This window comes from Bombus impatiens, unplaced genomic scaffold (genome assembly GCF_000188095.3).
Source record: "Bombus impatiens unplaced genomic scaffold, BIMP_2.2 scf_0859, whole genome shotgun sequence".
NCBI classification, from domain to species: domain Eukaryota; kingdom Metazoa; phylum Arthropoda; class Insecta; order Hymenoptera; family Apidae; genus Bombus; species Bombus impatiens.
In genome coordinates, this window is record NT_177278.1 from 73,662 (window position 1) to 145,750 (window position 72,089).

Consider the following 72,089-nt stretch of genomic DNA (forward strand, 5'->3'; position numbering starts at 1 on the left):
TAAATATAATGATATCTGCTTATAATTCCTTCATACTAAGTACATTTTTGTAGAATTTAAGTGTATTCTTGAAACTCTCTTTTATAATCACGCTATCAGAAATCAAAATTCATTGATGTTAAATTTATTGTGTACACTGATTGAAAAGAAACAATAAATGAAATGTTACATTTGTTAATTGATGTAGGTTTGGGGTTGATAATTAATCGATTCACACAGATTCGATTTTTCTCTCTATATTTCTCCGCCTCGTACAACACGTCTCAACACACAGGATACACTTAGTCAATTAACACATGATCGACTTCTGAGACAAAAGAGCGTCGTTAGAAGTCGTATCAACTTAGCTTGTAGTAACTAGCGATCATACCAACTTAACTTTTTTCAACAACATTAACGCAACACTGGTTTTTAGTAAGTCAATTGTACCCTATGAACATAAATTGTTACAACTGTAAACAAGTGATTTTTCAGGAGACCAAGAAAACCAATATTACTTAGTAAAAGTTGTAATTAAATAATGAAGGAAAAGTTTTATAATGTTGGCATAAACATGTTAGTCTGTAGGTACCTAATAAAACTGCTAACGTTAAATTAATATTGATTAAAAGAAATTAACTAAGCCTGTAACAATGGATTATTTACAAAGAAAACATGCGGAATGCGCGACTGAAGCTATTTATGTATATAGGGAAGTTTTAGAAACTCGTGGCTCCTTCCATTGGAGTAAAGAAATAGAAGCGTGAGACGATTGCTTCTGGACACAGTCCTTAAAGATACAAGTGTTGGCAATCAAATTTGATCTTCTCGACACGGAAGGTAAAGCAATTCTGATTTCTATTCGAAACAATGAACGATGTGCGAATCTGCCTTGCTCGACTCGATTGGGGAGTTCGACTGTGATATGCAGAAATATGCATGTTAATTGAGTGATTACTGAGCGCAAGAAAGTCTTAATCAGTATGCTTGTTAGACGTCACTCACACATTTCCGTGTACCTGAAGCGCGTGCAACTCTCGGCAGAAAGCTCATGGCGAGAAGTTTAAACGATACCTGGGCGAACTGACAAATGACGAACATGGGGCTTCAAATTAACGGTTGATTAAGGTTGGCGCTACACGACCGTTGAACCGACGATGTGTAACGTGGTCTGTGTTGTAGAAATGCATCCACGCAACACTAAATATACTACAACGCCTGTGTGTAAGTGCATTTCTACAACGTAGGCCACGTAACGCAGCGTCGGTCTAACGCTCGTGTAACCTCAACCTAAGGGTTGTGGAAATTCCTTAAATTTACCTTTTAGAAGTAATCGCATTTATCACATGCTCGATTAAGAATATATTTATTGAGAACACGATGGACATAGAAAATTAAAATCATCACTACCGTTGTTAAAAAGAACCGTCCTAAGTGCTTATGTTCCGACTCGCAAGTATCTTTCTGTTCTGAAGAGCTGATGTCAAAATTATATAAGAAAATTCGCATGTCTCTGTTCCTTCAAACGGAACAGATTGCGATACAATGAATACTTATGTCGTTATTGTCACGAAATGCGATAGCCAACAACGAATGTTTTAACAATAACGTTACAATCCTTTAGTGGTCAGGAATGTTCGGAAAATTATGAATTTTTTCTAGTGGAAAGTAGGATATATCCGAGATTAGAATTATTTCAAAATTTGTCAATTTGAAGTTACATCATTATTGCACTGGAACGGTGATATACTTATTTAATTTTGGCTGTTGTAAAAAATACAATTACCCTGACAATTCTCATTCTACAGTTATTTCGTTACCAATTCTTCTTTAACTGTTTCAATAAGGATTGCTAACAAGCTGAAAACTAAGAAAACAGCCAGGAAATCAGTGTACATTATATTTTCTATACAGTAGTATTATTACTGTTGGGACGGAAATACAACGCGCCATAGCTTGTCACCTATAAATACTAATGTAGCTTTTGAATTATGCTGTAAGCTTTCGCGCTTTCTGACCAACAACTGTGCCTCGACAAGCTGCGTTTCTCATATCCTGTTTACCCGTTCGTTCGTTCTTGCTCCGCTGTTTACAATCCATTTATGAATCCACAATTACTGTTATGATATAACCAGAAATCATAATAATTTAAAAAGTTGCCGTATACTTAGATAAGCATAATAAACGATGAACATATTTTTCGTTATCAATAAAAATTATTGATGACAGAATTTTCTTTAGTTGTCAATAAAAGGATCAATAACAAAATACATCCTTCGATAAGTAGTAATCTAAATACAACATATTTTCAGAATATTGTTGAGAGCAAATTTCTCGGAAACAGTCAGGCATTTTTGGGACAAATTTGGGATTTTGTATTAGGAGAATATGAAGGATACGGAGATTGAATATTAAAACCAACTTCGCAATACTACATATGTTATAGATGCATCGTCCAACAAATATTGATAAATTTCAAATCGAAATAAGAATGCTTTAAGTAGGAATGTTATGTTTCTTAATTTACTTCAGCCATTGCTTAGTTGTAATTACATATATTTTTGTCGTCCTTTTTTTAATTCTTTGTAATCATAAATTCTTACCGAAAATTACGTCGCAAATTATAATTAAATGGTCGTCAAGAAAGTGATTGTATTCAAAGCAGGAAAGTTATATGGGTTTTCACATTATTATATAGTACTTTCAACTTACGGAGGGCTGAAAAGTAATTAATTCACTAATTTTTTATCAGAACACTAACTAATCCCTATAACACCATACATTTCTATTTAAAACGAAAAGTAAATCGAAATTGAAATGACTAATCTTCAAACTTACGTCTACTATGAATTAAATTGATATAGATTTTATGAATAGATTTCCATAAAACATTGTAAGAATACACCAACAACGAAATTTTATAACTATATTAGATTAAATCTTTTTGCAAGTAACAATTCAATATAAATCTCACTAGAAAACAAAATAAAAATAAACAATAAATTAATAAGCAGAATATTATCTACTTTTTATGCTAATTCGCTTTTTTTCTATTCTTCTTACATACATACTTTATTAACAGACATTATAACCCAAATTCGTGTCATTATCCATAATAATGTAATATCGGAAAATAAAGATAGAAATTTTTTCCCGATTGCTTACAATTTATTAATATTAAATTGAATATACAAATATAAATTGGACAGAAAACGATATTTATTTAACGGAAACTAAATGCAATACTCGTATCTATATCAAATAACTTTATAGTTATTTGGTCACTCTCGTCACAACGAATCTAACACACACACACACTCTCTCTCTCTCTCTAACAACTCTATCAATTCCCTGGACTCTACTCTTTGGTGTCTCGATTAACTCTAACGACTCTACTCTTCGGCAACTCGATTAGCTCCGACTCTCGCAACATGCACACTTTTCGACTCGCACACTCTGACCTTTCGGCCGTCCCGCCTTGAAAATACGAAACCGTCCTTCTCGTCTAACGTTGTCTATTGTTTTCCTCATACCTATGTAAGAACTAGGTGACTTTAGTCACGTAGGCACTCTTAGATGTAAACGAACCACAGAAAGACGAAGTACACGGCTTTTTTCTATTTTCAACCGATCTCTAGTTCAAACTACCTTACGATATTACAATAATATTTATCGTTCATTAATTTCTGGGTAAACTACTTCCAACATTTGACTGTTGTAAAATTTCAATTTAAATAATATCCGCTAATCAGTTGTGATATATTAATATATCTCTAGAGTTAACAAATTTTAAATAACATCTGGAATTTTTAAAATGATTTTACTATCGATTCATTCCTATTTGTTTATTAAATATTTATATCAGAAATGATGCAACAAATCGACGTTTATGGGATTTGGCACGATATTGGGATTAATTTTCTTTTTCGATGGAATTTACATTCGGGGTAAATAAATAACAATTTTAAATTCCTATTAAGGGCGCTGACAAATTAGGGTTGATTTTACTAGTCAGTTTGGTCAATGTTTACGTCACGCGACGTTTACATATCAGTAGAATCTTCACTTTGGCATTTGAGATTAAATTATGAAACAAACTAGATTTATGCGAAATATATGATAATATTTTCCTCTTTATTTGAGTAATTCAGATATAATTTTAAAAAATTATTAGTAGTAGTCCACATACATATGGATTATTGAAATATTTCCATGTTTCTTCCAATTATTTATTTTATTCCACTTTTGAACATTTTTATGAAATTGACCGTTTTTATGAAATGTCATTTGTTTTTGTAGGTATGTATATGTTCGTACTTCGTTATATTTAAAGAATTATTACGCAGATACAAACTCTATCTACTAGAGAAGAAATTCATCCAGCAAATTAAATGATCACTTCGCCTAATCAAATACAAATCTTTTAGCATTAATCGAGAAATTTTCCGCAATTATTCGATTATTCAAGTTAGTTATTCAACAGGTATTATTTTTTCACCAACGATGTTCCAAATCGGAGGAGTTTTGGATTTTCAACATTTAAAAGGAAAATTTAACAAAACTTTTCGCATTCTTGTTTATCGTATAATTTTCAGTTCTGCCCGAGCAGCCGAGCTAAACGGGCGTGTAAAACAGTGCTTCAGAGAAAGTGCGGCAAGTGGGGAAATGAAAGTTATAAACGACAACGCCCATAGCCAAATGGTGGAAATCCGTGTCTTCTACTAAGAAAATTATTATTCAATCTAAAATGCAACAACACATCACACCGATAAAAATAATAAGCAAAGGCGAAACATATTTCACAAACAAAGCTACAAATATAACAAATCCAAGTCAATCACTAAACGAAGAACAGGAGTGCTCAGCTATAAATGAAATAGAAATGGAAACAATACAAAATAATGACGAGAATAAAATCAACAACCAACTAACCCACCAGGATGAAAGCTGGAAGGTGGCAATTTACAACAAAAAACGTAAAATAACACCAAACACAAACGTTAGGAAAGATATAGAAGCAGAAAAGCAACAATGGCTAAAAGAAATTAGTCTCCGAAAACAGATCCAGCCGAAAAGCCAATAACTCACATCGCCAAACCACCACCAATTTACATAGAAACCCAAACAATAGACCCCCTCATTGAACTACTGAACAACACGGCAGGAAAAGAAAATTACAGTATAAAACAATTAAAACTAGACCAAGTAAAAGTGCGAATTAACACCCCAGAAACTTTCAGAAAAGTGGCAAAAGCACTAAAAGAAAAAAACGCTGGGTATCACACTTACCAGCTCAAAACTGATAAAAGTTGCAAAGCAGTAATCAGGGGATTACACCCAAAAACAAATACAAACACATGCGAGAAACTAGCTAAAATCAGACACCAGGTAAGAGCAATAAACAACATAACCAGATATGATACTAAACAACCATTACCGCTATTTCGAATACAACTCGAACCTAAAAGTAATAACAAAGAAATTTTTGAAATTAAAAAGATTCTAAACACATAAAAAAACACATAAAAAAGACATACCGCAATGCATACGGTGTCAGTAATATGGACACACAAAAAATTACTGCAACAGGAACCTGGCGTGTGTCAAATGTGCAGCAAAACACCTAACAACAAACTGTCCATACATAGAAAAAATAAATGAAGTGAAATGCTACAACTGCAATGGAAACCACCCAGCTAGCTACAAAGACTATGTAGTCAGAAAACAACTGCAATGTAAACTGTTTCTGCCGCTTCGAAACAGGGCACACAATAACTTTCACGCGCAACATGATAACACAGAAACTGAGACAACACCAAATCTACAGCACCTAATGAACAATAACCACAGTAACACCAACAGCCGAAGCTACACGCAAGTAGTCAACCAATCGCCACCCTTAGACAACCGAAATCAGAACAATAACAGCAACGACACTACAGAAATCAAGGAATTGCTCAAACAATCCAACAAAATCACCGAAATGCTAACAAAAATGATAAGCGAACAAAACGCAGTTCACAAACAGAAAACACAACAAATCACAGTCATGTTACAACTTCTTACAAACATGCTAAGCATAAAATAAAAACGGACACGCTGAAAATGGCAGCCTGAAACTCAAACGGCCTACAACAACGAGCCCTAGAAACTAAAACATTCCTGTATAACAACAATATAGACATATTACTTGTTTCAGAAACACACTTCACTCCAAAAAGCTGCAACATGGAAATACCATACTGCATCATATATGATACCAGACACTCTTCAGGAAAAGCACACGGAGGGTCCGCAGTGATAATAAAAAACGATATCAAATATCGCTTACACATCCAAGTTAGAAAGGAATATATCCAAGCCACCACCGTTACAGTACAAACTAGCAGCAATCACTTCCAGTTGTTAGCTGTATATGTACCACCGCGACACAAAATGACATCACAAATGTGGGAAGAGTACTTTCAACACTCAGGTGACAAGTATATCGCAGCGTGAGATTACAATTCAAAGCACACTCTATGGAGATCAAGAATTACTACGCCTCGAGATAGAACCCTGGAAAAATACGTTAGAAACAATAACCTCAATATATTATCCACGGCAAGACCGACGTACTGGCCGACAGAACTTTGCAAAATACCTCACCTACTCGATTTTGCAGTTACAAATGGATTAAACGTAGATAAACTAACAATAACACCTAGCCACGAGCTGAGCTCTGATCATACACCCATAATAATTACATACAGAAACAAACCAATACTTTATAGCAACCCAGAGACACTATGCAACAAAACCACCAAATGGCAAACTTTTCAAGAAATAATCGAGAGCAAAACCAACTACAACATCCTATTGAAAACACCCGAATAGACAGTAACAACATTGACAGAAACTATCCAAGATGCAGCATGAGCAACCACTATACCTGAACCAACCCACAGACAAACAAAAATAATTCCACCAGATATACTTGAAAAAATTAGAGAAAAAAGAAAAGCGAAAGCAAAATGGCAAAAACATAGAACACGAGAAAACAAAAAACACCTAAACAAACTTGGAAAGGAAATAAAAAACAAAATAAAGGAGCACAACAATAACGAATTCACAAAATTCATAGACACTCTCTGCACACGAGAACTTCAACTACTACCTATGGAAAGCCACGAAAAAAATAAAAAAGCCAATAAAACTAGTCCCAGCAATCAGAAAAGCAGACAAAATATGGGCAAGAAGTAACGAAGACCAAGCTGAAGAATTTTCCAACCACCTTTGCAACACATTTACACCACATAATATCAACAACAGCAACCCCAAATACATTACGGACCAGGATGCGCAAATCAGTAGTACCTCAACTGACAAACACTACACTGTAAAATTCTCGAAAAACCTTCCGCCAAAAGCGATAAGTCTAATGACAATAATATTCAATGTAATACTAAAAATCCAATACTTTCCTAAACTATGGAAACTAGCACAGATCATAATGTTACATAAACCAGGCAAAGACCCACACCAAACTGCATCTTACAGATCAATATCACTACTTCCTGTGTTTTCCAAAATACTAGAGAAAATAACATACTACCGCATAAAGCCAATAATAGAAAAAGAAAAATTAATACCAGATCACCAATTTGGACCATTATATAGCAAACGCACGGGCTCATTAACGAAATAATATTAGCATTAGAAAACAAACAATACTGTACAGCCCTCTTTATGGACATAGAGAAGGCATTTGACAAAATAAACCACGAAAGCTTACTACAGGCAATCAGGAAACAATTCCCGGAGTAAATATACCAATTAATAAAATCTTACTTAAGCAGCAGAACCTTCGTAATAAAAGCAAGGACACATACTCTGAAGTCAAAGACATCAAGGCAGGGATTCCGCAAGGAAGCGTTTTAAAACCAATATTATACACACTATATACGGCCAACATACCAACAACTACCAATAGCAAAATACTGACATTCCCGGACGACATAGCTGTACTAGTCAGGCACACTAACCCAGAAACAGCAGTCAAATTACTACAAGAACATATCACAAAAATAGAAAAGTGGCTGCAAGATAAACAAATAAAAGCAAACCCCGATAAATGCAGTCATATTACATTCACACTGCGAAAACAGACACCACCAAAGATCCTACTGAACGGCACGCACATACCGCAAACAAGGCAAGTGAAATAGCTACGACTCCACATAGATACACAACTCACATGGAAACAGCATACTAAATCAATAATAGACAAAATACAGACAACAAGGAGACAAATGCAATGGCTAACAAGTTGAAAATCTAAATTAAGCATAGAAAATAAATTAAGAATGTACAAAACGATCATATAACCAAACTGGACGTACGGAATACCACTATGGGGGACAGCAGCAATGAGCCATATAAACAAATTAGAGACAGTACAAGCTAAAATTCTTAGAACAATAGTAAACGCCCCATGGTACGTTAGAAACGAGGACATACGGAAGGACCTGGTAATACCAACGGTCAAAGAGGAAATTGGCAGATACGCAGGAAAATACAAAGTAAGAATAGGAACACACCCAAACCGGCTAGCTGCGAAAACGATCAACACCTCAAACATGGATAAAAAACTGAAAAGGAAACACCCAGCAGATCTCACAAAGGACACAACCTAACAAACACGAAGATGGTATTCCACTGGGGGTAGTCACCCACATGATAATCAAACAGCTAAAAAATTCTACCTAATATCCAAACTGGACAATTTGTGAATGTAAAGAATTAAATAAAAAAAAAATCGTATAAATTACTATGAATAACACGGTACTCTTAACCAAATTGATGCCTTCGTTCGCGGTATAAGCTACTGGATCTGACGTTTAATAAACAATTTACTATTTTATTTTCACGTGGTTTTATAGTTATTGTTGATTTACGTTGGGTAATTGTCATTAACCTGTAGAACTGCGATAATAAACTAAATCAGTTTGCAAATATAAATATACATTATGCAATAATATAAAGTTACAACCACATAACAGACTTTGGGGGTGATGTGTCTGCCGGGTGGAAAGAGAATTCGTGTTTCGTCTTGGGACTACCGGTGGACTCGTCAGTAAGGCTATGCCCGATAGTCCCTACCTTAGACGTAGAGGGAGTCTCGCTAGGTGCGGTATTTGTATCGTGACACCGTACATTCGACCGCTAGTAAGACAGACAGACTCGTTGTCATCGTAATAGCCCTCTGGTGTTGGCGGTTGGTATCCGCGGATCGCACGGGAGGTGTTACGACCGCGTTGATGCCTCGACCTGTCGGCGTCCTGTTGGTACCGATCCGCCACAAGACCTAGGTTTAATTTTTTACTTCTATTATATGGCAATATACATTCGCATAATCATTCTCAGTTTACTAATACTACAGGCTTAAATATAACAATTCCTTTGTTGAACCAAATTTAGTAGATTTTTGATCAATATTCTTCCTGAACTCTATACTTACATTATATTTCGCACACACCTAACACAAAATTTCTTTTGATAAATTCTTATTTATTCGAAGGCACCAGTCTCATTTTAGAAACGATAAAAGCATTTCCAAGATGCAAGACATCTGATCGACTTCTATGTATGCCCGAACAACATTCGTTTTCTACTGAATTCGTTTACCAGGCAATTGTTTTTTCATTACATGGCGACATCATTCCACATGACGAGGTAGTTGCATATCGAATAAAACCTTTTTGCAAGGTAAACTGACACCATGGTTACACGAACGAGCCACAAGGCTTAGTTTGAATACGTATGAGGAATTGCGCGTTCAAATTTAGATACCAAAATGGATTCCCTTGAACCAACGTCATCAGGAACCGCTTTCCTTTTATTCAACCGGAAACGTTTTATGCCAGATAATTCATTCATGATTCCAGCTTTTATCGTCCTTCTTAAGGCACCTTTGGAATGTAGCCACATTACTCTTAGCTTGCTAAAGAAGTTATTTATAGAGGCGAAGTGCTTTCATTCGAAATATTCCAGAGATTTAACTAAGGATTAATACTAAACTAAACTAAGGATTTATAATGTGAACACCAAGGGAAAGATATACCATATCTATATAATATGTAACACTTTTTATTCTTCATTTGAGAGCGATTTAAAAATACAATACTTCGTCGAAAAATTATATATTACTATGTTACTATTAAATCTGATTATGAAATTGTATTGAAAATATTTACGTTGAAAATATTAATTTCAACTCTGGAAAAATATTAATATTGGGTATGGCGTTAGTTTTTCAAAAATTTTCATGAATTTTCCATTTGTTACTAAAAGACTTACGTCTTTAGACTGAATAATTTACTCTTGTTTTTGAAATATGTACAATGGCTTACGAAAGTATTCGGAAAAGAAATTCGGACTTATCAGAGAAAAGTTTTCTGAATGCATTACATGCAGCATACGAAACTTTTTGAAATTTCATTAGCATTATAATAAAGCAAGACTATCGTCATGATAATAGTAAAATTTTAAATCAATCTAAAAATACATATAGACATTGCAAAACATTTATAGCAAACATACACTTAATGAAAAATTGATATATAGCATAAAGAATAATCTTAAACATACGATCAATGCTAAGAATTATCTCACTAAATATTATGGCTTATTAATATAGTGAATAATTGATTGTTCAAATACTTTGGTAATTTTTGCGAAGTGTACACTTTCAGTAAATATCTTGTAACTTCTGTATACATTTCCAGATTCATTTTAAATTTTACAATAGTCGTATCTCGTTACAACTTTGATAGAAAGTTTTATTTGATTTATTATAAAACTTCTCTTTGTTATAAGAAAAAATTTATTAGTACTGCTAATTTTTGACTTGCGATTTGTCAAATCGCAATCAAATTAATGATATCTATTATAGTAATTCAACTGTTTATAATAATTAGACCAAGTTTCAAGAGAGTGTTAATAGAAAGAAAATATTTTATACTAATTATAAGCTTGAATTAATACATTTTACATTATTAATAAGTCGGAGATGAAAGGACACCGGAGCCTCCCCTTTGGAATTCTTGGGAAAATCCCCAATACTTTATGATTTAACCCGATTATAATTGTCCGAGATTTGTGATAGTGAGCTTGGGCTCGAAGTAGCAACTAGTCGCTGAACGTAGCCGCAGTCACGGGATGAACGTTTTTACCTAACAAAGGTATGGAGTAATTGTATAGCTCTTCTTAAAAAGGACTAGTTGTAGCGGCACTCGACAGTAAACATTCCAACGGTTTCTGTCTCGTGGCTCGCCACACATAGACCCTATTCTTCGGGCAAGATTATTATCAGATATCGATGCATCTCCAGAGTACATGTTCAGCTAGCTTGCGAACCCGCAATAAATCTTAGGATTTTCTTAACTAAGGTCCTTCAAACGGACAAACAGTCTTTATCCTAATAGTCCCTAAATCTATTACCTACTACAGGAAGATACGAGAAATCTGTTTTTTCACGAATGACGCTTCCCTCTAGCAACTTTCTCTCAAGAGCGGTTAGCATCCTTCTTCAACCACCAACATAGAAATGTTTTCCTTCGTATAAAATCGATAAAATATTTCAAAATTGGTTTTTACACATTATGCAAATTGCGCACTGAACATGCTTGTTCAATGTCGAAAATATTTTTCACAGAAATTGCACACGTATCCGCAAGAAATATGCAGAACCGTCAGCAAATATTGGGAAAAAACTAATAGCTTAGCAAGTAGCTTGAGGACTCCAGAGATTTCAGATTTGAATTCCGAGATGGAAAGCAAGATTTATTCCAATTTTTTGAGCATTTAACTTCAATACGAATTCACGTTTACCTTCACAAAATATAGTAGAGAAATTGTGGGAAAATTGATCTTTGAAGAATGTATACAGACAGTCACCATAAAAATGCATGTAACACGACATTGAAAATTAAAGACATAAAAGAAATTAAGTAAATAATAATTTAATGTAAAAAGATAAAATATATTAATATGGTATAAGGATCATTCCTGCTCTACAATAGTTCATACATGTACAATGTATTTATGTGCAAACTGTAAAAAAAGTGTTTTGTCCTCATTGTCATAGCTGCATTCTACATTTCTGGATCGATGAAGATCGATAAAAGCAAGTAGCAGCAGAATTTACCTTAATCTTGAAATTCAAAGACAAATCTTTTTGTTGCGTCGTATACTCTTCATCATGAGGATCGGAAGTTTCACAGGAACTATGGGTCGTAACTCGATTATTCTCTTGAAAAAAATGTCAAAGTTCCATTAGTTTACGAACTCACTTTATTTGTAATATCCTTATATTTTGCTCTCATATACAGATAAAATAGTATTTATTGTCGCACTCAGATAAAGATCTATCATTATATATACCATATTGTCCTTTCTTTCTTTTCTTTGAACGTGTCATTTACCTTAATTTTTAATTGTTGGATATTTCTTATTTGTTGGTCCCATCTATAAATCAAGTCTCTCAAAAGTTTTTTGTACCTTAAAGACAAAAATCAAGAGAGATTAAATCGGATGATCGCAAAGGCTATAATTTTGGTGCGTGGTCTTCGACCTATCTAACGTGATTACTTAAGAATTGTCGAACTAGTCTGCTAAAACGGTGGTGCACCATCGCAAACAAAATAAATGCGAGGGAATGCCTTTTCCACATAGTACGGTTACATGAAAGACATTTTGGTAATTTCCATTATTTCGATGATTTGGCAAATATATAACAAATTATAATATATTATAGGAAACCAAATTATTGGTTCTTATTTAAAGTTCCGTATTGCGGCGTTAGAATTATGATAAGCTCATATTCTAATGTCTTGCCGGTTGTGCAACGCTTAGCTTGAAATATTATTCTGATCTATAAAGAGCACGTTTTTAATTTGTAGCCTTCAACGATAATATTTCTTCCTAGTAGCTCGATCATTGATTCGAAGTGCCTGACCTCTTTGAATACGCCCGGAAGACTTGCAATCTAATTATGCGACTGTCATATGCGAAACACCGGCATGCTTACCTATTCTGCGTAAATCTGTTAATGGATGGGAACGTGTAAGTGCAATAATTTTCATACAACAATACACACAGGATGGGCTTACTTTCCAATAATCGCTGATAAAATTTTCAACAGGTTCTCTATTTCCAAACCGCTGATCAAATCTTTGAAAATTTCGTCAATCAGAAACTTCAGCTTCTCTACGATACTTTCCGCTGCATTTAAGCCGCTCTTTATACAATTTCACGTGCCATAATTATCTAATGCCTCAGCAATTAAACAAAACATTTGTCGAATAGTGACACATTTTGTACCATTATAAACACCAAATTGAGCATTACAGAAAACACAAAAACACAGAAATCATTTGAAAGCTGGCAGGAGGCTGAGACTGAAAGATATACGCTAATAAGGAAAACCGAAACATAAACTATCTGGGAAGGGGTGTTAATCTGAGAAGATAGAATTGTGTTTGTTTTTTTAGAAGAACACGGAAAATAAAAGTGTGTTTGTGTAGTATAATAACGGTTTGTTTGCATTGTTGTGCCGATTTGTTACGCCTGATACACAGCAGATAAGTTTTAAATATGCATTAGATATGAAAAAAAATTCATCTCACAGATGACAATACTTCGTCAATTTCTGACAAAACGGTTGAGTTATGATCTGTGGTTTCTGTGAGATTTTCGATCCTCATGATGGGTAGAATACGATGTAACAAAAAGTTTTGACCTTGAATTTCAAGGGATGTAGAATATACCTATGATAACCATAACAAAATTTGTTTACATCCTGTATATGATATGTTTACATATACTATATCTAATAATAAATTAGTCACTGTACATACCACAACTGTGGACCACAGTTTAGAATTTGTCTAAAAAATGGTACTACATTATTGATCAAAAATATAACTAGTATATAGTTTAAGAGAAAATTTATTTCAACTTAAAATTTTCTCCACAACTGCATCTATAAAGAAACCGTTTACGCCTTATGTGTATGATATCCTCCTGTATACCAGAAAACTTTTGTCAGAATAATTTTTTAATATCGTCATTCATTTATGAAGTATTTAAACATTTTGAATTAATTTAGACACTCTATATGGAAATGTAATTCAGAACATTCTGACGACTTCAATGATAATAGTTACATAATCTTAAAGTTCATCGCCTGGCAGTCACTGGTGGCGAACAGAATAGTATTTACATACTCCATATCGTGAGATACAATTAATCAGCCATTAAGGCACAATTTTTCCCTTAAACAAAATGTATTATTTAATCATTTTCTACACTACACTACAACAACAACGCTCAATCCTCGTTTCGTTTCCCTAACTATGATATTATTCGAATTGTAACATTATTTGAACATTATTCAAATAATATGTCTTATATAATATATTATAAGTTCTTTTGAAATAAATGTGCGAGAGTTTATTTGATATAAATATAAATAATAACTTAACTATAACGTTAACTTTCTTTAGATTATTTCATTATATAGCTATCAAATGAAATAACTTCTTACTTTATTTTTTATTTTGTATTTAAATAAATTGTTAAATAAATTAATTAAATAATTGTTAAATAAATATATTAATATTTTAAACTGTGTCAGAAATACAGATTTTTTTACCTTTGCGTTCCATATCGATGACACTGCACTGTAACTTGTCACCCGTCGAATTAACTTTGGGTAATTGATTGAACAACGAGGAAGAACAGTAGTTGAAAGCGTGAAGAATAATCAACGATACCGAAAGTTATACTTCTCCGAGCGACAAGAAGGTTTCGAATTGTCTCTGACTACTGATACGAGATTTACGAATGCTTACTGCGGATGATGGTGCGATATGATACAACTGCTGCAACACGATGCATGACTGGGCGTTACGAATGGTTAACGATACATCGTCCGCGAACGCGTGTCGATACTGCATGCAATTGGAAGACCCGCACGAAACTATAAACTGATCGTTGACTGATTAAGACGATCTTCATTTCACGACTGCCTGGAGATACTGTTTATAATTGGAAATTTCGCACAGGGTTGTCAACTGATCATTTCGACTGATGGAACGATTCTATTTCTAGTATAATTGGAGACGCTGACGAGTTGGGAAATGTGGTTAAAAAGACGGGCAACTAATGATCACGACTGATGGACCGATTCTGCTTCCACGAGCGCTTGGAGCCGTGTCCACGAAAATGTGACATCAATCACATCTCAACCTACATCAGAGATAAGATATCGACCCCCGAGCTTCGGACTCCTTTGGACACATCATCACCTTATCATCATAGCCTACACCAAGGCTGTGATGCACCTTAGTCCACATTAAAGATAAGGCATCGACCCCCGACCTTCAGACACTTTTCCACATCATAACCTACACCGAACCCCTCAACATCCTCAAACCAAAACGCATATAAGTCGAGACTTCACCCAGCTCGGGCAGTTCTTGTTCCAGTCCCTGTTCTTGTATAACCCCTTTCTCCGGTTCAGTGTCATTCTATTCTTGTAAGTGCTAAATTTATAATAAAGTTCGATAAAAAGAAATTAATAGTTGGGTTACGACCCAGCCTTCTTTTCTCTCACAATCCAAGTGTTAATTTTACGTTACGAAAGCTTGGAGATGTTGATGAGTCTGGAAATGCAGATGAAACTGCTCTCTCTGAATGCTGAGAAATTGAAACTGTTCTTCAATCAACGTCTGGCGTTGAAGATATTACCATAAAAGGGAGATCGTGTGAGACTCTTCCTTCTGTAGGTTGACGGAATTGACTAGTCTTACTCGATGTTTGGAAGAGATGTTTAAATATAACGCTATATTGTCAACATCTGCTCGTGTGAATACATTGTTTTCATTTACTATAATGGTAAATTTATTACAATATGAGTGTCTTTCTGACGAAATATTTAAGACAAGAACAAATACTGATGGTAAATGTGGTTATAAACAGTATAGGAATTCACGGATTCTAGATTTAAGGATTTATTGTGATCAAATACAAGTTGGTTTATTAAAATAAAATAAAAGGTACTCGTCATAAGCTCTTGTGTATCTGATTATTTGTTATTTTTTTTTAACAATTTAATTAACTGGAATAAGAAATTATTCAGAAATGCTCTGTTTGTATTTCACATAAAAAAAGTTACTTTTTCTATGTTATGCATAAAATAAAATAATAAATCAGTTGAAATAATTCATTATTTCAAAATGTTATATTTTATTTTATTTCACATAAAACGTGCTCAAGCTTGTCTATAACGTTTTCATGGATGCCATGGGTAAAGCGGACGATGCAATTAAAAGTTGGTGAACAAATAGGGGAGCCAAATAGATTTTCAGTTTGATAAATCAGAAAGTTTCACCTCTGGCGGAACTTACGCCCGCGTTACGACGGATGATCACGTGATACACGCGAAACTTAGCAGTCTGTTTTTGAATAAAAGTGCTACAAAGCCTAATTTCAACTTGTTACGTGTTAGTCTACTGGTGCACGACCCATGTCAGTGGTAATTAATTGGATTCGGATAATTCTCTACTATCTACGAGAAACTGGTTTCTCTGACAGATTTTTTGTTCGATTCATGATGGATTCTGGAAAGCTGTCATAATGAAATTGGAATTCTTGACGAATTACGGTCTATAATCGCGTTAATGGATATGAAAAAAATAAATTGTTTCCTACGATTTGGAACTAGGAACAGATACTGCCGATACGTTCGATAATGGAAGTTATGGATTATATGTATATTCCTAGTAAAAAATTTGAGATTAATTTCTTGGTTGTATTTACATTCTATCTCCTGCTAATTTTATGGTTAATTTAGTGTGGAGATAAATAAGGCTCTAAATGGTAAAACTAAAGTTTTAGTCTAGAAGGTTTGATGATTCGGTCTAAGAGGAAAACGATCGCTTATCATAATGTTATTTATTAACAAAATTTATTGAAACTTATTTATTACATATAACACACTGCTTTATATAATTTTAGAATACTTTTGTTTTAATATTTCAAGCGTCTGTTAATTAACAATAAAACGAACTTTATATTTAAAGAAGGATGGGAGTCCGTTAGACGGTTTACTCAAAATTGCTGTTGATGCCACAAAGAACTTTATTACACACAATAAGGTGGGATAATTAAAAATCTCGATATTGAATTAGCAGTCCATTGTCCAGATAGGACAGCATCTTTCAAATTTTGATCTCTTTGATAAAAGTTTTGTATTTCAGTCGTCGTTAATACCAGTTGAAAAAATTTTTCAATTTCACCATGAACTTTCCGAACAATTTAATATTTATAACAATTATATGATACCAATCGCTAATTTCACAAATTAAAACCAAATGTTTGAAATGACATATCAGTTTCTTCAAAATGTGAAAAATTCGATTGTTATTGCTCTTTCGCTATTACCAATATCTGCATTTTGTCAAATCCGTATAAATAACGCGCTATATTATTATCTTCGTTGCAAATGACTATCAATCCACTCACGCTGAAGTGGGTCGTCGATCGACGTCTTCGATATTCTTCTTTCCATCGAAGAGGATCGTGCAACTGTTCCATATACGCGTTTCTCATGCAAATATTTCCTGATCAATCGCTCCATCGTTCCAGTACAAAGACAACACGATCCACATCTACCCGTTTCCAAGCCGCCAGTTTACTCTGGATACATTTCTCGTTGAGTGGTATCGAGATGCAGCCTTTGAAGCTTTTTTCCACTTCTTCCTTTCGTTTTGACCCTCGAGTTTCTTCCGACGGAAGCAGACAAAGAATTATATTTTGTTTTAACTGCACGAATGACAGAAACAAGATAAAGGATCCATTGTTAATGTTCTTAAGAATTTTTAGATGCTGACGTCGAATATTAAGTATCTAAATATGTTCACATAAGTTTTTATTACATGTACCTTTGGGGCAGTTTCATATTTTTACAACAGTTTCTAATACCATACTTATTGCATAAGGAAGTAAATTGGGTTTATAACTGTAACTTATCTTAATAATATACATTGGGATTGTTGACTTTAGAAATGGATATATAATAATAATAATAATAAATTCTTAAATTTATACTTTTTGTAGGCTTAAATTTAATTTATTTAATAAGTTTTAATTTCATTAATTTTATGTAATTTAGTTTACTTTGGGCATATCAATTTTATTGCCAACGCGAACATCGAAAAGCATGATTGCTCTTTAAACCTTTAATATTTAGTGCTTATTCAATAGTAGTATGCGAGTATATTATAAGCTTACATTTAAATTTAAGGCAGACAGGGCTAGACAGGCACAACAATTCGATCATTCGTTACTTGAAGAAGACTTATCTAAGGATTTGACAACAGACAGAATTTCAAGAATTTGAAGAATTTTGAATCAGATTTTTAGATTTCGCCGACTTTCAGAATTAGTATCTTTTTAAATTCATAAATTTTTAAGATTACTCAAATATTATTTAAGGATTGTAAGATTCTCAAAATTCGTTATTAGAATTTACTTTTTTATTTACTATTCATATACTACTAGCCGCATGTGGCCGGCTTTGTTCGGGCATTTTAGAGAATGAGCATCAGGCGGATAAGATCTAGTTGTACTTTATACGGTATTTTTAAAGAATTCGAAGAATAACCGCATGTGCCTGATGTTGCCCGCGTTTCTAGAGAGTAGAGGATTGGTGAGGTTGGGTTAAAGAAGGTTTCATTTTCTTTGTTGACGGGTAGCACTTGCCTGATGGATTTCCGTTTCCTTTTACATATTCTGAATCCAACAGACTAAATAAAAAAATTACAATAATATTCATCATACTGGGTGGAAAAATACTTACCAGATTAAATTAAAAAGTACCGTAACGATATGCGGATACGATGTTCTTCCTTCATAAATAATTTCGATATCAACTTCTTTTGTGCCTTACCTCGGTTACGTCGCTCTATCTTTGCCGTGTAAAATTAACGCAATGTGACATTTACTTCAAGTTACTTAACAAGTTTTGTTGCGCGGCCGTTCAGGGATTTAGGGAATTTGAAGTGGATTGTCCAAGGGGTGGACTCTAGGGATAATTGGAGATTTGGATCTCCGCGATATTTTTTGTGAAGTGCCAACTTTGTTATATCCTAGATAATATTTGATCCTAAAACTTATATCATATATATATTGCTGACATATTTTTCCATATTCTTTTGTGCATATTTATACATTTTATATAATTGCCATATATTTCTTCCATATTTAACCTATGTAGTATCTCAAAAAAGTATTCGAACGCTGTAACACTGTTGATAGTTTTTCATCTTCCTTTGCACCGAATGTAAACATCATTGCTAAATGAAAATATTGGTATGTTCACTTGATGTTAGGATATCGTTTCAGTAGCAGTAAAAGTGTGCACAATAGTATTTAAAATGAATACCAAAAAGTCTGAAACAAAAGTGTGAAAGAGAAATAATATTCCGATTACATGAGGACAGCAAATCATATAACGAGAATGCCGGAATTGTGAATAGAAGTAAGTTCACAATACATTATATCATAAAAAAGTCAACGAATAAGGGAACACTTGCAAACAAAGCTCGATCAGGTCGACCAAAGAAACTGACTGGAAGAGAAGAGAAAGTTATCATTCGCGAATTAAAAAAAAATCCTACTACATCCGCTCCTCAACTTGCAAGTATGGTAGCTGATATGTTTCATAAAGAAGTTCACCCGGAATTATGTCAACGAATCTTCTGAAACTGTGATTTTCATGGCAGAGTACCGCGAAAGAAGCCATATATTAATGCGGTAAATCATAAAGAAGATTGACTTTTGCAAAAACCTATATTAATAAAGATAATTCTTTTTGGGATAAAGTCATCTTTTCGGACGAGTCAAAGTTTAACATTTTTGGTTCAGATGGTCAAAGTTATGTGTGGATACAACCAAATACGGAATTGGAAATTCGACATTTACATCAAACAGTGAAACACGGACGTGGATCACTGTTGGATATGGTGTGGGGGTGCATGGCTGCCAGTGGCACCGGAAATTTGATATTTATTGATGGAATACTTGATAAATATAAGTATTTAAATATTTAAAAAAATAACCTTAAAGAAAGTGTCCATAAATTAGGATTATTGGAAGATTTCCACTTCAACAAGATAATGATTCTAAGCATACTGCTAGAATTGTGAAAGAATAGATCGTATATAACACACCACACATGTTAATTATTCCACCGCAAAGTCCAGACATAAATCCGATTGAAGATATATGGGCTGAAATCGGGAAAAGGTTAAATAAATTTCAGATAACCTCAAAGCAAGTATTGAAAGATAAAATTATAGTAATATGGAACTCCGTTGAGTGTAGTTTTACAAAATCATTAGTTTACAGCATGGAGACTCGTTATTGCTGCTAAAAGTGGTCCAACAAAATATTAATATTAAGTAATTTAATAATATATGTAGCGTTCAAATACTTTTGTGAGTCACTTACAATGCGTGTTTCTAATAAATGTATCGTAACTCCCACCTACGTTATTGAATCCTTTCCAAATTTCACTGACATAATCCTAAGACTTCCATCTTTCTATTGACATCTGCTTGTTTAAGCAAATTACTTTAATGTACATTATTTCGGCCATTCAAGTTTGCATATGTAAGCGTTCGAATACTTTCGTGAGCCGCAAAGAAACATCCGCTGAGAAAGAAGAGAGTTTATTTATTATTCGATCACGGAGTTCAGATATTTGAAAACGGTAATATATGTATTATTACTAAAACCAGACCAAGGTATTCCTCTGTTTACGGATAGTAACGTGTACAAGCCGTCTTAACCCCGAAATCGTTACAAATGCATACCATTGCTGTTGAAGCCTGCTATTCGATCCTTGTCGCCTGTTTTTTCCTCCTAAACGTCTGCCAGCTCCCGGGGGACAAAATTCCACCGGCTGAGTCGCTGTGAACAGAGTGAAAAGAGTTCTTTCATGGGAATTAGGGCACAACATTCGAGAACGAATGCGCTTTCTCACGGGAATACCGTCGGGAATACGGTGTGTTGCGGTCTTTACCTAAAGTGCAGTCGCGCCATACATCATTGCCGGTGCAGAGAACACGCGGAGAAGAGAATCGTCCCGGACCTCGAGTCGTGTGAGGACAATGGCCATCAATCGGTGTATCGTTGCCGGATACGTTGTCCGTTTTGTTTCTTTTTGTTCCTGTTTGCTGGCTCGACCGGGTGGTAGGTCGAACGGAACGTTTTAGACGAGTTCGGTGGTGGGGAAGATACGTTTGAAATATGGTTCGAGCAAGTTTTTGTGGCAGAGTTTACGTATTTGGTTTACAGGGACGCTTTGTCGGGGAAACACGCGGAGTGAATCATTCGTTTTGGTAATGGAAATCAAGATCAAATCCTATTAATCCAGTATATAGCAATTATAACAAACGCAAATCAACATTTTACTTTAACCCGTGGCATTGATGCTGATAAATAAACTGCAGATTTTTATGCATTTGTGAAAAAGTTAAAAGTAAAAGGATGCCGAAAATGTGTGTAATATGCAAAATTATATAGAATATCTGAACTAAAATACCCGCTATAGTATAGTTATATTCAATGGGTAAAACTGTTTACTTAATTTCCATTTCTCTAATTACTAGAATAGAAATATGAACGTGCATAAATATCCGCAGTCTACTGATAAGGATCAACACATTCATCATTCGTATCATTCAGCTCCATCGTCATTGAACTTTGGTTGGTATCCTACATATGCGATGCAGTGACCAACGCAGGATAAAATGTTTAAAATTTATAAATGTTATACAAAAGTATAATAAGGAAATACTTCTTATGTATAACACGTAAATATTTACACTTTTTCAAGATTATTATTATTTGTTTAATAATACTAAGACAACATAATAAACAAGGTATGTACAATGTGAACAATGTAATATTTTTATTTATGAAAACTCTAGAAATGGTTGTATGATCATATTGCGGTAAATCGTATTAAATGGTAATCAATAGTAAGTGTTGCTGGTTTCTTCACAGAATGTGCTTATTTCTTTGTACAACTTTTTGCAAATTCCCGACTAAATTCCTTTTATGCTCTTATTGCATTGTTGCCCAGTTTGTTGTGCATTCCCATTTTTGCTTTGTAGACAGAAAGTGAGTGTTTCGTCCAAGATCTGCTAGTGTGGACTCTTCAGTAAGGCTCTCACCTAACAGACCTATACCTTAGACACAACGAGAGAAGACATTTTTTTGCTTTGTATTTCATGATGCTCATTTGAAATGTAATAAGCTGTAGGAGGTGTGAAAGGAAAGTTGGTGAAAATATACTTGGTCGCGCATGAATTAATGAATCTTAACTTAAATTGAACTTAATCTGTCACTCCAGTAGGCAGTAGGCAAGTTAACATTCTATTTCAATTGACAGCATTGGAATGGTAAGGACTGATTGACTCAAGCCTAACTCAAACTTGAATAAACTTAACATAGACCTAAGAAAAGCCTAAACTAAACCTAACCAAAGGTAACTCAAATCTACCCTAACCGAAATCTAATAAGTAACGTATTTTGGGCAAAGGAATTTTAATGCACTCTTTGCATCCAAGATAAAGAAATAAAGAAGTTTTTTAAAAATGTGGTAATAAATTTTATGATTTTCGCGAAAAATATTAAATCAAATTAATGAATTATATATTTTAAAATGTGTTATAGCTCTTAATGAAAATATTTGTTATATAATGAAAAATTACTATTACACAGTTTCTTTCATGTAGTGAATGAAATAACTTTTCAATATCGTAAAATTCCTTTTCCTTGATGCTTCTCAACTCTCGGGTGGTGGAGATTGAGTCAATTTTGAATCATACAGATAATTTATGTTTGAAGCTTGTGATCTTATTGCCATAAAATAAACATTTAACGACCGAGACGAAAATAAACAAAGGCTAAAACTACAATATAAGCGTATTCTGTATAATTATAGATTTTTTCATTTATTCTAATCCAATTTTTATTTATTTATTTATTTTTAATTTAATCTTTCTTATGTACAACTTGCAATGTGCTTTTTACTGGCAAGTCAATAATACTTGTTAAATTATTGTTAAATAGTAACTTTCAGAAGAATTGCAGATCTAAAGGTTAGCATTTTAAAGATGATAATCTAGGTCAGTCACTAGTTACTCAGTTTCGGACGTAACTAATACAAACAAACAACAAACAAACAACGTAACAAAGGTGTATACTGACATATTGAAATTCAATGTCGTTTTTATTACCACTTTTCTACAAAACTTAAAACCTGCTACGATCCTTGAATTTGTATGCTTCAATTGTAGGATTTTTACTACACTTAGTTTATTTACAATAAATGAATTAAACATATGTTGGTTAAACAGGAAACGATGGTTGTTTAACGTGAACTAATCACAATAACGTATTATAATTAAGACAACTAGATAATTAATTTGCAACTCTCGTCACCACGAATCCAATGCTCTCTCTCACGCGGACCACACTCTTTCGACAACGCTAGCAACCCTGACTTCTCGATTCACACTCTCTGGCTTCTCAACTCGCACTGACTGTTAATTCGTCTTTGTTCCTTAGCAACCCCTTGTCTTTTGTCTTAGCCCCACCACGCACGTGTTTCGTAACCGCTCGTGGCCAGGGTCACGCAGGCCTTTTCCGCGACATTGTTTATAGTTCGCCCGATATCTCTTAGGCATTTCGTCCACGATACTATACAATCTTATTTTTATTTCAATAAACAGAAAGACTACTAATGTTTTTAGAAAATGTTTAAACAATGGAACAGAAAATCGTGTATATCCATAACAGCTCCTTTATATTTTTATTTGAGAAATACGATTGGACCGATAATGGCCATTTTATGTAAAACCTACAAAATTCTTGAAAAGCTTCTAAAAACCAATCACTAGAATGTCCGATAGAAATTAGAGAGCTAATTTGATCAAAGAAAAGTACACAGTATACGTGAGTTATTTTTGCCAATCTAATAACCAATTTCTTTATGACTTCGTACTTGACTCTGCACGGAATTTCACAGTGGATCATTTAATCGGTATCGTACATCAATCCCACTCGAAGTGGCAGTCCTCTATTTCCAGCGTCATTCATTTTGCGTCGTGAAAGGATATCGAATGTGGAAGAGGTCGCGGGATAAAGGTTGGTCCTCTAGCCATTCAGGCCACGAAACAAAGATTGAAAAGCGATACAGCCAGCCAGTTATGCTTTGACGTTTTCCAATTTCTGTACCCCTTCACGACAGGGGATTTATCGAAAAAAAAAAAAACAAGGGCCATGATCTTTGTTTCGTTGAAGATGAATAACCAAAGTGATGATCGAAGCGTTTACATCGATGAAGATTAAATACACATATGTATATATCATTTCGTAAACCGAATCATATAATTTTTAATGCACCAATTGATTGTAATTTGTTATTTCATAGAAATGAAGAAACTATTTTATTATTATCTATTACATTAGGTAGTAAGCATATTTACTTCTTTGCAATGGCAAATCTTTTTTGAAGAATGATAGAGAATAGCGAGCGAAAAGTAATGAATTTATTTAGATGTTTAAGTGATTAAATATTATACATTGTCTTCAGCATTAGTCGATATTTGTATTTTCTTAAAATAATTGTACATGGCATTTATATAATATATATATATATATAATATTTGTGATGTAATATCGCGAAATGTATTTCTAATCCCATATGTTCTGTGAAAAGATGAAAATATGTCACTATACAAATATCATGTATCTTTCTTAACTCTACAATTTTCATACGTAATATTCTGTCTTATCATCCCTGATATAAAAAATATTTTAAATGAACAAAGTTAATGAAATACTTAGATGTATAATATCTTAATGTCCGATCATTATTTTTCGATAAGGAGGAACAAAATTCATATTCCGAAGACCAAAGTATAGAAACGTAATTTGTAACTATCTTTTTATCAAACCTATAACATGTACTATATTTCACACCAAGTGTATCTTAAAATTTTTTCTATGTCGAAAACCGATTAGTGAAACGATAATATTAGACGAAAACGTGTACGTTATCCCATCCCTATGGTTTCCGTTTGAACCGCAAACCTTATCTAAAAGCCACCTAATTACTCGTAATCGCTACTTATCTCCTGTTACCATCAAATCCCTTAACTTTCTAGTTCCTCAGGCACCTCCAATGCTCATCAATATATCGATATCTACGTACCGGTAATTTGCATGAAACTTTGATTGCTTACCGTTGGCATCATCTTACGTTAACTTGCTCAGAAATGCGTTTCGTACATTACGAAAGTTAAATCCGCTCATTAGTTTATTCAATGATAAAAATAAAAATAAAATAAAGAGGAAAAATATGACAAATAAATTCTTTAGTGTATCAAATAATAAGCGCAAAGAATTTTAACTTCGGAAAGTGGTATGTTTGTTGGTTTGATACGGTTGGAATAGCTTTTTATAGTTTTTTTTACTTTTTTTCCTTAGCAATGCGAGGGTAATTATTTATTACTATTATTATCAGTTTTTTATACCTTTCCAAGTAATAAAAGCTATGAAACTGTAAAGTACGAGCATTATAAAACTATAGAAGCCATGCTGCAGGCTAAGAAATATGGGACTGATGAAAAAGGCCATAAAAGTCATACTCTATACTATATAATGAAAATTATAAATAAAAATAAAACTATTAAAACTATATTGATTAACCCGTTAAGGATTAAGGGAGAGGCAACGCGTAAAAATTCCATAAACGTAACATGGTTAAAAAATATAAAGTAATTTACATATCATTTTATCACACGGTACGGAAAATGTATTAAAATAGTAGATACTTCAAAAAAAAGTCTTTACAGAGAGCCCACTATACAAAATATAAATATAAACAAAATTTCTAAGATTAAAAATAGTACTTTGAACAATTAATCAATTAAAATACTTCCCAATCTTCATAAAATTATAAGATCCAGATGGATGAAACGATGAATAAAATAGTGATGAAAAAAATATTCAGCAAATTCTTAAAAGCTTTTGTCATAATCACAATATTAAACATCAGAATTCAATGACGTGAGTTAACAGAAAAAAATTGCGCATGTAACGCAATTATGATAATGCAATGTTAGTCCTTAGTAGGTTAATGTATACTAAAATATCGAATAATATTATTAATACATTTAAGTATATTTAATATATTTTTTGTGCAATATTGGAATCTTCTACATGAAAATTAAAACAGCGTATTCATTTGTTTCAAGCATTATTTGGATCTGAAATATGTAATTTGTAATGGATGGAAGTTAATATTTTAGAATAAAGTACTTACATAATTTTTCTGAAGTGATAAAAGTTGTCTGTTCGCAGGTTTTGAAATAATATAGATAGTTTGGAAGATTGATATAATTAAATTTATATTATGGAAGGAGAAAAATACAATTATCCTGCGAATCAGTATATAATATTTTACCTTAGAAATAAAACAAAATATATTTTACAGAGCATAAGAAATAACTACGTCGATATAAATTCATTATTTTTTTAGATATTTCGAATACTTTTCATCGATAAAATATCAAGCTTAACGCCTGAAAAAGGGGCATATTTATGCTAAAGCAATTTGTTTGTCTGTTTGCCGTATTCGCGGTAACTGTTGGGTTACACTTTTCTGTGGACTGATCCTTTTATCCACGTAAAGGATAACACGCTTGTAAACAGCTAACGTGGAGCTCCTTTATCAACGTCTATAAATCAAAACCGTCGGTAGTGTCCCGATAAGTGAAATATGGTTTATAAGTTAAAGCGTCTAGATTTGTCAGGCAGATAATTTTACCGACGAGATTTCTTCAAGATTGATAGGAAATATATTAGGCTGCTCGAACATGATCGAAACTTCACATTGTATTACTTCGCAAGAAAAGAAGTCGAGAAGAGTCTTATCGTTATTTGAATCGTAATATAAGTTGCTCCATAAAATATTTTGTAATTTTAGCTATTTTGTTTGTATATTGTTTTCCGATTTCCAAGTTGAGATACAGTAGACCCTCGATTTTTCGAACAGAGGTGGATTTATATTGTCTGTTTCGATAGTGGTTTGTGCAAAAAATACAAGTAAGTAATGTTTTCGAAATGTTTTGTCGTTGGTTATAAAAATATATAGAACAAAAAAACATAGTTCCCAACTAAAAATGCAAACGGTATCTTCACAGGACTTTTCAAGATCATTGCAAGGTAAAATAAATATCGACACGATATGCTTCTCTCGAAATCCTACATTTATTTCAAACATATTTTTGTATCATCCATAGTTCTTGAGATATTTACGTGTTTCCAGAGGAAAGGGACATACCGTATATGTATTTATTCTGACAGATACTGAAATCTGTATTATTAATTATCACCACCTTATTCACGTATACGTTCATACATTTCTGGCAACGATATTTTTAGCGACGGCCAAAGGAACTATCCGATAATCGTCGCAAAACGCTGATGGGATAAAGATGTTTCGTCGGAACACCTTACATTGCACCGTGGGCACGACAGAACATTGAAACGTACGGTTTAACGAAACCGTCTACGCGCTATTCGTCACCAACCGGTACGTCATGCTGCCTCTATGTGACGGTCCGTGCCGTATAGTATAAATCCATCTTAATTCTTACTTCAACATGCGACTATTATCCGAACAATATTGGGTGGTAAAAGAAAATAAATATTCTAAATATGCTTAACTATATCATACTCTCTGTATATTCCTTAATTTGGTTATCGTTCTCAATTCATCATTAGACATGTATGTAAGTGATGAAGTGATTATATATAGAGAGAATTAAAGAGAAATTTAACGATAACAAAAACAACGATGGCCCTTGAATCAGAAGCATTCATATAAGCGCAAAAATAAGTCCACAGAACTACTAATTTAAAGTAAAACTTTTAATTTGTTATTTCAGAAAGATTGAAAAATCAGATTAGAAAGCCAAGAAAAATATAATTGAGACATACTTGCGCGATAAACTATCATTTTTCATATATTTTCATATATATCGTATAAAACGCAGTCTCAATTACAGTTGTTCGATTATCCGAAAAATTCGTTTATCAGCTTTTCTGTAATTAATTAATTGGGATAATTGAGCTCTTATTGTACTAACCTGTTCCATAGAATCTTCTGTATTTTTCACCGCCTTGTTTGTATATTGATCTTCGATGTTTTAGAGATAAATATATACACTATTACATTTTAGGCAGAAGGGAATTTTTTTCATTATTATACTTATATATTAATTATTATTTGACAGATCAAGCAATTTTTTTGACAGTTATATAATCGGCGACACATTTTCGAAACCGTCTTTGCTCACAATGTTGCACGTGCAAGTACAACTGTCAGAAAAGCAACTCTCGCGCTTCCATTTTATTCATATTGCTTCATGTGGACCTAACCTTAAATATCCCCCTGTATTATTCTCACGATGCAGGTGTCAGCGGTTGTTCAGCCACAAACTCGCATCGAACAAACGTTCCGTCAACTTGACCTAACTGTGCTGCGAGGCTTGTAATTGATAAACGAGCCGATCGTGCGAATATTCGCGACATTCCTCGATCTCGATGTAGAAACCGCCTCCATCGACCTTTGAACTCCAAGTAAATACACGAGACGCTGCGTTGTGTAACTTATGGCGATTGATATATGGCTACGGGAGAGTTAACCCTTTACTGATTGATTCTGTATAATACATACGTTGCATATACAATATAGACGAAATATTTAACTCTAGAACCATCAATCTGTAACGCGTGTATTCAAAAACATTTTAGGTTACATATTGGTGGAAAAGTTGCGGAAGGGTTTGCAATAATTATTACTTAAAAAATATTTGATTACAAATTTATTTTACCTTAAAATAATAAAATATACTTCATGGGGATATTTTCGAAACAGAGGCAAAGCAAAGTGTTATGAGCGTTGAAACTGTTTGTATAATAATAAATGCAAATGGATTTGTATAAATTTGTATAAATCCTATATAAATTTTTTTTGTAATATATAACGTTGAAACTAAAAGTTTTTAAGAGATAAATATGCAAAGATTGAAGATAAGTATAACATTGATTTTGACTCTTCAAAGTTAGTTGCACAGAATCTCTTTATTATATAACATATAACAAATCGGGCTTCCTAAAGTCATAATTGTATGATTTTATGTCGGTCACCAACGAGTTTTGAATTAAATCTTGTATTAATTTGCAACAACTGAAATTTCATGCTTTGCTCAGACCAATTTATTACGTTTCATAAAACAAGTTAATAAAGAATTGTATTTCATAGAATAACTTCGTCTGTGCTAATACGTTTGTTCATTAGTCTACACGTATGCATATACGTATACATATATATAATCATAATTTTATTTAAATAAAAGCTCATATTTTTTAAATTTTAGCAGAAGCATCTACAGATATTTTTGGTAATTTCAAAAACAGGAAGTTTACAATTCATCGTTTTCATAGGTTTGGAAGTTCTTATTTTAAAGCAGTACGGTATGTTCTTGACTTGAATACACTTTTGATTTCTTTAGCAAGATTGTGAGAAAAAGAATGTAAAAGTCAACAGAAGTACATAGTATAATAAAACGAACAACGCAGATATAAATAGCGATCTACTTTAGTAGATAGTTTTGTTTTGAGATAACAACAAATTATTATAGACCTCGAATACATATAAGCGTCCATAAATCTCAACAGGAAAGGAATATTTTTCAACATATACGTATAAGTGTTCTTACTTAGGTCAGAAAATAGATTTTGTTCAATGCATATAGTTCGTAGGGTTGAAATGATTAATGGTACTTACTAGCATAAATGTTTGTGAGATTAAAATTTTTTAAATTCTTGTTACGACTGTTCGCGGAAAGACGCGGTCGCGAGAAAGACGCATGAGCGAGAGGCGTAAATTCTCGCTACGATTTTGCTAATCGACGCGGCGAAATAGTCGTTTCCCTGTTTCGATTAAGATAACAGAGGTAGTTCAATGAATTTAACACTGTATTAACAGGTTAATATAGCTTGTATATTTAACAATAATGAATGTAATAATATAAACGTCACAAATTATTTAGCGAAGAATATAGTTAATATGTTACAGAAATTCGACCCGACTTTACGATATCTCCTCTTGATGTCTGCGTTAGACTGAGTAATCTGGATTTTCTTCGTCTGAACCTCTCGACGTATAACGTTTGACTCTTCAGAAGGGACTGATTGCCCTTCGATCATTTCTTTGTCTTCTCTGGGAGACGATCCCCACTACGCCCGGGTCACGCCACCGTTCGCGCCTATGATTACGTATGCCACCTTCTTTATGTGTATGACATAACGGACCGAAATCGACGTTTCCAGAACTCGCTGCTTGGTGACAACTATGCGCTCGTCGATACATTGTATATCTTCCGTCGGGCAGATAAGACGATCCGTCTACCACACTGTAAAACCGCGAGCGACGGTTAGAACTACGGTCTACAGTAAGCCTCGTGGCGTAACAATTCTTTCGATCTTAATTTCTTCGAATTAAATTGTAACATCAATTCCTTTATCTAGAGATAATAATCACATTTACTGGTTAAATCTATTATATTTTTTAATTTATCGTTAACTCCGAATTTTTTCAATAAAAATAATGACTAATGGTGAAACCTGTTACATATATTTTTACTTCAATTTAATTATCAAGTTATTCAAAAAAAGTAGGTTACAGTTATTACTCATAGAAATTGAAAATGTAGATTTTACATGGAGATTCTTAATTATTTGTATGTCGGAGAAACGTCGAGGATGGGGTTGGGAGCGTTAGATGATTCTTCATTGAAATTAGCAATTGTTGCGGTATAGTAACAGTACGGTTTATTAACACAAGTATGGGTAACACAGGTTCGACGATCAAACACGACGATTAAGCGCTTGCGGCACTAGTGACAATGATCTTAGGTTCGATAACGAATCCGCAGTCAACGGGATGATAGATGAACGTTCTCACGAAATCTAAGTCTGAATAGTTGCTGATTGTAAAGACGTTACTCTTTAGTCGATGAGGTCGCCAGAAAGAATGCCTTTCCCGTTCCAATGATGCCACAGAGGAAAACTATCACGGGGTGTGTTTAAGGACACGAGATCATCGGATTTGTCGAGGAAAGCCTTCGTTCGGAAAGTGAGGGAACTGGAAGTTCCTGTTAATTGGATAATTTCTATGTTCTGGTGGTTGAAGAAGGATGCTAACCTTGACGTGGGAGGCGTCGTCCGTGAGAAAAATAGATTTCCCCTATCTTCCCTTAGTTGGGACAAAGACTTTGTCTGTTTGAAGGACTTTAGTTAACTAAATCTTAAAATTTGTAATTTGTCCTCCGGTTAGCTCAACATGTACTGTAGAGATGCATCGACATCTGGTAATCATCTTCAAGCCCAAAGAATAGGGTCTGTGTGTGGCGAGCCACGAGACAGAAACCGTTGGAATGTTTACTGTCGAGTGTCGCTACAACTATTTTTTTTTAAGGAGTGCTATACGATTACTCTACGCCTCTATTAGGTAAAAACGTTCATCCCGTAACCGCGGCTATGTTCGGCGACTAGTTGTCGCCCCGAGCCTAAGCTCACCATTACAAAATCTCGGATAATTATAATCAAGTTAAATTATACAGGCTAAAGTATTGGGGATTTTCCGAAGAATTCCAAGGGGAAGGCCCCGGTGTCCTTTCATCTCCGACATATATATGGTTGGTAACTGGCGGTACAAGCGGGAAGGGGGTGACTCTAAAGTCGAAAATATAGAATACAAATTTTAAAAAATTTTTTTTTTTAATTTTTCCATTGAGACCACGATCTACAGTGAGATCCGTTATAACGTACCGCACGCGTACCGAGCGAAAATCCAAAGTCGATTTTCTCGAAAACAAAGCCTCAAACGAAAAATTTTTATTCTATATTTTCGACTTCTTTTTCGCGTAGAATAACCCCCTTTCCGCTTGTACCACCAGTTACCAACCACCTTGCATATATTATATATGTATATATATAGAGAAATAATAATAATAAATAATAATACATATAAATAATAATAATAATAATAATAATAATAATAGAAATAATAATAAAAGAAAAAAATAAAAACTATGTAAATACCATACAGTGTTAAAAGAGCACGTTAACAAATTTTTCAAATAAATTCATTGACAACTTTCTTCTTAATTTCGGGTAACTAGTCATTCTTAGTTATTGGGGATTCCATTAATAACTTAAGAAATAGTAATTTAGCAACTTTATGACTTAATCCGATTTGACAGATGCGAGGAGCAGATTAGCACAGAATGTCATTTTCTAGATCAAATTTCCGTCAGTCATTTATTTCTTTCTTTTATTTTCAACTATTTGCATTCGTCGGCGTCAGTTTCAGTGGGCGTTCTATTAAACCAGCGTAAGAATTAGAAATGCTCTAAATTTTATCGGTCGCGAATCTTTTTTCCATTACAGTGTAAGCAATGTTAAAAGATCTCTCACAATTCAAATATTAATAGACTTAGGCAAATACAGAAAACATGATTTTTCCGCAAAAAAGGAAATGCTAAGAATAATTGGGAACTAAATCAAACTAGAATTTCTAATAGCAGTATTATGGACAAGCTTATGCATTATTTATATAATATATTTGAAAAATGATTATTTGAATAACATGTTATCTTATTTAGCTATACATCATTTTGAACTAGTTGTGAATATGAAATGATCTTTTTCTACATTATTTCATTATTTTGTATTTGAATAAATTTTGATTTAAGTAATTTATTAAATAGTTTCTAATGCTTTTACATCAACATTTTACATTGCGGCAGAAATACAAGTTACATTACAGTGCCTCACGAACAGAAACAAATTTACCATAATATGGATATTTTTCAAGAACAATTCTGAGTATATTATTTTGAGAATCTGATATTGTAAAAATTCAAGTAGAAATTAGTACACCTAAATAAAATAGCAGATAATCTCACCACAACCTCCTTATGTCAGTTTTTACTTATGTTACTTTTTATATTATCTGAATGATTTAATTAATTTAAGAATGAAATCATTCCAAAATGATTTATTTGAATTTTACGCAAAATGAAGTTATAGTAAAATAATAGCAAAATAATTAATTATTTTACATTGTTACATTTTATTTCATTCCAAATAAAATGTGCCTATGCCTGATTATGAATTTACATTACAGTTCTAATGCATTCGAATCTATAAATTATTATCTGGCCTATATTAGAATATATGTATAATTTATAGAATATATAAATCGTGAGAGTTATAGACATCCATAGAAATAGGGTAGTTGAAATTTCATTTTTTGCTAAACCATCCACTTTGATCGCTTTATTCACAAACTCTAAATTCATTAAACGATTCATTCTCAACCTAAAATCTCAATCGACCCGTAAATCCATTATTTGCCCCTTGTTACACGTTCCTTGTCCAAACTTGACTCACTCAACCTTTTTAGTTAACGGAACAAGATGGAACAAGAAAAGCAGCATTCGAAAAACAAACAACGAAGAAGCACGGAGCGGGAGCTAAATAACAGTGGCGAGAACTTGGTCGAAGGTGGAAAAATTCGTGGCACGTCGGGAGCTGAGGATTCGATAAATTCATGGGCTTTCGAGGAGGGTAAATGACGAGGCGTGCCAACAGCGCGATGCTGGAATCGCTTGGAGCCGCGTGCGTGCTCGACCCAACGATAAATTAATTCTTGCCAGTGAACGACACGATGCCTTTTGAACACACGCCAGTGGCTTGGATCGATTCGAACCACCCCTTTAAGGAAACGCTTTGAACTCACCTTCTCGGTAGGGTACTAGACCATGCAGTGGACAGGTGTCAGATATACATACAGTGTAGGACAAAATAATAAGAGGCTTTACATACGATGAGCCACTCAGAAAAGACATTGATCAACTCCAAAATTGGAAAATATAGAAAGGTGATTATATTGTAAAAATTATTCTTTAAACTTATCTTGGACTTTATTATCTATTATTTGTATCATCTCCTTACAATGAATTTATGGAAGTAAGTCATTTGTTTTTTACGGATCGAACATCAATCGTGTGAATATCTTAACATCAACCGGTTGGACAATGAGATTGAGAAATTGATTTGAAATGGAGTTGACCAGTTGGTCTTCTGAGAAACTTATATGTAAAGACGAACACAATACGTTTACACGATGTAAAAGTATCGCGCTAACTAATATTGTTAAACCAATTAAAAAAAATCGTGTCAGACTTTGTTGCTTTTGGAAAGTGTTTGCCAGTGTTTTTAATGAAATTAATGATTACTTTTATTAAGACAGAAACATGATTACATGCGATAGATCATAATTGTGGAACCTGTTATGAATATGTTATGCGTGTTATAGGAGACACTTTTTATCCACTATATTATCGACTATATTATCCACTATATTATCCACTATATTATCCATTATACATCATTATCTTTAACGCTTATTATATGTTTAAGATGGTTACTCGCGGTGCATAATAATTTTTCATTAAATAAATATGTTGTTATTTTTATATTAGGAGGTAGGATCGCATTAGTTATTACTTCGTTATTCGGATAAAAAGACACCACGTTTCTTGGAGCAGAAAAACCTTTATTGTGCACACTCGGAAGGGACACGAACGAATGAATGACCGAGCGAAAGCGTCACAAGGAAGTCTTAAAAAAACTATCGATCAGGTCTATCGACCGCGTCTAGCAACACCCCCTAGTTACTTCTCTTGTAACTAGCCGTTGGCATATAGATGCCGAACGAGAACTCACGTTGCCATTTTCAACAAAATATTTGTACAAAATTCATATAATGTTACATAAGATGATCATAACAGCCATACACCTCCATTTCCTCTCCATTTTTACTTTTCATTCATTTTCATTCATTTTATGAACATTTCATAAAAATTTCATTCTTTTTTCCTTCATATTCAAGTACTCTTTAATTCTTTCTTTTTTGTGCGAACGTTTACTTCGTTGCAATTCGACGTAAAACGGACGTGATCTGTAGAATTCATAAAACGCGTAAAACAATTGAACGAAAAAATGTCGAATCGTTTGATGGAAGTTCTTGAAAGCGATTTTCAGTATTCATATCATAATGGATGGATACACCGAACCACGAGATCTGATGAAAGTTTATGAAATGTCGTTCCGGAACGACTGTCGGGCGGAAATTGATAAATCCTTGCTGGTAATTGCTATACTTAATCGTTGCGTGTTTACTCCATCAAAGATCGATACCGAATAGTTTAATCAACGATAAATTTGTTCTAAGTAGATGTAATTTAATTTGCTTTACGTAATTAGAAAAGTTGAAGCAAGTAAAGTGTTGTGGTTTTACCAAACACGAAAAAAGTGGAAAAATTATCTTCTTTGTAGAAATGGAATCTAACGCAAATAAATATCTGTATGTTAATATGAGAATTCATTAATAAAATAAATTTTAAATACTTATTGTTTTACTTTATTAAATGATTTTCTTTCATTTCGTAAATTTTGATTTTCTTTAATAACGATTATTGTGCATTAGAATTATCGAGATAAATAAATATTATAATATTATTTTCTAATATTTGAAATATTTATCTCCTTTTTCTGAGATTATTAGAAATATAATTTTAATTTTCATTACTTCTCTCAAGGCTATGAATTTATAAGAAATTTATAGATTGCTACAAGTTCAGTGTGTGCGCGCGCACGCGCGTATCATATAAATACTTGTCATTCGATGTTTGTTGTAAGATTTTAATAGGAAATATATTAGAATAATTAGAAAAAAATTATCTAATCCAGGGCGACACATAGCAAAAAATCTAAAATACACATATTGCCTATTTTCATTCATGGTTCGCACACGAAATTTCAAACATAATGGATAAGAATCAATTAATATTTGACAAAGAAAATAAAAACATGTTTCTAAAGGTCAAATTTGATATATATTATTTAAACAGCTACTTCTTATCAAAAATTTACAGGATATCATTTTTCCACAAAAAATTTCAACAAAATTTTTTCCTACGATCAACATTTTTCAAGATATTTAAAAGATATCCTTTAATTTTTAACTTCGAAAGTTGTTTTTATTTCTTTAATATCGATGCTTGTAAATAAAGAAAAGAAAGTACCATTTTATTATTCATTGAACTCTGTGAGTAACGACTAACGGAACATTTCTCTTTGAATTAGCTCTCAAACAAATTTTGCTAAAATCAGTACGTGTGGACTGACTATATTCTCTCGTTAGAACTGAAAGAGTTATGTGATATACTAAGACATTTAATTTTTAGTAACTTACACAATTGATAAAAAATGTAAAGTATGAAACTGTATTATATTGGGTCGCTATTGGAAAGTTTGTGTCCATTTTCGGTAGGTGGCTTAGGAGGACAGGTCTGAATATATCAGAATGATCGAGAACAAATGATATGTGTACATATTCTAAAAGGTAATATTTTAGGCATCTTTAGAAAACAGTTTGATTAGGATACATTAACTTTTGTTAGTTTTATACGTTCTTAAATACGGAAGAAAACAAATTGCACTATAGGCATTTGATGCCGGAAAGGCAGAAATGCCACAAAAGTAGCCACTTCAAAAGCCAGTATTCATCAGAAAGTTATGCTCTGTGTCTGGTGGGACCCGAAGGAAATCCTGTATTATGAGCTTCTACAAAATAACCAGATGATAAATTTGGAAAAGTATTGCTCGCAATTAGACGAATTAAAGACAGCAATTGAACAAAAACGTTCAGAACTGGCGAATCGAAAGGGTGTCGTGATTCATCAGAACAATGCATAGCTTCGTGTGTCTTTGACTACCCGACAAAAGCTATTGGAGCTTGGTTGGGATGTGCTACCACACCCACCGTATTCACCAGACATTGTACCCTCAGATTTTCACTTATTTAGGTCATTACAAAATTCACTTAATAGCAAAAACTTTAATTCTTTGAACGACGTAAAAAAATCACAGTGAAAAGTTTTTCTTCGAAAAAGCTGAGAGGTTCTGGAAAGAAGGACTCATCAAGTTACGTGAAAGATAGAGAAAGGTTGTAGGACAAACTAGTACCTATATAATTCAATAAATAAATATCGGAATTTAAATGTGCTGCAATTAAATTTTCTTTAAAAATCGGAACGAACTTTCCGAGCGAGCCAATAGAAGAGCTCGTTCTCAGAAATTCATGGATTGCATGTTCCTTTGTTTTCTATCACGAAACAGGAGGTATTGTATAATAAGTGAAGCAGGAAAATGAAGCGGAAGATTTCAAAAGAGAACATTATTGACAGTCACTGCTCACAGAGTTTAATAACTAATAAAATGATATTTTCTTCCTTTTCTTTTAACATTATAATGCTAACACATGATTGGCTATAATGTTCAATGCAAAAGAGTTTATTCGCCTGAAAATAATGGATCACCGATTCTATTACCTTCGACTCTTTCGAAATTATTGACTTACAAATTATAAACGATCGAGAATAAAACTTAACAACTTCCAGTTCTCAAAACACTATCAAACTGTATATTTTGATAGAAAAAGAACATTTTAAACAATCTTTATTATTTTATATTATCTATGAATTCCATTTAGAGTTTATAAAGCCTAAACGATATAGATATTAATGGACTGTTAATGTAATTGCATAGGGTTGTGATTTTCGGAATACAAGAGGTTATATAGGGTGTCAGATTCATTTTATAAAACATTGTTAGGATATTCTGTAAGTAAAGATAAAAATAAAACGTTATAAACTTACACAGACTTTATGAAAAAGTTATAGTAAAAATACGCAATACTATCGGGCTTACTTTTTGTCCAATAAAACGTTGAGGTGTTGAAATATTTTTCTATATGTAAATTTCTGGTGGCGTAATATCTAGTGATCTTAGATACCAAAAAATCAAACTACCTCGACCTTTATCGTTGAGATTTATTCCGTTATAACTCAAAACCAATCTGTTAAAACTAATTTATTGTCATTTCGTATTTTTGTTATAACTTTTTAATAAACCTCTTATGAGTCTATTTTAACATGACATTTTCTTCTTATTTTTATTTATAGAATATATTGACGTCATTTTGCGGGAAAAGAACACCTTAGGAAGTGAGCATAACGTTATTCGTAAAAGATAGGAAATGTTCACGCGCTTGTGAATTTATGTTATCGTCAAGATATGCAAATTCGTGTAACTTAAAAATTCGCAATGCGTTAAATATGTAAACTATACGCGTATCAAATATATAACAGCCATAAAAATAGGTGAAATATTTTTTTCACAACATATTCCGGCTTATCTAAGTATTTATTTATATTCTTGTATATCTCTGCATAATTTTACTTAATTAAGCATATTTTAACGCACTACACATGGGTTGCTATATAGAATAAATTTTACAAAGAACCTATAAAAACCACTATCTTTTAACCATCCTACACAATAGGTGTTAAATCAAATCACATAAACTATGGTTTATCTTGATACCTACTGTGATTAACTTATACATAGTTTTCTGTGCAGCTAATCTTAAGATTGCGATATTTTTAAAACGATTATAGGCAGAAACAAATGTTGAAGAAAAATTTAATGCTTCGAAATCAGCGTATCATAATAGTAATTATACATATATATATGAATATATGAGCAATATGTGATATATGAATGAAGGATCATTGAACCATATCAATCAACAAATATCTTCATCTCCTATAAGTAATGAGGTACATATGCCAAAAATTACTAGTTTAAAATTTATTTAAAAAATTTATTAATAAAAAATATTTTATTAAAATTGATATAATAAAAATTGAAAAATTTATTACGACTTGTAATTTACGAAATTATTCTAGCACACTATGTTAGCAAATGTAAAGATGACAACAAATGGTTCAATTATCCTTCATTCCACGTTAGGCACGTTATTATCTCCTTTAGATTGTTGTATGGAAGATTTACTTTTATTTGTCACTACACCGAAATAATTCAGTAAATTTCGGATTGTAATAACTTTTAAATTAACAATTTTAAGATACCTTATGTGTAGGTACCCTGATACCTGTTTTGCAGAGGAAATAAAAATGCATCAATCCAGTATATGTAAGAATATAATATCTATTGTATGTAGGAGGTCATGTTGTTTTTTTTAAATATTACGATGAACAAAAATACAAAAAATGTTCCAACAAAAATGTTTTATCATCAATCTTATGCACGGGAATTTACTAGTATGAATTATTTGTAACTTATGGCTTTTTAAATTTCATTAGTAACAGTATTAGCTTAATTTTGCAAAAGAATACTGTACGCTTACCCATATTAATATTCGAACATGCACACTACGTCTGTATTTGTTGTTTTGTAGAATTGTACAATTAAACATTATTGTTAAAAAAAACATTATTTACCTAATTAAGCTACGATATATGAGTTATATCCTCGTAGAGCAGCAATACGATATTTAACTTATCCTCTCTTATACAAAGCAAGATACAAAGATAATGCTATATCTGAATATTAACGTGAGTAAATGTACATATGTGAAACATTTAGTTTCATCCTATAATATTCCATGTCTCCATCTATTCGTGGGTACAATAGAGGGATAAAATAAAAAAATATACATATCGGGCAGATCAAGCTGTCATATTTCTCTAGAATAAACGAGGTTCTTGAATAATTAGAGTCTATGAAAGAACAAAGAACCGTTTGGTAAGAAGCAAACGTCCTAGTCTACATATACGTGCCTTCATGCAAGTTTGCCGCCTCTTTCACGGGAAGTTCAACATTCTTAATTACACGGGCTGTAGAACTTTAAAGACGCCGTCGGAGGTAAGCCTACCCTCCATAGTTCGCCATAGGTAGACACAATGATCGCGTTCGCAGCATTAATTTTATAGGGGAACTTTCGTAATTTGACGCAACAACGTCGGTGAGAATGCGATAGTATCATCATGCTACCACCATCCTCGAAACTTAATATTACACTCCGTATAAGTAATACCAAAATTTGTCATTAAGCGGGATCCTCAGCTTTCGTTTCACTTGGATTACGTACTATCGATTTATCGTATTTGAATTAGATTATTTTACAAGGTGAAACTTTCATCTTGAAATGGTATTTGATCTTCCGTAGACCGATTCACGATCCAAAGTCTGAACAAAATCTTACATTTAATTTTCCTTGAAAAAATTTTTACTTCTTAACAATTTTACTTAACAAAATTTCAACAAAAAAGGAAAGGATTAATAATAGTAGTATGTAGTCAACATTACCTATATGTCACATATTAATGTATTTAGAATATTGAATTGTTGATTATACATTAGGTTTAGTAGCTTGTATTTCGAACAATCGTAAACGAAAGGTTTTCTTAAATTTTTATAGAAATGCTGAATATCCGAAAAGACAGGCAGACATTATATCTTACATATAAACGTAAAGAACTCTTGCCTAGAAAAATTCACAAACCGTTAGCGAAGATGAATGGATTACAGTTGAGGAAAAAAAGTGGGTCACACATGTAAGTAGTAAACAGAAGGAAAACAAAAGAAAAGTAGAGTATTCACGACACGTAAAGAAATGCTGACTTTGCGTCTGCCGATTACTTCTGCTTGGCTGAACACGGCCCGGAGCGTGGACACCGGTTAAAGAGCGATATAACCGATACATTTTTCAAGGGGATGTGCTGTTTCCCGTTACGGAGCTGGAAAATGTTTCAGATGTAACTCTTTAACACGATGGCAGTCATGTGAATTTTTTAGACTTGCTTCCTCGCTTGTTCTTACATCATATACTGCAATGTTACTATTGGATTGGCAAATAGGTGATTGCAGATTTTGTCATTAGGAGGTATTGACAAAGTCCGCAATCACTTAGTTACCAATCTAATACAATGTACAAGTTCATCCACTTCGAATTTTCACGTTATTTTCAAATATAAAGAATTTAAAGAGTGAAACATACAACCTTTTAAAATAACTTAGTGTAAATAATAAACTGAATAATTAAGAGTTATTTATTTATAATATAATTTCATTATTATTTAAATTTTAAACGATAATTCTAGATTAAAATAACACAATTTGTGTAAACACATCAAGGAATTAAAAATTATCATTTAGTATTATTCTAAAAATAATAACTTAAGCGACTTAAAAACATTTATTCATGATACGATTCCAGTGTAATTTGAATACTTATGAAATAATTATGAGGTAACCATTATAGTTCCATTTACACAAACCTGTCCTCAACTAAGAGAATATTGTCCAATAGAATTCCTCGTATTTATCATTTTCTTCTTTTTATATTTGCGTGTAAAATTTATTTCTTTAGTTTGCTGGTATTGCAATGATTATATCAATTACTAACAATATCAAGTTTACCTTAATTTTAAGTCGTGTATTAGATTCATATGCGTAGACCAGATCTATACGAATTTTTAAAGTGTTGAAGATTCAAAGAAATTACTATAATGATGCATATTCGAATAATTCTATAAATGTGAAATGCATGCTAAATATAAGGAAAATATCTTCTTTCTGCCACGTTTCCCGTATTTTTGAACAGTACAATTAATTACAGAACGAATATAAATGCTTGTGCGGTAATGCGAAATTGAAATAAATTAGGAGCGTTAATGAGATTAATGATAATGTAGAAACAAAGCAAATTGAAAGAATTAATTAAAGCTCGGCCATAAATAAAATTCGAAGTGAAAGTCATAGAAGATTTGAATGTATTTATAAAAAGTAACAGCAGATAATTAATTTAAAAAAATGCATCTTGTTTCTTTTCTGAATATTTTATATATTTTTAAATAGCAACTTCAGTACTGTTCAATAATGTACTGTCCTGATATTTATTCTCTTTCTTTGTCAAAATTGAAATATAGAATAATAATTTAGAATAATTAATTTTCTATTGTTGCAATGATGAAAAAGGTTGATAATAATATATTTTGTTTCATTCGTTTCAGATCCAACGGTGTAAAATTTCATATCTGCTCGCAAAAAAATTTTTCAAGGTGAGTCAAAAATGCAATTTAATTCGAAGTTTTTTATTTCAAATAATAGGATTATTTTACATTTTGATTTTTAAAGAAGTTAAATTAATTAATTAGGGGAACGAAACAAAATATCGAAAGCAATGAAACAAATCGATTATTTACTATAGGAAGCATTCTGTAACAGATTGCAGAAACCACAGAGCGTCTATTAAAATGTAATAAGATAATAATATAATTAAGGATAATAATGTACTCTAGACTTTGATCAAACAAAGTAATAAAAACAATTAATTTGCATTTCAGATATTAACGGAATATTAATCAATAATTCAAAAACAAGATGATATGTTAAGTAATTAACGTTTATACGTCATTTTGGACCGATTCAATCGACAAAATTAAAATTTGAATAGTTTAAAACCAAAAACGATGTATGGTGATAGATCTATTTAGTATCTCGTTTGTGTTAAACTATATTAATATCTTAGCCGAAATTTGGTAAAGAAGTCGGTGAATAAATTAAAGTTTTTAAACCTTCAAGGTTTTGCATACTTTTTATATTTTACGCTTAAAGGAATGAAGATTGTGCTATGGTGTACTTATACTACATATGTACTACACGTGTACTATATACTTAAAAATGAAAGGCCTATTTAATATAAGATTGATTATCGAACGGTAATGTTCCTTCATTTCTATTTTATGATTAATGCAACAAAACTTGACTTTTGTTAGTTCGAGAAAGATTGTTAGTTCATTTGGATCTATTAATAGATTGATGAAAATTTTTATTCTTATTAAAGATTTTGACTTTTAAAGGGAAATAATTGGTTTTCGTATGTCGTTTAAAATAACAGTAGGTTATTTCCTAGCTTTTATTTCTAAGGTATAAGAAAAGGAATATCAGAAACCTGGAAAGTGTAGTATTTCTAGCATCAAACAATTTCTTCTTATTTCATCAATCTTGAAAGAAATAGAGACACGAGAACAAAGAAACTTTGAACAGCAAACTCGTTATTAATAAAGGAACGAGATTATACACTGTCGGCGTGTAGCATGAAATGTCTTGGATTAATGAAAGAAAATTTGAATATATTTTAGAAATACAACTGTATTAGAATGATTCATTAAATGCTTAAAAATACAATAAGCTGAAAGACAATCGTAAGAGTTATCCTTTTTACTCTCGAAATCGATATTGTGTAAAGGGGAAATGTAAACTGTGTCCGATAAAACATAATATATAACATAACATACTATAACATAATATAAATATATAACAGCTTAAAATATAATACATTAGGTCTCTCTCACGAAGCCATTATAATTAATATCACACAAGAAATCATTTTTCTCAGAGAGTTAAAAGAATCGACCTTGAAAGGATTAAATAGCAAAGGCATAATAAAAATTCACGTAATAATGCTTCAAAGTATAATTAAATTTCACTTTATTTAAAATAACAACTAAGTTTTAAAACAATAATAAAGCATTAATTTTTTTTAAATTTTGAAAAATTTAATATTTTACTTGTATTGGAAAAAAGTCGAATAGAAAATAAAAAGGATAGAAAAGGCGTGTATATGAGAGAAATAGAAGGCTATTGAAAGAAAACATAAAAGGAATGGGACGTAAAAATTTGGAGTCATGTTGCAATCAAAGTTCTATGTGCCATTGCAAGCAATATTGATTTACCATTCGTACCATTCTATGAGTATAAATATATTTATGGTTTGGATAAAGTCATCTATTGCATTCAATGTCTTTGTCAGCAAATTTATACTTATCCCGCAACTTATAGATCAATAAATTCAATTTTCAAATTATATAGAGTTTAAATTAATCACAGTTTCTGGTACTTGCAATTCGTATTATAAATTCAATCTTTATAAGCAATACTATATCATAAGTAATACTATACTTTTTATAAATAACAATAATAACAAAAAGTAATCTATTAATTGTACGATTAAAGTCACCAGCCATTATTTTAAACGAAACATTTTCTAATTTATATTTCCTTTTTACAAAAATAGCTTCATTCTCAGTTCTTTTTACTCGCTTATATATTTCGAAGAGACTGACGGAACATATAGATTTCGACGTAAAACTTGCGTCTCATATCGTCAATTACAGGCGTCGGGGGTAAATATAAAAGGGGCGATTAATGAAATCGTTCCGCGACTCGAACGATCGCCTTCGCTATGTTATTTTTGTCAAAAGGTTGCACGAGGATTCGTTGCATCTGTTTGCAATATATCAGATCCGAAACAAAATACGTCCGCGAATCTTCTTTGGCGTCTTTTTGGACGACAGCCAACAAACGCAAGCCATTCCATTCGATACAGAGCCCGATAAGTGTTCTCGTTAACCTTTTGAGACCGTACGACTGACAAACTCGAGACCAGGAATCGAGAATATCATAATTCGAAACTAACCGTTGAATACGTAGTTGAATCTACTATTATTTGAAATATTTGTACTGCCTGATTGTTGCTAGACTGTGGGTTATTATGTATTTACAGAAAATTTAAAAGCACAACAACACATAGAATGCATATACAATAGTATGGAAAATATATAAGGTGTACGATATAAGGATCAGCATTTTTGTAGATACTTTTTTTTGTCCTATGAAGCGTTCAAGAGCCACATTAATCAACTTCATAAGTTGAAAAGTACAGAAAAATAATGATGTTACAAACATTATTTTTTGAATTCATCTTGTCATTCATTATTATTTGTGTCATCCTTTTTTCACAGTGTTTATGAAAATAAGTTATTTGTCTCTTGAAAATTAAACATTAATCGTGTATTTGTATAGTGAAATTAAGAAATTAACAAAAGGTTAAGCTGATCAGTTTGACTTGACTCTTGAGAGCCTAACAAAAAATTTTTGCAATTCTAAATAATGTGCTGAACAAAAGAACGAAACTGAAAGATGAAAATGAAAGCCGAGTTTATTATCGATTACAATATGTTAATCTTGGACGAGAAGTTCGAGAATTTGTCAGAAATATTTTTTACGGATTGTTTAATTTACTAGTTTTCGATAAAATTATTGTATCGAATAGAAAATCATTTTCGTTTATTTTCTTATATTACAATTTGCAATGTCGGTACTTTCTGTTATTATCATTATTTCGTAGTATTGGCGTCGCAATTAATTTTTCTTTTCGATTAAAAAGCAAAAACTGAACGAGGATACGTTGAAACGAACCGTATAATTTGAATAAATTCGATGAAGAAATCCAACGATGGCAAGTTACAATTACAAGCAAACAAGCAAATAATTGCTTGCAAAGGTTTACGATTCAGCGGCGTTCAAAGTAACGGTATGTAGTTCTCTCAGTTTGAAATATTTTACGGTTCGAAGTGTAGAAACTAGAGAAAATACAATAAAAATGGGGGGAATTGTTTACGTCATGTGTATTATCAACACTTCCACAGTATTTCTGCTACTTCTTGCTAGTTTATGCGCAAATGCTTTTAACACTTTACCGAATTTATTGCTGAAAGTTTCGTAAAGGTAAGATTGAGTTAATATATCTTTTTGTGTCAAAGGAGGCAGATAAGTAATTTAGGTCGCCACTAATTATATGTCCTTCTGGATGAATGTTCAGTAAAATTTAGTGAAAAAAAAAAGGAATAGAAAGAAATAGATATATTTTTTTATTAAAATTGTATAAATACTGTTACAACGAAAGGAAGCAGAAATAAAGAAAAAATTGCGTAATTTGGATCATAAAAAATAGAGAAATATTATTTTAATTAATATTCTATATTGAAATTGTTTCAAGTGTTTATAAAAAGTATAAGAATGGTAGAATCATATATTTTTAGTAATTTTTACGAAATAAAAAAATTAAATTATCGTTGGCCACGAGTAAGTAAATTGGAAGTGTAAAAGGCATGAAAAAATAATCCGAAAGAGTCAAGTTAAACAGTAACGTCTTTGCGGTTTATTTGAACCAATAATTACTATGTGTCCATTATACATACTTTTTTATAAACCAATCATCAGACTACGAATGTTTATGCATTTATAGGAAATCCGAAGATGCAGTAATACATATAATATATAAATATGTATAAAAATATCCGAAGTATAGTACTCATAATAATATCTAATGGGTGAAATAAATCTATTGAGTTCCGTTTCCTCAATTGTGTTCCTAAAACTATAAAACTGCATAAAAATCCGCAATCCATTATACAGAGATCCATTTCTATTTGCTTTAACTACAAAATGTCTTTAAAGATAGTTAAAAACACGTAATTTCTTGACCGAATCTGAATAAAGTACAAAAAAGGCGGGTTATCACCTCGTTCAAGATTCAAAATACGAAATACGACTAAAAGAAATCCTAATTGTAATAAAAATTAGAGAACAACTATCAGGTTCTCGCTAGTTCTCTGTTAGACTCGATACGAAAGTTTTCTTGGATTTCTATTAGACTTTTGCCAGTGTTATCTTTAGCCACGATGGCACAGAATAGGCCTGTTAACCAGCATATGGCGGCAGAAAGCCACATGACTTTCGTGCCACCTAGGGAAATGATCATTTCGTCGAAAGTCAGCGTGGCCATCAGCGAGATTAACCATCCGAAAGCAACTGCAACGGAGACCACTGGTGTCTTCAGTTGTTCCGGAAGCGTGTCGCCTAACAGAGACCAGGAAATTGGTCCAAGACCTAGATTGAACGAGGCAAAGATCAGAGTGATCCATGTGGGCGACATCCAGAAGTAAATGTCGTCATTTTCGGGGTCAGCGTCGCGTAGGCTAAAGAACCAACCTGGAATAGACAGAAGAAAGGGTGTAAAAAGTAACGAGATATCGATTGGTAATTTAATGTTGATTGTAGATTGCTTGTTACGGTTCGTTCAATCAGGCTGAGCTAAATTAAATACATTTGATCGCTTTATATAACACAACTGTATATATACAAAAAGCAATTTATGTACACATACTCTTATCTTCCACTGAACCGTTTCTTTACCACAACTTACATTTAATTTTTATGGTATCAATATTTTGTAATCATATGAAATTTAATATATAAAATTTAATATATGGTCGTAATTAATCAGTATATAAACCATATAAGAAATATAACAGTGTACAGATATATTTCTTAATCGCTGTATATACTGGCGGACAAAGGAAAGTTTGAAATTGACACGGTATAAATTTTAGTAATTTTTGTACTAAAAGTTTGTTACCATATTGGGAACAGTCATCCATTTTACAGTAGGTATGTATTATATTTATTCATTAGCCATATTAAATATAAATTCATATTGTAAAATCATGGTGTTTATTTATACTTCCTGTTTTATAAACTTTCTTTTTTCCGCCATTATAATATGCATAGTGTGGCAGAGCGCGTGATGCAATTAACCAAGAGATTATTTTAGATGTAAAAGTAAGTGGAAAATCTGAAATAAAAATGGTTCATTCGTTTTAAGATTTCAAACTGGAAAACTTGTCAAATACGTATGAGCTTTGTCGGATTTGATGGAACGCAATTCCACAATCGCAAAGAGGTTACTCTATGTGCAAAAATAATAAATCGAAGACATAGAATAAAATTTTAGTATTTAAGTCTCATTTTCAAGAAAATCGAGCTCGAAAATTCTTCAAATACTAATTTCTATAAAGCGTTGCCAAGCTCGATTTTTCGAAAATAAAGCATCAACCAAAAAGAGTTTGTTCTACATTTTCTATTTATTTTTGAATGTACAATAATCCTTCTCCGATTATAACATATATCCTGTCATATCCTGTATGACACATTGTGAATTTAAAAAATGTATATAATACCGATACGTGTTTTAAATACTAAAATCTAGCTTGTTGATTGTTTTTTGTTGAATCGTATTGACAAGTTAAATTAAAAAGAAGTATCATTTAATTGCTTCATGATTTGCTATACTGTGAACACATTCTAAACTTATGATACGTGTATTACAAGTATTTCTTTAAAATCAATGGCTTTCCTCCTACATGAATCTAAATTGTTGATTGTTGTTTATCGAGCGTTTATAAGTCTCCAATTAAGTGCAAATAATATTTCCATAATAAAACCAATATTTCATTTTTTATTTTTATAAAATTAATGGGCTTTTCCTTATATTGATTGTTGGGTATATTTATTATCTATTGAAATATGCAGGATGATGCCAGACAGTTGGTACAAATGGGCGACTCTACGTGAGAAAAGAAGTCGAAAATACTCGAAAATATAGAATACAATTTTTTCATATATTGTTTCGTCTTCAAGAAAATAGAGTTTGAAGATTTAACGAATAAACTTAAATTTGGCTAATTTCGGACTGAACAGGAGTAAATAATCAACATAATATTGTTGACTTATTTTTGTACGTAAATTCATCCATCCACTCGGTTGTACCACCGTCTGACATAATCCTGTACGCTTGGATTACGGAATTTGGAAATATGGTGATGTATAATGATTGAATTAAATGTAGAATACAGAAATATAGAAATAGAAAACGTCGAATAAAAGATATTCCTTTTTGGAAAGAATGAATATTTTTATCCTGATTTTAAATTGTTGTAAGTTCTTTAACACGTTAATGAGTTGCGGTGAGGGTAAAAAATACAATATATGGCTATCCAAAGAATATTTTTTTTAAATGGATGTTTTCATCAGCATGTAGGTGTTTGATGGTATACTTTGTATACTTGAATTGTGTGTAAAGAATGGACAATTAATCTTAAAAAATTAATACAAATATTTAAGATTTTCGAAAATAATGTAATATTTTGTTTTCTAAATTTGTAATTGTGTTTAAGCAAAAAATTCTATTGTTTCCGATATTTAATTACAAAAGAGTACAACCTTGAACCATCACTTTAAATACCATTCCTGTTAAGAATTATTTTCATCTATTTAAATATTCTGAACAAATTTTATAGCATACACAAAATAAAAGCATAACACAAAAGGATGAAAACGTATAATAAATATATAATAGACACAAAAACAACACAGAATACAGTTGTTGTTCTATGTCAAAGAGTTGAAATACGGTTTTTCTTTTAAATTTTCTATGAACGATTGAATCAACAATCGATACACGGTCTATTTTGATTTCTTAATACGCATTGTGTAGCTTGCTCCGGAAGTATTGCAGAAGAGGTCGTATTTTAAGCTGGACCGAAGCCAGCCAGCATCATAGATGCGACCATTGAACGAGTCAGTTTTTCTTAAGAAACTCCATCAGCTATGAATAAATAAAATCACACGGAAAAATATTTATCAGTTGTATATTTATTCCAAATAGACTAAAATGATTTAAACGAAATTGTACATGTACGTAATAAGCATCGATTATTCAAGGCAACTATCACTAATTAAATCACGCATCGGTCTAATTAATTTAGAACAAGTAATTATTATAGAATCGATCGGTGAAAATAACGTAGTGTGAAATTATAATTCATTCAAACTTATATTATTCAGAGTTCCATTCGTGTTTTGACATATATCGAAAATTTCTCAATTATTCAATGAAAAGAATGATATATTTGATTCAGTAATTTTAGATGATTCTTTCAGTTCGACATTTATTTACGATATGATATCGTATTGATAAAGCGTAATGGCATCCAATGAAAATAAAACTAATACGTAAAATAACGTCGAAAATTCTACATCAAGGAGTAAGTATATACTGTGCAATAATTCATGGCACAGGTAAAGTTACGGAAATTCTATGCTTCAAAATAAGAATAGTAAGAATAATTAGAATATCAAAAATGACAAAATTGCGTTGGCTGTTACGTTTTTGACAAAATCATGTTTTAAAGGCAATGTCACTTTACTACAGACAAATAAATAGATATCTTTTCTGAATCTCTCTCGAGTCAAAAATAAGAAGAAACAAATAAAAAATATACAGGGCATATAACTTTATCACCTGAAATATTTCCGTTGTAATACAACATTTGAAAAAATGTTTTCTAGAAAAGTTGCATAGTTTGACAGGCAGCAATGTATAGTAAAAATAGTTTTATTGTGTTGAAAAAAATTAATGAGAAAAAAAGATCAACTTAGTTTTTTTTAAATAGAATGTTACATTTCGTTTATTTGCAAATGATAGCCATTTTGAAGACAAATTCAACAACTTATGTGTAACACTAAGTACTTTAGTGTCAGCGAATGTTATATATCCAATTTATATTTAATTCCATATACATATAGTTTCTATTTAACTTGTGGCAGCAACGGTAGTCAGCAGTGGCAGTTCTGCTACTTTAGGAGCGAGAAGGTTATACCAAAATGAAGTACATATTTATGAAACGCCGACTTTAATGCAATGTGCGTGGTATGGCGAATATCTTTGTTTCAAATTCAAATAATTTTATGAGGAATATGATTACTGTAACAATTACAAAGAATTATTTTTATTATTTTTGTCGTTTGCTACGTATGTAACTCTTTGGTATGTAAAAATATACAAAAATAAAATGCAAATATTTATTCATTTCATTAATGGAATTGTTATTACTGTTATAATTAAACTTAATATTAATAATTTTCATGTAAATGAACTTCACGAAGTCATTTACAGATATGAAGAGAGAGCAGATAGAAGAGAGTAGATAGAAGTATTTCAGCATGTATAGCAAGAAAAAATTTTGTTAAGAGATGTTGGGGGAGATTAACTCGAAAATAATGGATGTTTCAAAATCTTTTTTTTTAATTTAGTAAATAGAAGAAAACAATGTAATTCCTGTTTAAACTCTCTTTAACTATCTTTCACCGTTTTTCAGATATTTCTCGAAAGATCGAAAGAAATTCATTATTTCCTTTTTTGTAAAATACCTTAAGAATGGTGAAAGATATCTAAGGAGAGTTTAAGCAATTATTTTATTGTGTTTACTAAATTAAACGTAAGTAGTAAATTTCAAGTTACTTCAATAATTTATCTTATGTTTAAAGATAATAAAAATATTATTTATCTAAGTGAAATAACAATTAAAATTAATTAATTACAACAAAAGAAGAATCAAAGTCCCGAAAAATTATCCCTCTGAATGAAATATCATGAATGGAATTACAATTATAAAGTAGTGCTAGTAGATTATGATATTTCGAGTAGCATGAATTACAAAACGCTGTTCTATCAAGGATATTTCCGATTTCGCTACATTATGCATTTGAGAATGGTATTTACCTAGCAGTATAAGGAACAATCCCATGAGAAGGGAGGAGAGGGTGAGGAGAATTCGTCGTCCAAGTACGTCGACGAGGAACGCAGCCAAGAGAGATACCAATATTTGAACGGCACCGACGACCAACGTCTGTTCGCTTCCGGTTAGTTCACCGGAACCGCTGGTGTCGAAGAGGATCAGGGCGTAGAAAATCATCATATTGACGCCACACAAGTGTTGGGCCAGGATTACTCCAAAGCAAGTTGCGATGGAACGAAGTACTCGGCGATTTCTTACCAACTTCAAGCTAAACTGATATGTCGAAAAAATCAAGTAATAATTACTTAGTAATTAAGCACATAATTTGGAAACAATTCAAATCTTAGCGTCGGAAATAGCGATTGGTGTTATGTTCGAGTATGTTTGGACATTAATTAACATGAATAAAATGATTCATTATTATTGACTGAATTGAAATTAAAAGATTGCAAAAAATATATGAATAACTGATCTAGGAATTTTGGAAAGCAAGATATTGTAAAAATTGAGTCGCATAAATATATGGTTGATGTCTTATATAGATTAGAAAATCTTCAATTGTTTGAGATTAATATACAAAGTCAGTCTTAAAATATCAACTATTTGTGTGACATATCCAATAATCTAAGAAAAAAATATTTGACATAATAATTAATTAGCCGTGACTTGCATTTTCAATAAAAAGTTAAGATCAACCTGATTTTTTTAAATGGCACTGTGTATTTGCGAAATGGATAGGATTGTAGCTGACGCCAAGTGGAATTCATCGATCTACTACACTATGATTTTCATGTGACCTCGACTTCAGAAACTTTGGCTTAAATAAAATAATTTTCCATATTAGCGTCTCTAATCATTGAATTAAAGTTTCTGAAGTCAAGATCATGTGAAGGTCATAGCGCAGTACATCGTTGAATTCATCTTGGTGTTAGCTACAACTGTATCAAATCACAAATACATAGTACAATTTGCAAAAATCGAGATGACTGACTCTTTATTGGAAAAGGAAATTTTGGAAAACATTTTTTATTGTAACTTCTAACCAAGTCGAAGCTAATTAACTTTTCTTTCAGAGACATTTTTTTGTTAAATTATAGGAAATGCGACAAAAACCTGGTGTGTATTCTTAACACTTTGACTGCCACGTTGGTCATATATGACCGGCTATGGTTTCTTCTGTGACGTCACAGTGCTCATTAGTGGCCGGAGCGCTTGAACTTCTTACAATTGTAAAAATTGAATGAAAATCGAATATAACCGATAAACAGAAGATGCTTTGGAATAAAAAGTGTCCCATTGAACAATTAAACATTTTTATTAGAATATCAATAAAAAAAAAAATGAGAACAAATCTTGCATCTAGCAGTGCACTGTGTTAAAACACTTTAAATATAAATGTGGCTCATCAATACAATCTGGACAATAGGTGGTTACTTTTTTCCTCTGATTCTTAGCAATTTTTTATCCTAATTGGTTAACATTTTTTTATACCACTCTCTGCAAAATTTTCGTGCCAGGTACGCTTGCCCTTCTTTCTTCTGCATTTCGTGTCGCAATCCTTGCCGAATAAGTATATTTGACGGCTCTGGTGAATGGCACTATGTAAGGTGCATTGCGAGTGCCATTTTAAAAGCTGACACCTTGATTTTTGTTTTTGTTGCTTGTTTATACAGTCTCATTGCATTTGAAATTGATGTATTCAACAATAACTCTAAAGCTAATTTTACATACCACTTGAGGATTTTTCTATATGATGTAGAATATGCTATCATTTGATCTGGTAAATTTATAGCACATTTTCCTCTGTTGTAATCTACCACTACCATTGGTTTATTACAAACATAATCTTTTTTGCGGACTTCTACAATTTACCCGAATGTTTCATCGAAATCGTAAAAATGTCACGCTTGTCTCTCCACCTTACTATTATATATAGAATGAACAAATACTGTTTACTAATATCTTCTAAACGTTATATCCTGGACGTTTTGCTTACAACTAAATAACGAATGCGAATGGTTTGTTGAAATAAACGAAGCCCTGTTATAATATGTAGCTATCAACTGTTACCAAGGCACCACGGTGGTCACCCGTGATCACCAATAAGATAAACGGTCCATTAGGGAAAAATGTTGTCTTACATTATGAATTTATTATTATTTTGCCATTATATGCTTTGAATAATAAAAATATTCCCGTGGCGTCCTGAGCGAAATATGTGATTTCGGCGTGGCAGTCAAAGTGACTGTATATCTTGTCAGAAATAAACAAGTGTTTGGTACATAATGTATATACAATAGTTAATCATGAAAGTATCTCACTTATCAAAGGAACTAAAAAGCTGCTGATGATAATTAATATCGTACTTATTGTATATATTTTCGACAATATTATGTATATTTACATATCAATACAATTATTATTAATATATGTATGAAAGCAATTGGACAAGCTAAAACATTTACCTCACAAAAATTTTAGGATGAAACTACATCAGAAATGTTGTGTTGTAAAATATTTAATAGACTTTTACAATAAAAGTTATACATGTCCTGTTTTGCGGTTCCTTTAACGTATTAGGTTGTGATATTAAAAATTTGTACTTGTTTCAATTAACACCAAGGACATAGTAAGCACTATTGACATTGACCTACAATATATTAATTATAATATGAAGTTGATTTGTATGAGTTCATGTAAATAGAACAGATGCAAGTAATATTTGTAACATTGTATTTTATATTCTTTTACTTCTTCGTTTTTAATATAAGTGATGATTAATATGCCAAACAAATTTGTACAACTGACGCTTTTATTATAATTTTCAATACTGTATATAGATTTTTAACTAATTGTATATACATTGTGATTTATGGAATCGCTAAAATAGTCGCAAATGTAATAAAGTCAAATAACAAAATATTTCTATCAAATAATGTTATTATATGTGTTAATAATATATTAAAATTTATTATTTCTAAAATAAAAAATTTAGACGAGGAACGGATTATGCCTATTTTCAACTTTCCACAAAAAATAGATCCCAATCTATTCCATTTGTTATTCCACAAAATGATTAGCTTACATAAGAAGAAATCGATTGTTTGTACCTTTTTCGAGCTAGTCGCAAGAATGAGACGCTTCGTTTCGCTGATTTCGTGCTGGACATCGTAAGTATCGCCGCGATACCATCTCAAGGACTTTTCTGCATTGATCTCGTCGTTCCTCGACAAATAGTAGAGCGGACTCTCAGGTAATAATTTTACTGGCGCGATCGAAAGACACGCGAGCCCACAAATTGCGCTGTACCTTTACGAGAAAAAGAATTAGTTTACATGCAGTTCCCAGAGAAATCGAACCGCTCAGATCAACCTTCATTTAATAAAACATGTCCCGATTGAGAGGAAAAAATCTTGGATTGTTTGAAGGAGTAATTTGAAAGAAACAGGAAGAATTTATTTCTAATGTTTTTATTATTGTTCTTCTGAATATACAGTGGCTCGAAAAAGTATTTAAACATTGACAAAAACTTCTATGAATATATTACGTATGTTACACAAATCATTTTAAAATTTCACTAGCACTGTAATAAGATAGGACTATCATAATTATCGGTAAAATTTGAAACCAATGTGAACATGTATATTGAAGTTATAAAATATTTATTAGAAGCGTACGCAATGCAGAAATTCTCGAAGTAGTTAAACAATCAATTATTCAATTAATTAATACGACACAATATTTAATGGAATCATCTGTAACACTTATTATGTGCTTAAGATGTCTGATGCATTTTCATGTACTGTACTAATTTTTTACTAAATATATGTTTGCAGTAAATATTTTATAACTTCTGTATACATTTTCAAATTTGAGCAATATACTTATGCTAGTTGTCTCATATTATAACGTTAAAAATGTTAAAAGTGTAGTTGCTAGTAACTGGAGATGTTGATGCAACTCTAAACCGACAATTAAAAAGAAACCTTAAAAATGTTTTATTTAAAACTCACAGTTATATACATAAAAGTTTTGGATGTTAATTGTTCCAAACCTTTCTTGAGTCACTATATAAATTTGAACAAAATAGTTAGTGTAGTAGAATTATGGACACATTTCTAACAAAGTCACGTTTTAAAAAATGTGACATTGATTAATTAATTGATTCGTTCACAGGTAATTAGTATTTTAGTTTACAAAAATTATTATTACTGAAATATTTACTGTGCCAGATATATTGATTGTATTTCAACCAACAAAAAGACAATGTTAAAATGGATTGTTTGACGAATTAATCAATCCTAATAATTATTATCAGGAAACAGACAATTAACTACTCATTTTTAATAAAACGAGGTTAAGAAATTAGTTCTTCTTGTGCAATAACGTATATAAGTTTTTGACAAACCGATTTTGTTTAGTATTTTTAATATTTGAAATAATTGAAGAATAATTATTAACAGTTTTTTCTATTAATAGTATGCCAATTCTCTGATATTTATAATGAAATACAAAAATCTAGGTTAACTTCAACATGATTTCCTTGTTTATTTTCTCAATAAAAACAAGTTTCCGTAAAATAGTTTATATATTTTTGTGATTTATGAATATCTTATATATTTTAACGAATCAGTTGATGTATAATATGTTATATTCCGAGCTAATACAGTTATTCTTATGATATTTTGCGACTAAATTGCATAAATCGTGAAAAATAATTTGCATGAATAAACTTTGAAACAAATAATAAAAAAACAAAAAAATCAATCAACATTTTTAAGCTCGTTCATCTTACAGTCATATATTTTTAAAGGTTTTTAAATATCAGATATTACGAAAATACTACACTTCCGAACCAACGTTGACCAGTAAAGCATAGCAAAATTCGCATAATCGTGCGTTATATAATCGTGCAATTTAAGCTTCGATTTAATTAAACTTTGTCAATTAAAATTGCGAATAAACCACTTAATTTTACTTATCGCAGTGTTAAATTGAGGCAAAATAAAATTGCATCAATGTTACGCAACCAACTACGATGGAACGAGTTTTCATAAAATGGGTGAAAATAAACTTGTTGTAAAAAATATTGATATAAAAGGAATAAAATACTTTTGAATCATATAGTGTTACGTCGGGCGACACTCTACTTAAACCAGGCCACACACCGCGGGCAAGATGGGAACCAGATGTCCGCTCATCCTTACTGCGTACCCTCAATAGTCTCAGGGACCCATCATAAATCGCATTAATTTGCTAGCTGAGGTCTTTAGACCGAACAAATATCTTTCTATCGAGGGCGGCTAAGACCCTTCCTAGTCCACCAACCTTCTTTTATCCAATCACAAGCAATGTCTACTGCCCTCACTTTCCTAACCAAAAGTGTCATCAACAAATCCGATAATCCCGTGCGCTAGACACACACATCATTAGCTTTCCTCTGATACAGCATCGTCACTGTACTTTACTTATTCTTCATCGTTAGAATAGTCAACATGTCATTACCGGCTTACTCTCCTTGAATACATACTCGACAGTGTACCCCATAAGTGTTGGAAATATAAAGTTTGTTAATCCTGTTAATATAAAGCCTGTTAATCGCAGCGTTATACTACCTTAACCACCCCTATTATCTCAACGGAAATCAGGGGATCGATCTATTCGCGGCGTCGATTATTATAATCGTAACGGGAATTTACGACTCCCGTTAACGTGTTTCCTCGCGATTGCGTCTCCCTGCGATTGGTCGAAAATACATGGTCCTTCGAGCCGGATCACGTGCCAGTGAAAGGTGCACTTACCAGTGACCATACAGTGCCACGTGTTTACATCAAACCAGCAACGGAGCGTTATCACTCCATCGAAGTCAGTAACGTCAGGAACGTTATCTTCGAAGAGGCATAACCCATCGGTCGAGACACGCTCCCAGGCAGCGTCCCGCCGTAGTTGGACATTCAATAAGTAAAAGGTTAGAATAACTACAATCTAACTACATTAATGATCATGCCGACCCCAACAAAGACCAACGGCATACGTAGAAAGCGCGATAGACTGTTCGAAGGCATCCCAAGGATCACAAGGGAAGCCATCGACAAATACGAGCAGTCCAACATGCAAGAGGTTGAATATTTAAAATCATACCATGCTCTACTTGTGAATGGTTTGGAACGATTTAACCTATTCCAATAAGAGTTAGATGAACTCGATCCAGATGAACAAACATCAAACAGGAACTAGAAGCGTTCAACGCTGCCGTTTCCCTGGACATTAGAATAAGGGAGCTCATGAATGGCAAGCGATCAGCTGCCCCGTCGACCCCCAAGCGCAGCAGTAACCCGTCTAATTATTTTCAGGGTCGTAACGACAATTTAAGTAAAACCAGCAACGCTATTCTAACTCCGCCGATGGAGAACATCGCATCGACTCGAACGCCGATCCCGTCGCACGATATGCAGAGCTTATCGCGTGACACTCACAACGTGTCACCTATACACGACCTGACGACAACCACGTTCAGATCGTCAGCATCGCAACAATCTGATTCAAGGCCACACAACGCCTTGAATCAGCCAATCGCTCAAGATTCTCTGGACCAGAAGGAACTGAATCCCGTCCAGGACAACAGCGGTCATACTCCGCCGACGGAAAATTTCGCGTCGAATCTAGCGCCGATACCGTCGTCTGACACGCAGATCTCGTTGCATGACACGTGCGACTCATTGCATGAAACTCGCAACTCATCGTCTTCACGCGCCTTGAAGACAACTCCGCACAATTCTCTGGACCGGCAGAGAGAGAAAACCTCACCAGGCGACAAGCCGTCGCAGACATTGATCTTTCCGAATCCGTTACAGAATGGGCGATGCTCTGTAACTGTAATTCACAACGAAGAGAGTAACGTCAAGGACACCGAAGCCAATCTGGAATCGAAACCTACGGCAGACTCTCCGAAATTCACGTTGATAGAATTATCTAGGAATAGGCGTTCCTCGATCAACACTTCAACGGTTAATAACTTGTCCTGTCATACGTAACACCTGCCATAAACATCGTATCGAACATTCTCATTCATTCTCCGGGACATTACGTGAAGATTCCTCCTTCTCCATGGCCCAGAGGGGTCGCACCTGCGAGTGACCCGAATCAAAATAATATCTACATTATTGCCATCGTGACTAATCACTTAACTGATATCGATAGTTTTCAGAACACCCCTTCGGATCTCAACGATTGTCCACTGAGCTCACAGATCACTGCATCGGATAAGTCTCTGATTTTGCGTTTTGCGGATAATTGGACCACGTCGGTCCAACCACCAAGCATCATCAAGAAGACGCGATACGGATGGGTCAGCGAGGGGAGCCTTGCCCCCCAATCAACCATAGACTTTCTTCACGCCTCCACAACGCATCTACATGCGAATTTCACTTGCCGTTGTGAAATCGACGAGATGTATAACGACACCTAGGCCGAGATGTTCCACGGTACTTCATGGGCTGAGGTAACCTATAAGGTAGACAACATATCCTGAACGCAACGGCCGTATCATCGAATTCACCCTGGCGACGACGGCCTCATCCAGACCACCACAATTCATCCGGCAACGAGCATCGGGGATCGAGGTGCCACGCAGCTCGCCCTACTATCGAGCCAACCCGATCCAGCAGAATGCGGACAATCAGCAATCAACAAAGAGTCGGGCGGCAGCTTCAATTAATTCTACCTTTGCATGAATTTTGATCGGTACCCTCTACGGGTAACGGGGGGAGGATGTCACGTCGGGCGGCACTCTACCTAGACCAGGCCACACACCGTGGGCAAGATGGCAACCAGATGTCCGCACATCCTTACTGCATACCCTCAATAGTCTCAAGGATCCATCATAAATCTCAGTAATTTGCTAGCTAAGGTCCTTCAGACAGAACAAATATCTCTTGTTTCTAAATCGCTTTCTAAAGATTATTGTCTACTACGGCTGACACGGGAAAGTCAGTTTTTTCTCACGTATGACACTTCACACTAGCAACTTTCTATCGAGGGCGGCTAAGACCCTTCCTAGTCCACCAACCTTCTTTTATCCAATCAGAAGCAATGTCTACTGCCCTCACTTTCCTAACCAAAAGTGTTATCAACAAATTCGATGGTCCCGTGTGTTAGACATTAGCTTTCCTCCGTTACAGCATCGTCACTGTACTTTACTTATTCTTCATCGCTAGAATAGTCAACATGTCATTACCAGGTTACTCTCCTTGAATACATACTCAACAGTGTACCCCATAAGTGTTGGAAATATAAAGTTTATAACCCTGTTCATCGCAGCGTTATACTACCTTAACCACCCCTATTATCTCAACGGAAATCAGGGGATCGATCTATTCGCGGCGTCGATTATTATAATCGTAACGGGAATTTACGACTCCCGTTGGCGTGTTTCCTCGCGATTGCGTCTCCCCGCGATTGGTCGAAAATACATATAGCATTGCAGAGAATTAATTTTACCTCTGGCAATAAGTTTTCAATCAAACGTAACAATATTGAGCTAACTAAATCTACTGAAATTTGTGTATGAGACATATAAAGTTTATGCATATGAAATATAAAATAGAACGGTACAAAAATAAAACACGTATGAAAGTTAACTCGGTGATGTGAAATAAAAAATCACGATTTTCATTTATCTTTCAATAGAAAATAGTAAATAAACAAAATATTATCGAGGAAAAGAGTAATTCTGAATAGAGTTTTCGTTCGTGATATACAATAATCATTTGAAAACGTGCCAGTTTTTATTAACAATTATTTTCTTCTTGATAATAAATGAAAATTTTGATTATTTGTTGTGTTGACCGATTAAAGTTCCCGCGCATTTTAGGTTTATAACATCAAATTTGATATTTTATATGCAAATTTTAGTATTTCTGGTTTACAATAAGTAGGTACTATCGCGTGTGATCGAAACTTTATTGCCAGGGATAGTACACTGTTGAAAAATTTGTGAATCAACATAGTGACACAAATGTAATAACAACCATGGATATAAAAAATTACTGATAAATGAAATGTAACGATGTCATAAATTTAAAAAAAAATTATGCTAATTATAAAAGTATCAAATTTGTTTTTATTACAGATAAAATATTGTGTAATATTCGTATACCTCCACACAGTTTCAACTTCAGTGATTGCGTGAGCTACGTAGAAAGCGTACATCACGCCACAGTTAATAAGAAGTTGAAAGAACGCGAGCAAACGCCCTCGAGTTTCTTTGCTTGCTATTTCGGCCACGTATATCGGCGTCAGAACACAGAATACACCGCCACAGATGCCACAAATAAATCTTCCAATAAGGAATAATACAACCTAGAAACATAATTTTACTAATATTGCAAACGTAATATCCCAAAAAGTTTGAAAGAAAAATATTGTTTTGTTGTAAGTTATCTAAAAAGAATGATAAGACAAAGATTTGATATACACATCTTCAGTGATATACAGGGTGGTTGGTAACTGGTGGTACAAGCGGAAAGAGGGTGATTCTACGCGAAAAAAGAAGTTGAAAATATAGAATAAGAATTTTTCGTTTGAGGCTTTGTTTTCGAGAAAATCGACTTTGAATTTTCACTCGGTACGCGTGCACTTTGTCACGTCTCGTTATAACGGATCTCACTGTAAATCGTTATCTCGATGAAAAAATTAAAAAAAAAAAATTTTTTTAATTAAAAAAAAAATTTTTTTAAATTTTTATTCTATATTTTCGACTTTTTTCGCGTAGAATCACCCCTTTTCCGTTTGTACCGCCAGTTACCAACCACCCTGTATATACTATTTATGTATGTATATATTATGAATATGTATTATTTATTTCGAAATCTTTTTGAAATGAGTAACCTTATGGAAGTAAAACATTTGTTTATTGAGAATTGAATATTATTCACGTACATATCGAATGAAATCAAGAAATTAAAAATGAGTTGAGTTTAATTTAGCTTCTAAGAGGCTGATATATGAGATATGTACAAAATATAGTTTCAGTTAAATAAACACAAGTACCTATTCATATGTTTGCCACTGCCTATGCAGTATTCCATTTTATATAATATAGTTTTTATTCTTTCTTATCACTAAATTATTGTTTTATGTATAGCAATTGCTTTTATTTTGAACAAATTAAAAAGTTATTTAATTCTTCAATTTACGTTACTGTAAAATATGCAACTCGTATAGTTGGAATAATAATTAAGTACTGTAGTATCGTTATTCATTAAGAATAATTATAATTCACCATTGATATATACGTTACGTTGCTATGATTATGTTATTGTAAGTATACTGTTGACGCAATTGCGTTTTTGTTCTTGTGCATCCCGAAGAAATACTTTGTGTTAGAATATAATATAAGATATTAATATGACATTAAACCTATTATTTTCCTCCTTTTATTTCATGTAAATATACACGTGTACGTAATTTTTTAAATATTATATTTGATATCTCTCAATTTCTTTTTCCTTATTAAAAATGAAAATAAAGAAATTGTGTTACATTTCAAAAATATGTATCCTAATGTGTCAAAGAATTCGCAGAGCTAACGTTTTTTTATAATATTTTATATATTATTTGTTAGCAAATTATTGTGCAAGAGAACGTAGAAAATGGAATTTACAAAATAGAATCTTACATACATATTTACACAGAATATCTTTAATTTATAGTATAAACAGTGTCGGTAGGTTCTACAAGTATGACTCGAAATAGTACGAAAATCAGGAATTGCTAAATTGCGTTGAAAGCTTCACTTTCAAGAAAACTGAGTTCGAAAATTTCGAGTACACGTGAATGTGCCAAATTTTTTACTAGATGAAAGTGAGCAATCGGCAAGAAGTTATTTTACATGTGAAAATAAATCAAAAACATAGAATAAAATTGTTTTATTTAGAGCTATATTTTGGAAAAAAATTGTACACGTCCCTGACAAAGTTTTGCGTTACTTGACAAAATCGATTTTTTCGAAAACGAAACGAGACGAGAAAATGTCATTCTACATTTTCGACTTTTTTTCGATTTGTAGCATAATCTGCCAATTGTCTACTCCCATCCAGTGAAGAATTATTCAAATACAGGTACATTTGACAAGTCTCCAAAATATATCTTTTATTTCATTGATTTTCATCTTATTTTAAACTATAGTATTTCCTTAACTATATTCGCGTCATAAATTGTGGGCCACTCTGTAGATATTTTCTTTTTAAAACATATCTTTTCAGCTAAAATTTAGCAGGTAGATTTCATTATGAACTCTTAACTTTTATAAAACTCGGAAAATTTTAAAACACACTAGTCTTCTGCTATCCGAATATTCTGAAATCCGAACAGAACGTCTGCTAGTGACAGATGGTTCTCTCTGTTATAATAATTATTATTATATGTAAAACTATAACCGCAAATGAAAATGATAAGAATTCACGTTGAAGATTTATGTACAAGCTACTAAAAAACTATTGGAAATTAAATATTAAAGTAAACTGGCAACTTCTTTGACTTCTATCTTTGATTCTTATCTTTGATCTCTATCTTTGATCTCTGTGTCTATTTGAACAAGTGAAATTTAATATCAGAAAAGTGATTGTTCTTTTAGGCTACGGTTATATCGGATATACGGATGTGCCTAATTCGCCGTCCGTATACGATCGTATATATACGAGCGAACCAAAGTTCAAAATAAATGAAAATGGTTGTACTGCAATATCTGTACAATGTACACATTGGTCTTCCGATCAATTTGGTTTCCTCGTCCGACTTCTTGCGACTAAGGATAGGTGACTTATATTTTTCGAACGAACGACTATTTTATTTATTAAGTATTCCTTTAGTTTCATGACGTAGAATATAAAAATATGTTTCAGAAATTATCTGATTAATTCTACAATTTTTGGAACAAGCTACAATAGTTTTCTTCTAAATTTCTTCTTCCTTCTTATAAAGAAACCATTTTATTTTTTTGTTTTAATTTTCTATTTATTGATACGAATTTTTAATAAGAGCTTATCTAAGAAACAGTAAGAATTTGCTAAATCCATGTCCATTTCGTACAATATGTATCACAAAACTGATCGACTGAATACGCATCTACTATAATAATATATATTATACTATATATCATATGTAATAGGGTAAGCTTTATTGCACTTTTGAAATGAGATCATCGCACACTAACCTTCTGTCCACGATGGCTGATCATTAGAATCCATGTGAGAAGAAGAACCGGCATCGTCCAGAACATGATCTTCGTTCTAGGGACTCGTCCTGCAATAAACATCATCGATATCGCTCCTATACAGATGCCACCATTTAAAATGCCCCCGATCAATCCGATTTCAGTTACAGTGGCATCGAAATAATTCCTCAGTACAACACTAGCCTTTGAATTCCAACCTAGTGAGATGCCAAGCGCAAAACCGCCCAGGGACGCTGAAATTTTACCAAAAAATACAATGTTCAACTCTCTCATTCCCCCTTTTCTCTTTTCTTTCGTCTCTCAAGTTTTCTTTCCTTTCTTCCATTTGTTTTTCCGTTCATCGCGCTAATTATGTGTTTTGCGGTTAATTTACTCGCGAATCTTGACGAGTACCACACTCGTAGAAGAAAAATGTGTCTTTTTATCATTTTTAATTTTTCTAGAGTCGAGGAGAAAAGGGAAAATTGGATGACGAGCACAGTGGGTCAGACTATCTCAACGTGCTATGTTTTGTGCACGCGTTTTCCTTTGTTGACAAAGTCGGTTGTATCTAACGGACGTTAGGTGGTTAAGCATATACAGATGTTCTCATGCATATGTTAAGTTTATGCGTGATGAGCAGATTGCGGATGTTTATGTATTTATGCAAAATTTATTAAAATTATATAAATGTCACGAAATGCATGTAATGTGAAAAATATATGGAATATTTAAGGCAAATTATTCATACTAATAATTGTTATTAAATGAAGCGAATATTTATTTAGATGCTATTATTTTAGTTAAATCTACAAGAATATGAATTTGCATAATCGTCTGCAGTATAGTAACGAACTTGGAAGTCGTCTGGTATATGTATGATAATGAGCTATTTAGTTAGTATGAGTTAAACTGTGAAATATGGAATTTCTTGTATTAAATGTTAGAACAGACGATTCAATTAAGAAAACCGATTTATTAGTGGAAGATAAAGGGACATCTTATTCTTTATATAGCTTTTTTTACCAGAAAGCTTCAAAAGAAAATACGGACAGCATTTTACAAATATTTACATTACTATTCATATTGTAACATACAATAGTAGATTTCAAGGAAATGAAAAATCAAAAATGTAATTTGAACCACGAATAAAAAAGTTATATTGTACAAGTTGAAAAATATTATAAAATAAAATGCACAATAAGATATTGCAATAAAATAATTATGCGTTTAATATAAGATCTTTATGAATTTCTCTAGCAAGACCAAATATTTAGTTTTTAAAAATGATCTTTCCTTATTCTTCAATCTGATGAATCGTTTTACAAGTTACAGATTCTGTTATTTGAAATTCACAGACATGTGTCCATAGAAGCTTCTATATAAAGGTATAATATACAAAGTACCACAATTGTGATAAGTAAACAAATGAGGTATATCAAAATATATGCCAACACGTAGTTAGGTACCATATTGTTTGGATTCTTAAAATATCTATTTAAAAATAAGAAAGAACTTAATTCTGATAATACATAATTTAATCATTTGTTCGTATCGTTATTTTTTCGTTTATTGCAAAATATTTAATACAACTGTCAGTCAGAATATTTAAAAATCTAAGTTTACTAACAAGTACATACAATCAAAAATTGAAGAAAACAATACTTCCAACTTCTTTTATAATTTTTATAAGAAATATAAAAGCTATAAATAGTTAATAATACAAATAAATCTAGATGGAGAATTAACAACTGACATTTGTATTGTGAAATTTAAAAAATTATTTATTGTTTCGACAAATCAAATCAAGAACTAACTTCCAATGATTTAAAACAAATTTCTTACAATTTTAATAGATGATCGAAAGCTTCTTCAATTTAAAAGATTGTTGTATTAGGAATTTGAATTTGACAAAGATGAAAAAGAGGTTAGCTCACCTACGAAGGCTCCGAGATATTGGTTTAATTTTCGGATCTCGACCACGTTGTCGTTGATCGATGCGGTGGTCATGGTCTGTTGGGAATGATATTTCTTTTTAAATAATTTTGCGTCGTCGACGATGGAAAAACAAGTCGGCTCTATGAAATGAGATCGTAGTCGAGCCGAGTTCCGATTTCGACGTGGCACAATATCGACTTGGGTTCTCGTAAAATCAATCGTAGTCGCCGTTCGTTTTCTGAAACAAAACATAAATCGTGTTATGCCATTTGATCGAAGATTTAATCAGGGTTATATAGTCGTGAGCAGCAGTTTCTTCCGAAATATTTCAATAGTTCTTTTTCTTTTAACAGCAGTATTTATTCGCCATTTATACTTCATTAGTATATTAATATTTCGTCAATACTTTTTTAGAGAAAGATCTATTTTTTCTAATTATAGCCACTCAAATGAGGGTAGACTCCATTGAGGGTAATTGTTGATTTTCGAAAAATTAAACTGCTAACATACATATGTACATACATAGAAGTTCATGGAAACATACAAATTATAATATAGTATAACATATTTCTTATATTTGTTAGATTGATTTGTTATGTTTTAGTATTTCCGTCATTGTCCTTCATTGTATTTTTTTCAGTTTTTCTGGAAAGCAAAAGTATAAGCCTTTTCTTATATCGTCATCGACATTTCAATAAATTTTATGAAATTCTTCATTTAACATATCTTTAATTTCTTCCGCAGGATATTTATTGCTTGTGGAAATTTCTATAAATAATTTTATATGTTCTTTACAATTATTCTTTTGTATTCTTTATGGGTATATATTATATTATATTATATATATATACCTTTCAAATCCATATATTTTTCTCATATACTTTTACATTATATATAGATATATTATTTAATTATCTTATGATATATATGTATGTATAATATTATTTTTATATTACTTCCTCTTTGTTATACTATTTATGCATTTGAAAATATATTTATATTTGTTTACATCAAACTTCTATTTGAAAATTTCTTCCTATTATTGTTATATATTTATTGTTTATTATTCCTGAATAGCAATTGTGTATACTAGTGGTATTGAACATGTGTAATAAAAAGATTCCATATTTACCCGATTATTTTGAAGATTTGTATAGGAAGATTCGTTTCGGCGCTTTTTAATAATGGATTCGCAATACGGGACACTTCATTCGAAAACAAACCGGTTTCAGAGATAATTATAATGATCAACAGTCGTAAAATTTATCACGTGATACTCGCGCGTTTGTATTATACGCGTAACACGCGTATTAAAATTAACTGCGCGTACGCGTATAATTCATTAAAATTTATTTTGAAATTGATCGCCACTCCACAGTCCCACGTACGCGCGTGAGAACTCCATTAAAATTTATGTCAATGTCAAAACCCTACTCTACACAATTAACAAATACTACGCATTGCGTTGCTTGTGTGCTTTTACAATGCACGCGGAAAATTTATCGCTGACGATCGGATTTTTAAATTTTTAATCAAATCTGTTACAAATGATGCTAAACGAAAGACGTACATTCAGTTAAAAGAGCGCTGGAACGTTTAATCTCGCATAATTATTTTATCAACTGTGGAAATATTATTTATAATGATATTAAATTTTAGTGAGTAAATTTATATTGTATTTGTTTGATTTATGACGTTTTACGTAGAGTATTACGTTCAGATCTAAATAATATAAATGTAATTCTGCCAAGTCGCTCATGATCTTAGTAGTCAGTGCGACTATAAACCTGAAATAAAAAAAAATTCTAAACAATGTCGTTCTTTGAGATAAATTTTTAAAAACGGTTTTAAGAAAAGGGCACTATTTATCTATTGTGATATACAGAACACGACAGGATATATTTGAACAAAAAGTACTCTACATAAAGAGGAAAGTCAAAAAACTAAAATAAAATTTTTTCATTCCGACCTTTATTTTCAAGAAAATCGAATTTGAATGCTCATTAAGTACATATTAATTTGATCAATGGCGATTAAATCCGAGCAAGCAACTGGACAAGGAGTATTCTGCATGATAAAATAAGTCGAAAATGTACAATACAACCCCCCTATTTAAGATCTCATTTCCTAGAGAATCAGCATACGCGTTGCCAATGAACTTTCGAATTTGACTTTAAATAAAACAATTGTATACTATATTTTTTTAACTATGTTTACATATAGAATAATCTCTTGCCTGACTATATCACGTACGTGATATAATCTTTATATATCTAGTATAGTATTTTGTATTATATATTGTTACTTATTTATTTCACATACGCGGGATCTTTATCTCAGTAGTACGCAAAGGTAGTACAAAAATGTAAAATACGTAGAAAATATAAGTGTATAAAAAAAGATGTTTAAACATAAGATTTATGAAACTTTATGAATGGAAATCCGTAATATATGAGTAGAACCAAAGAAAAAATTCAATACATTGCCAAATGTATTTACGACATTGCAGTTGTGATTAAATAACAATAAGATATAATCTTCACTCTACACAAGCATTTTTAATGCGTCCCTTATCAATACGTCTTTAGTTTTTATTAGTTTTTAATTTTGAAATTGTTTATATATGTTATTGGACAGTTCTATTCTCGGAAAGTGTCGATATAGCATTAGTAAAACATGTAATAAAGCATAAGAAGAATGCATTAATTTCCGAATTATTAAAATTAAATAAAACTATGTACAAACGCTATAATACAAGATAATTAGTGAGAGAAAGATTAGTGAATGATTATTGTTAATACATTTCAGTCAAACGGCTATTAAAAACCATTTTCATTAAGTGTTAGTATACAAAATTACATAAAAAGAGGAAGAAGAGTTTTGTCATAATTCATTTGGTATATTTCTCACAGCTGCAACTATGTCTAAAAATTCACCTTCCTGCAGCGTAGTGTATATAACTAGGCTAAGTCACGTTTCTTCTCCGGTTGCAAATAGACAAAAATGTTAGAAATAAAAAGCTTTAAAAATTGTTCGTTCTCTAAAATCACGCTTTTTTTCAAAAGTACTTTACGGAAACTGTTACTAACAACACATATGTATCACGCAATTGAATATTATAATTTTGTATAACAATATTTTTTAACATACATAAATTATCCTTACATACCTCTATATCAATAGATATATATTATATCAATACAGGGTGTCTCAGTATTGATGGTACAACCGTGGATGGGGTGATTGCACATGAAGAAATAAGTCAAAAATATGGAATACGTTTTTTACATTTGAGGCTTTGTTTTCGGGAAAATCGATATCGAATTTCCACCGACTACGCATGCACTTCACTAAGTCGTGGTTCAATGGAACACGATACAAACTATATTCGTAGGTTTATGAATAATAATAAAATATGTCATTCTTAAGATTTACTTATTTAATGGAAATTAAATTATATTTGGTACTGTAACTTGGTGTCCGCGATCACCGGATTTTTCACCCCTTGATTTTTATCTATGGGGTCATATTAAATCAACAGCTTATTCCGAAGACAACACAAGTCTTCCACAATTAAAAGCGAGGATCATTTTGGCCTACGAAGAGCAAAAAACCGAAAATACGTAGAAAAGCGTGCATGAAAATTTAATTCGGAGAACATACTTGTGTATGCAGTATGGTGGCCAGCATATTCAACAATTTCTCCATTAATAAAATAAATCTTAAGAATTACATGCTTTATTATTACTCATAAATCAACGACATATAGTTTGTATTGTGATCGACGATAATAACCACGATAAGAGTAATCCAGGTTTAACCACGACATAGTCAAGTGCATGCATAGTCGGAGGAAATTCAAAGTCGACTTTCTCAAAAACGAAGCTTCAAATGAAAAAAATTTATTGCACATTTTCGATTTATTTTCTAATGTAGCTCCACATTTATACCATAAATACTGGAACACCGTATATATCATCAGCTAAGATGCTTGAAAGGTGATTACTTCGATTAAAATATTACAAGTAAATATCTTTACTAAAGGAGATGCTTAACTGCATTTTTATTGTGTTTGTTATTACTTTTTCATTGTTTTCACGAAGCTGAAGTTAATTCTTAATTATTGCTGTGCAATCTACTGTAATCTCTGATTCAATGATTTAGGTTTTTTTAGAGAATAAAATGAATGTGAGTACTATCTTACTTTTTACAAAAAAAGTGCAAAAGACGCAAGATAGATAAACGTAATATGATCATTAAATTATTTATCTAATATTTTTTTATGAAGAATAATGAAAGGATTCGATTCATGCAGAAATAAAATATATTTTATTTGTTTTATAGTAATTACACGATACATATACAACTTTACATTTGTAAAAATATTCTGTCTAAATCATTCCTGTTTCTTCTAACAATATCCTACTATTGTACTGTTCGCTGCGCTTAATCCGCTAAGGGGAGTCACACACGACAAAGAAAATAATTTTTAGTTTATTAGTGATCCAGAAGATATAAATCTTTCTGAATAATTCGATGAAAAATTTTTAAATTCCGAGTACGAGAGGTACATAATCTTTAATTTTTTTAATTGATTTAAATAAATCTCTGCTCCATTTTCATCTATTTCTATACATCGTTTTAGAATCTAAAGTAACAAATAAAATACAACTTTTTACAATGATTTTTAACACATTATCAAAACTTATAAAAGAAAAGACTTTGGGAATCCAGATTGAAAAAATCAATGTTCATAATTTTTCAATAACACTTTATTCAAAATTCAAAATATAATTATTTTTCTAAAAAATTTAAACAAAGATTATGTTTCCAATTTATTCGCTATTGCATATTAACTGAGTACTTAGCCAACGAAAATTTAATTAAAAGAGCTTCAGTGATTTGGAAGAAAATGGGTCATGTAGCAAGAAATTTTCCTATGTTAGCTGGTTATGTGTTTCCTTAACGTACGCCTCCCTAATGTTACATAAGATGAAAGCTTCGGTTTTTGCAAAAAAAAAAAAAAAAAATGCACAGATGCAATCTTCTACAAAATATATTTATTTAATACAAATTATTTTATCTTATAGTAAAAACATCTCATTACGTTGATAAAGTGTTCAAGCTTTTAAAGAATTTATGATATTTACTATCCTACGTTCACCTTAGAAACGCTTAAAACTCTAAAGGGTAGTTAGGTTATCGAGCTTTCTTCATTCGCATAGAAACAATTCATGCGACAGGAAATAGAAGCTTGGCAAGCAATTGGATTACCGATTACTCTGCGCAGCATTTCCGTGTACGGCCTATAGTTTACAAGCAATTAAGTGGGCCGCACAACAGTAAATGCAAACCCTTGATTATACTCCATTTATCAACGCTGTGCTCTTAACCAGAACCCATCAAGTCGTAGGTGTGCTCTCAATTGGCTCACTGGATGCAGAAGGATTACGCTTGCCGTCAGGATGGCCAATTATGTCGTCAGACTGACCACGTAGGTACTACGAACGTATCAACTCTGATTGAGACATGTCTGATAAAGACCGTTTTCTATCGATTTTCTCAAATTAGTTTGATCTTCAAATGCTGATTTTAGAATCTACAACCTGGGTACATTATTATTATGGCATCTCATCTATTTGTTTAGTTTCTTTAGAAAGTAAATAATATGCATTCGTTAATTATTTAGTAATTTTCGGATTTTCTGATATCTTTATCTTCTTTTCCTTTCATTTTTAATTAGATTAAACCGCTGTGAGATAATAATAGATTTATCTTTTGAAGTGAAGCGCAATAATTTGTCGCAAATCTATTAATTTCTAAGGATATTTCCGAATTTTCCTACGTTCCCTTTCTAATTTTTAAATTAGAAGAAATTGTTGCAAATTAACAGTAATGCTACGTCGTTAATCTTCTATAATCAGAATTTTAATTGCTTAAGAAAGACAAAGATTGTAACACATTATAGTTTCTCAATTTAATCTGAAATTTGGAAATTCATAACCGTTATATCTCATTTAATTTTAATAAAATAACATAGTGCAGTAAACTAAAATGTAATAAATATAAATACATGAATATAAACATAAGGGTTATAAAGGGCTAATTAATATAACTAATTACATAGTATTTTAAAGCTCGGAAGCCTTTCATCATATAGAATCTAATAATAACAATGTAGTAATAATATTCCATTAATATGTTAATAATATTGCAATAGTAACTTGAACACATTATTGTATGTGTGTGCGTGTATGCGTGCGAATATTATTTATATGATTTAAATATTATTCAATAAAATAATGTTTCATAAAAAATAATACAGTTTCTGACATATACCAGAAATTTTTATGGACACTGTATGAACAAATGCACAAACATTTAAGATATTAAAAAATAACTCGAATAGGAAAGTGAATTCTATAATTAATAAGAAAATAAAAATCTTTTATTTATAAATAGTGTAGCAATCTGTTTTAGCACCAAATACATATTCAACCCGA

At 32.2% G+C, this 72,089-nt stretch overlaps 1 protein-coding gene and 2 long non-coding RNA genes across 3 annotated transcripts; 1 reads left to right on the plus strand and 2 right to left on the minus strand.

Moving 5' to 3' along the window:
• Nucleotides 1–20,926: 20,926 nt before the first annotated feature.
• Nucleotides 20,927–21,505, minus strand: LOC112213621. The gene is made up of 2 exons (XR_002947519.2): nt 21,110–21,505; nt 20,927–20,997 (listed from the first exon to the last, which is right to left on the minus strand). It is a non-coding gene; the product is annotated as an uncharacterized LOC112213621 (long non-coding RNA).
• A 12,419-nt stretch (nt 21,506–33,924) lies between these two features.
• LOC117152232 lies at nt 33,925–41,883 on the plus strand. The gene is made up of 2 exons (XR_004462549.1): nt 33,925–34,117; nt 41,789–41,883. It is a non-coding gene; the product is annotated as an uncharacterized LOC117152232 (long non-coding RNA).
• Nucleotides 41,884–46,146: 4,263 nt separating this feature from the next.
• On the minus strand, nt 46,147–66,873 carry LOC100749729 (facilitated trehalose transporter Tret1-like). Its single transcript, XM_012390765.3, has 7 exons — nt 66,719–66,873; nt 65,586–65,824; nt 63,649–63,902; nt 60,592–60,794; nt 54,545–54,743; nt 51,419–51,707; nt 46,147–47,007 (listed from the first exon to the last, which is right to left on the minus strand). The coding sequence occupies exons 2-7, from the start codon at nt 65,656–65,658 to the stop codon at nt 46,610–46,612; spliced, it is 1,416 nt and encodes a 471-aa protein (XP_012246188.2). The 5' UTR covers nt 65,659–65,824; nt 66,719–66,873; the 3' UTR covers nt 46,147–46,609.
• Nucleotides 66,874–72,089: the final 5,216 nt, after the last annotated feature.

Excerpts from the sequence above, each read along its gene's own strand:
- LOC100749729 (XM_012390765.3), bottom strand. The coding sequence starts at position 65,658 with ATGACCACCGCATCGATCAACGACAACGTGGTCGAGATCCGAAAATTA. Across the intron at positions 54,744-60,591 it reads GAAGTTGAAACTGTGTGGAG|GTACAGCGCAATTTGTGGGC; the intron begins GTATACGAATAT and ends TTTCTCGTAAAG. Across the intron at positions 51,708-54,544 it reads TTGCGACTAGCTCGAAAAAG|TTTAGCTTGAAGTTGGTAAG; the intron begins GTACAAACAATC and ends TCGACATATCAG.